At 40.5% G+C, this 68,368-nt stretch overlaps 1 protein-coding gene across 6 annotated transcripts; it reads left to right on the top strand.

Annotated features, from left to right (window-relative positions):
* Positions 1–9,277: 9,277 nt before the first annotated feature.
* ZDBF2 (zinc finger DBF-type containing 2) lies at positions 9,278–41,216 on the top strand. Of its 6 annotated transcripts, none has more exons than XM_081813776.1 (6): positions 9,278–9,562; positions 14,203–14,255; positions 15,010–15,087; positions 16,310–16,414; positions 22,931–23,058; positions 29,247–41,216. In XM_081813776.1, the coding sequence occupies exons 4-6, from the start codon at positions 16,355–16,357 to the stop codon at positions 36,439–36,441; spliced, it is 7,383 nt and encodes a 2,460-aa protein (XP_081669902.1). In that variant the 5' UTR covers positions 9,278–9,562; positions 14,203–14,255; positions 15,010–15,087; positions 16,310–16,354; the 3' UTR covers positions 36,442–41,216. The 6 variants fall into 6 exon arrangements, with proteins under 6 accessions (XP_081669902.1, XP_030888994.2, XP_030888993.2 ...); XM_031033134.2 differs by lacking the exon at positions 9,278–9,562 and adding an exon at positions 9,680–9,776; XM_031033133.2 differs by lacking the exon at positions 9,278–9,562 and adding an exon at positions 9,701–9,858.
* The last annotated feature ends 27,152 nt before the right edge of the window (positions 41,217–68,368 follow it).

Raw genomic sequence — 68,368 nt, 5'->3', positions numbered from 1 at the left:
CTCTGTGTGGGGATCCCCATGCCTGCAGGCCCCTTGTCCGACCTACATGGCCTGCCATTGTTTTGGGTAGAAAGAGAGAGAACACAGGCAGGAAAACGATTGCCCTGAAGGAAGAGGTTCGTATTCTGCTCGCGGTCCCCTAAAACAGGAGAGGCGACAGGGCGGGCAGGGCCAGCAGGGAAGCAGCCTGCAAGGTCAGCGGGCAGAGGAGGGGACAGGGCACTGCGGGACCGAGGCTGGATGGAGGATTTGTCGGGAAGGAGTGAGCAAAGCAAGGTCAAGGAGACGCACCAGCTGAGGATCTAACTGCTTCTTTGAGGCTGTCCTGTTGTGGGCAAGGAATTGATATAGTCGTCTCTTCTACCACTTTGTCCTTCTGTGGTGGGAATTGCAGTGTCCCCTCTTTCGTTTCTGATGGTATTAATGGGAGTCCTCCCTCGTTTTGTCTTGGTCAGTCTAATTAAAACTTGTCAATTTTGTTTATCTCTATTAAAGGGAACCCTTTATCACTGATCTTTTCATTTGTCTTTCCATTGTGTATTTCTTTGATTTCTGCTGACTTTACTATTTTCTACTTACCTGCTAATTTTCTGTGACGTTGGTCGTTCTCTCCATTGTTCCCTGTGGTTCGTGTTCGATTGTTATATGAGATCTTTCTGCATTCTTAGTGTAATTTTTCAGTAAAACATTACTCAGAGCACTGCTTCTGCTTTACCTTATAAACTTTGTTGTGTTTTTATTTTTGTTTGTTTCAAGGGACTTTTTGGTTTCCATTTTGATTTCTTCTTCCATTCATTAATTGTTCTGGTGTTGTGGTTTAATTCCACATGTTTGTGAATTTTCCAAAATTCTCCCGCTAATGAGTTTTACGTTCATACCACTGTGGTCAGAACAAAGAACGTGATACGATTCCAGACCTGACAGCCTAGTCTAATGGCTACTCTCGGGGGCGCTCTGTGTGGAGCGGTAGGAGATGCTTTACGGCAGGGGCTTCGTGAGCATCTGTGCAAATGACTCTCGACATGATAGCTCAGGGAGCACTCAGCTCTTTGAGATCTCCAGTTTTAGGCTGGGAAATCATGGCGATACCCGATAAAAAGAACACAGTTCAATAGCCATCAAGCAGCAAGTGTGTCAACAGCCGGCGGTGCCCTTTGGGCAGTGAGCGTGGCTGCTGAGTTTAGTTAGCGAGCCCAAGCAGTTCAGGAAGATAGCATCTCTTTCTGGTGTGAAACGACGCTGCTGTCTGCACCAATTGTTCTAATAATGTTCCCTGGACTTGTTTTGAGGAGAAACTGTAAGAGACAGGGACATGAAAGTGATTGCCATGAATGAAAATATTTTCATTATACTCACGGTCCCTTAGAAACAGTTGGCAGGCCTGCTAGGAAGGCCACTGGGGAAGGAGTTTGCCTGATTAGCAGAGAGAGGGGGTAGGGAGACGGCAGGCGGGAGCCTTAATGGAGATTTTCTCGGGAAGGAAGGCTAAGGAAGGCTAAGGAAGGTAAGCAAGGCGAACAAACTCTAATTGGAGAGTATGAATAGTTTCTGTGGACTCTGGGCCATAGGATGGTCTCCAGTTGTCTGGTACTTTGCCCAGTAGTGATTAGGGCAGGGAATTGAGTCCCGGGGTGTTGATGTCCGATGAATGGATCCAGGTTGGGGGTACGGACTCCCGGATTGGTTCGCTTGCATATCAAAGCTTTGCTAGTAAGCAAGTTGTTATCTCTTGGATTTAGTTAATCCTGGGTGGGTGGTTTCCCCTGGGGTCGAAAGCCTCCAAATTCCACAGTGTGGAGATTACATAAAAAAGAAAATATGGTTAATACTATTGGCCCTGTGGTGCTTGGGCATCTCAAGGTGCTTTGGTGGAATTATGGGAGATATGTTAGCCCTAATAGATCTGCAAGATGAGTATCTTCTATAGATCTGCTGTGCAACATTGTGTTCAGGGACAATAATACTATATTATACACTACCTGTTAAGAGGGTAAATCTCATGTTAAATGTTTTTACCACAATAAAATAAAATATAATATGTATAATAGTAGGGAACTGCATTATTGCAATATTTTAAGAGGCAAACAAGGAGGAAATTGATCACTAATATTCCTATTAGTAAAATTAACCTAATTTGGAAGCTGGTTCCTAGCCAGCCATGAAAATAAGTTAGGGATTTGCAGAATACAGGCCAAAGAATCTTGACCCATGTTTCATAGGTGTAATGCCTCAAAAATTTAGGCAAAATTAGATGAAGTCTTAGATATTCATTGATAGTTCTGTGTGATTTGATTTTGTCTGTTGATGGCAGTGACCCCGGTTGAAAAGCCTGCAACTCCCAACGATATGACCTATTCCACATAATAGGGAACGACAATAGGGTCACGTCAATCAATGCCTTTGCCAAAGTGAAGCTGAAGGGAATGGTGCTTGAGACTGATACATAGTCAGGGGAAGCCCCGGTGTGAGCAAGATTAAATGGGAATCCAATTTTTATAGGGCAACACCACGTACAGGTGACATTGATTTTTGTTAATAGGGCCATAAGAAAAGCCCAATCCTGAAGTACATGGCCTCAGGCAAAATTGGGATCCTAAGCATAATTTTTTGTAGGTTTTTATGAGCTGTATGAAGGCCAAAATCACACCTGTTAGGATAGAGCAAAAAATGCCAGTAACGTTTAGCAGTGAGGATCCAGAGGATCCCCTAATTAGAACAGTTTTTTGAAATCTCGGGAGCTTGGTGTAATGGGAGTGTTGAAGTCAGTTGGACTATATTTTGGCTGGTTAACCTTCACCAGTAAGGGAACTCAGAGCTATGTCTGTAGGATATGCAAATAGCGGGAGGATTGTGGAAGGTAAATGGACTGCAGGCCCCACAATTGCGGGCATTTAAACTCTGTGCTGCCATTTCTGAGAGTTGAATGTAAATATTGCTTGTATGAGAATGATTTTGTGGAACACAGGTTGCTTGGCCTCTGGCTTTAAACGTGTGGGTCGAAAGGTTGATAGGCAAAGAATGAGTGGTGGGTGGGGGCTGTGAAAATTCTTGTGATGAAGTAGCTCTAGCAAGTTGGGTTGGTGAGGTTAAGGCGTGTGATGAGGAATGCATGGTAGCAGTCAGGAGCTAACAAGAATCAGCGGAGATCTGTAGCACTACACATAGAAGGGGCCAATCTTGCAAATGGAAAGTTGAACATAGTGTAGTAGTATTAGAGGGTATATTTCAAGTGATAGCCTCAAAGATATATTTTTTATGATCCCATCTGCATGGTTTTTGTGTGTTTCACTTCCCTCCGTGAACGTCATCCTTGTTCTTCTCTGTCTAAACAGATCCTACCCATCGCTCCAGGCGGAGCTCAAGTTTTCGCTTAACCATTATATTAGAGGGTGAATTTTGAGAGATATCGTTAAGATATGGGTTTATGATCCCATTGTTTATCTTAATGATCCCATGTTTACTAGCATCGCTTTGCAAACACGGGGCTTGTTACTTTGAATTTGAAGGCAGGATAGGATACAGCAGGGTCCTAGGTGAAGCGAACCGCCAGCTCCCAGAAATAGACATTCGGTGGGTGACACTGTTGCAAACAATCCTGGAGAAGTTCAGGGTCAGGAGTCCGGGAGGATGGCATAAGTGTGGAGCGAGGCAACTGGGCTGAGTCCAAGGGATAATTTTGAATAAGAGCTTGAGCAGGAGGTGAGGTCACTTTGAGCTGCACACTCGTGTGCCGGCAGGGGCCATGCCTCCTGCAGTGAGGTCCTCTCCAGCAGCGAGCCAAAATTCTTTCCGAGAAGTCAGTAAGTCCTCTGTAGCCTGGCTTATCTATTTTGATGCCAGGAAGCCACGCAGGGCTGTCAGGTGGCGGATGGTCTCTCTGTTCTCAGGCCCGTGGTGGCTTGAAGTAAAATTGTTTAGGCGGACCCAGGTTCAGGTGGCAAGCAGCCCCTCAGATTTTGAAGAAAAAAAAATGACTCCAGTTTTGACTTCAGTTTGCTTCTCACTGTCTAGTCACCCAGAAGGGATCCTGAAGTCCATTTAGTTGCAAACAGTGTAGATGATGTTTCTAAGAATACAAACTTCCTCCTGTCCTCAGGCCAGGGTCCTGCTCCAGAGCCCATCATCCAAACTTTGTTTCTCCTCTGTCTAATGTCTCTCAGTTTGAATTTTTATCTAGCTGCTGTTTTAAGTGGAAAAAATTCAGAAGACTCATAAACCATAACATGATAAGTACAGGGTGACAAATGTCACTCTCCCCACCTTCACCCTCCCTGTTTCTCACCTCCTCGTTTTTGCCATAACTGATTATTTCCTGAGTTTCATTTCAGAGTTATTTTGTGGAAATATAATTATAAATTTGTATCCCAAGTTCTCCATTTCTTACACAAAAATGTATTATGCTTTTCTGTTTTCACCTAATATATTCCAGAACTCTTCCTAAATAGTGTTTGAGTGTCATCAATTAAGTTTTAAAAACAGGGTCTAGGGAATTCATATTAGCTCCTACATTTGTCCTTATAGCAACTATATTTAAATGGAATAATTCTATATTGTTGCAAGTCGACCAATGAAAACAATTGGGAGGGTTTTTTAAAGATTTTACTTGTGAGATAGAGAGAGAGAGAGCACACAAGCAGGGAGGGGCAGAGCAAGGGGGAGAAGCAGAGTCCCTTCTGAGCAGGGAACCCGATATGGGGCTCCATCCCAGGACCCCGAGATTGTGACCTGGATCAAAGGCAAATGCTTGACTGACTGAGCCACCCAGGTGTCCCAACAATTGGGAGTTTAAATAGAGGGAAAGGCTCAAAAATACAGTTCTCGTATTGATGACTTCATCTTATAAAAGCCAATAGTAATTATTTTTTATAATATTTTTAGTAAATAAAGAGTAAATTTTTTTATAATTATCAGTTGAACGGCTGACTCTTGGTTTCAGTTCAGGTCATGATCTTGTGGTTGTGAGGTGGAGCCCCCCGAGTCGGGCTCTGTGCTCCACAGGGAGTCTGCTTCATATTCTCTCTCTCTCTCAAATGAATAAATAAAACCTTAAAAAATAATAAAATAAATAAAAAAGAAAAAACTGTGTCAAACTCTGCCCTATTGATGTCTTTATATAAAGATGTATTAAGGTGTACCCACAGAATGTAAAAGTGGGAAGGAGTTGGTTTGATTAGATTGAAGCAAGAATAGAATGGGAAGAGTATAACAAAGAAGTTCGATCTCATTGCACATAATTTTAAGTTGATGTGGGGGAACCCATGATGATATTGGAGCTGTGGTCACCTGTCCTGCTGCCACTCCTTTGCTCCTGACAAACAGAAGCAACTATTAAAAAATGTTTTATTGTCTTTAGTTCTGGTGGATCATCTGTATGTTTAGTTAAAAATAGACACATATCGGGATGCCTGGGTGGTGCAGTCGGTTGGGCATCTGACGCTTTGGTTTCAGCTCAGGTCGTGAACTCAGGGTCGTGAGATGCAGCCCTGTGTCGGGCTCATGCTCAGCACAGAGTTCGGAGCATAAGCCCGACACAGGGCTCGATTTCACGAGAGTTTGCTTGGGATTCTCTCTTTCTGTCCCTCCTGCTTGTGTTCTCTCTCTCAAATAAATAAATAAATCTTTAAAAAAAAGTTTTATATTACTCTGTAGTACTTTGCCGATTTCAGCCATTATTAAATTCTTGTATGATGGATGAGGATTTAACTCATCTGCATGATCTCTCCCTGCACTCTTCTCCCCACACTGAGATCCACCGCCAGGCTCCGTGTATCCACCATATATCCCTGCAACTCTAAGCTACACACTTTCACTTGTATTCCTTTTTCAAGAACCTCTTTGTTTCTTCTTGTTCTAACTCCCATCCTGCCTTCTACCTTTCAAATGAAATTTTTGTCAAAGATGGGGACTATTTTACAGGGAAGAATCAAGAACAAGACAAAGTGAATAGAGATATTTTGTGATCATTCTTATTAATTTTTAAATTATGATTTGGAAGGGGCATATGAATGAATCCTTTTCTATAAAAGATGACATCATACTCTTTATATACTTTTTATAAAAAATGCCAGGCTAGGGGCGCCTGCCTGGCTTAGTCAAGAGAGCATGAGACTCTTGATCTCAGGGTCTTGAGCTTAAGCCCGAGGCTGGGGGTGGAGCCTACTTTTAAAAAAAAAAAAGCCCAGGCTAATGATAGGTAAAAGCTTCATAATGATATCACCTGACTATAAATAGGTAGATGTGCAGTAAGAGAAATTTTGGGAAAAATAAACCAAACTCTAAACTGAGAATCTAAATTCTTTTATGATTCAGGAATGAGATCTAGGTTTTCCCTTTTTCCTTAAGACGTTAGCCTAATGTTAGCTTAAACAGCTTACAAAACACAGGCAGTATCGGAATGATTTCTGACATGAAATAACAGTTTTTATTCATCCTTTTAAGAAAGAATGTGAAAGAGCACATATATAGGATCCTTCTTCTCCCTGGAGAAGGAATGGGGTACATACAAACCCAACCTTGATTTTTAGTGTCTTCATTTATTATTTATTTATTTATAAGATTTTATTTATTTGACAGAGAGAGCACAAGCAGGGGGAGCAGCAGAGGGAGAGGGAGAAGCAGGCTCCCCACCCAGCAGGGAATCGGATGCCGGCGGGATCCCAGGACCCTGAGATCATGACCGCTTAACCAACTGAGCCACCCAAGCGCCCCTTTAGTGTCCTTTAAATAAGTATTTGCTGATCGGGTTTAGATCTGTAATGGGTTAATAAAATTGTGGGGAACTGAAAAATTTTAAAGCTTAACCTTATAGATAATTAAGCTCTGCCAGAAAACTACCCATTGCCAGTAGCCAGAAATCTAGTCTGGAAGGACTGCTAATCTGATGTAGGATGATACTTCCTTGAATTTTATATGATAGTATCATGCTTAAAAAAAATGCTGTCAACTAAAGCACGTTGATTTTTTATAATTTAGTATTTTTATTTCCTATGTAGTGAAATAGCCCTTTCAGACTTAGATTTGGTATGTACCAATCTTGTGCATGCATATAAAGGGAAATATAAGTAAGATTGGTTAAGGGATTTCAAAAACTTCTTTGCATTCAGAGCCCAACTTTTTAAAATTTATTTTTATTTTTTAATAAAGATTTATTTATTTATTTGAGAGAGAGAGAGAGAGAACACAAGCAGGGGGAGAGGCAGAGGGAAAGGGAGAAGCAGACTCTCCACTGAGCTGGGAGCCCAATGCGGCTGGATCCTAGGACCCTGGGATCATGACCTGAGCCAAAAGCAGCCGCTTAACCAACTGAGCCACCCAGGTGCCCCTGGAACCCAACTTTTCTAAGTCACTTTTTGAATCAGTTGTTGATGCCTATGGTTTTCCATACAGTATTGTCTTCGGTGCCACCAGAAGTGTTGGTGATGCATCAAGTCTTAAAAGAGTGCTCTACTATTGAATCTAGGATTTTTTTTTTTTTCCCCAAGGAGCTGATCCTATTCCTCAGGTTTCGATGCTGGTATTTTCTGATCTAACCAGAAGAGGTCAATGGGTGGTTTCCCAGTAATATACAGGACTCATTTTCCTTCTTGGATGATTTTTTTTTGACCAAAACTTAGAGGGGTTGTAATTGACAAACCATACCATCAGAAATAATACCTAAGTCATTTCACTTTGTGTGTGTGTGTGTGTGTGTGTTAGGCTTATTTAAGTGTTCAGATGTAGGTTTCCAAAATGCATTAAGAACTCATGTACTTGGTGAGTAACTCAGGTCTCTCAGAAGTCTAAGCTCTTTTTGGCCAGTCCCATCTCTTTTTTATGTGCTGAAGGAAATCTCTTTTGGTCCTAGGAAAGTCTGTTCTTTTTTCCTAGGAAAAGCTCTCTTCAAGTTTAAGAGACTCCTATGCCTGTTAATTTCCTCCTCTTAGGGTTGTGGGTTTTATTAAACAATGCACTTAACTCAGTGGAAATAAGGACAATGTGAAAAGCTACATCCAAGTTTCTGCATGTGGAGATGATGACAACTAGGCTGATACAGCCACCTGGCCAGTACTATTAAGAGACCAGTTTGGAAAATGCACCCTGATTTCTGAGATGTGAAAAGTGTGAAAAATGTGTGTCTTCGCATTTGTGAAATACATTATGTCATGGCGGCTGGGTTAATGTATAATAGGTTTTCCTTCACCATTTCCAAGACTGGGATGTGGAAAAAGCTTGCCTTAGAAGAAATCAGTATTTTTTTTTGGTGTGTTAAAAAATCTAAATAGGGGTATAAACCAAATAGTTGCAATAGCCCAGGTTTAAAATCGCAGAGAGATGTCCTGGGCGAGGCAAGAGCGGAGTAATACACAAAGAATGGAAACTATGGCTGCAAAAGCAATGGAGAATTTTAAAAAACGGGACAAAGTCCCTAAGCTTATCAAAATAAAAAATGTAATGATAATTACAATAGCCAAAGAACAAGGTAGCTCATTCTAAGATTATTTTTACCTAAAACAGAAGCTCTCCCATCGGAGGCTCCCTCCATTTTAGGGACGATTATTTGCCTTATCACAGATTTTAATCGATTCAGGTTTGTGTCGCCCATTACAGTCAGCTGATTTTGCACAGCACCATGTTCGAAGTGGGTGGTACAGAATACCATTGAATGACTGAGGGGATTTTGGTTAATATTCGTAACCCTTTCATGTGCAGGGGAGGTCTTTCAATACCTAACCTCCTTAAGCCTCAGTTTTCTCCTTTGTCGAAAGGGAATAGTAGGATTTCTAGTCAGGTCCTCCAAAGGCTTGCCCCGAGCATGAAGTGCAAGAACATAGACATAAACCTGAAACACAGTGCCTAGCACAAAGTAAGCGCTCATTAAACAGCAGCTTTTGTTAGCGGCAGCTCACTGCGGCAAACACACGCGAACGGCGCAAACGCCGAGCCCTCTCAGCCGCATTTTCTTTTCTCCGGTTCCTATGTTGCTGGGAATTGGCAAGCAATGGCTCTCTGGGCCCTCAAATGCTAAAACCTCGGTGACTGTCTCGCGTCCCGAGTCCGCTGTGAGCCCAGTCCTTTTGGTTGGTTAGAACAGGTTTGATTTTTACAAGCTCCCGAGTGGGGCCCTGACCCCGGAGGAAGTGTTCGCTTTAAAAGATCTCGGGGAGGGGAGGGTGGGGGCGGGAGGAAGGGGGCTCCGGCGCCGGGGGCGGGGGTGGGCAGGGGGCGGTGCGCGGCTCCTGCGTCAGAAGGGGCCCTGTTTTTCGCACCTTCCCTGACGTCAAAGCTCAATCAGGACTGCAGCGCTACGCTCCCGGTGGATGTCTACGTGGGCTGAGTCGTGACTCGGGGCCCGGGGCTTGCGAGTGACGCTCGCACTTCGCTTCTCCTCTCGCACCGGCGGGAGAGGCCGGGGGCTCCACTGTCTGGCTCCGCGGGCTGCGGGCGGCAGGCAGCGGGCGGCCGCGGGGCCCTGGACGGCCCGGGGGTCCGGGCACCGCCATGGAACCGGAATAGGAAGGGAGCGCGCCCACCGGTCCTCGGCCGGCGCCCAGGCCCGGAAAGAATCCGGGAGGCCTCCGCGGAGGTGAGAACCGCGCCGCAGAGCCCCGCGGAGGGCGCGGGCGCGGGCGGGGGCGCGGGCGGGGCGGGCCGAGCCGAGGCGGCGCGCAGCCGGGGCGACGCCCGCGGGCTCCGTGCGCGCGGCCGGGGGTGGGGCCTGCTCGCCTCGCGCCCCGGGCGCCTTCTTCCTCCCGAGGGACGGCCGGACCGCTCGCCCGGCTCCTGCATCCGCCTCGCAGGTCCTCCTCGGCGTCTCGTCTCCCCACTCCCTTTCTGCACCTCCTGCGGGAGCGGGGCCGGCGTCTCCGGGCCCGGATCGAGGTGGCTGGAGCGTGGGGTGGAGGTGGGGCGCAGGCTGCCTTGTGCTTCTGTCGGGGGCCCTGGGTCGGAGGGGCCCGCGGACGAGGCCTTGGGCTGGGCGATGGGGAGGGGGCTGCCCGCGGAGGTCGGATTTGCGGCTTTGTACCCGCGAGGACTTGCGGGGGCACCTGTGGGGCCGAGATCCGGAGCCACCTGTCCACAAATCCCCTTCCCCCCATGTCCTGCGCTGTGTCCAGCTGTCCCCAGACCTAGGCCTTTATCAGTCTCTGGCGATTGGAATTTATTTTGGAAGCGTTAGATTTTTGTGTTAACGGTCGTTTTACTATTGTCGCGCAACAGTTGTGTAAATCTGGGCAGATTACGCCGTCGTTATTACGTGCTCCCGAGAAGGCCCTTTGCAGCTCCTAGCATTATCCGTCGCGATGATTTTGGCAGGGCGGGGAAGAAATGCATAACGAGATGCTGGCTCTCAAGGAACTAAAACGTTTTTTATCCCCAGAATGGAATTGTATTTAATTTGTCTTACAGTAGTGATATACGATCAGGGAAACAAGCAAACAAACAAACAAAAAACCCACTGAAAAAGCCCATAGCAATTTCATCCTCAAGGGAGTCAGTATTAACAATTTGGGGTACGTAAACGCATATTCGTGTTACATAAAGGGGGATACTAATGTAATCTGCCTTTTTTGCTTAATGCGCTGTGGCTATTTTCTGTATCAGTGCATAAACATCTTTCCACTGCCTTCTTAACTTGCACTGATTTGGACCCAAAGCCTGGAAGGCAAGAATTTTCTTCTCCCTGCGCCTTGGCCACTGGCCAACCTTAGTAGAACTCGTTAGAGATTTGACAAAGTATCACCGCAATGGCGAAGATATTGGATTAAAAAAAAGCTGAATTCAGGGTAACAGCCATCTTCTGTAAATATTGTTTGTTCTGCTTAATAATGTGAGGCAGTGTTTTTTTCAGATTGCAGTTTTCATCCATTAGTGAATTGTGAAATTAATTTTGTGGGTCATAGCTAGCACTTGAAATTAACGAAGTAAGATGGCATAGAAAATACCAGAATGCATTACATGTAGCGAGGATATTTTGTAAGCTTTGTTTTAACTGCGTTTCTGTGTGTGGGGGGGGTGGGGGGAGGGCTGCTGCGTGTGTGGGGTGCATGCGTGTGAGGGTGGCGTTGCATGTGTGACTGCGTGTGTATGCTGGGTTGTGATATAAAATGTATTGCTTCCTCTGTGCCATGCTAATTAAGTTTGAAAGTCCCTAATCCAAGGTACTGTCAGCACTCATCTCAGAATGGGAGCAATGATGCAATTAAGCTAAATGTTATCTTTACTCTTTTCTTTGGAATATGTGACAGTGTTTATTGCAGCAAATTAGATTCCTAATTATTTGTTTTCATGTAATATTAAAACAGTCAATTAGCATTCTTGAAAATACAGAGAGGAAGCGTTTTATGGAAGTTAAGAGGTTAAGAGCATAAACTGCTCAGATTGACCTAGGGTCAAATCCCCGCTACACAGTTTATTGGTGTGTGACCTGGAACAAGATACTGCTGCTCTCTAAACCTCAGTTTCCTGATTTGTAAGGTAGGAGTTCCTGGGACACCAATTTCATAAGGCTGTTTGCTGTTCAGATGGGATAATGCGTATGAAACTGTTGACATAGTACCTAGCCCAGTTTAAGTATTCACTGAAATTTAGCCATTACTATTTTATTAAGACTGAATAGAGGGTCCAGGATAATGCTTGCCACCAGATGCATAAGATGGATAATCCAAACAAGTGGGAAGTTGAAAATGAGTTAATGTTGTAAGGAAAGGGACCCTGAATTAAAAGGGTCTTTTTATTTCATTTGGCCGTTGTTTTGTGATTGCTCCCCAATTGTCTTCCTATAGCTAGACAGGTGATTTAGATGATCTTATTCAATAAACCAAAAGGCTTTCTGTTGTCTTTTTAAGTTTAATATTAAGTTGGTGTCTCTCTTGTTAGGTGGTTGAAAAATATTTCCCATAGGGATTCTGGATTTTTGTTAGCTCTTACTTCAAAATACCGCAGTCAGCTTGGGAAACACACACTACAATTCTGAACTCATTTCAATAGTGTGTTTATCTCTGCAGTGGGTACAGATCTCAGGTGTGCAAGAAATAGTCCAAAAAGAAAAAAATGTATGCAATTTTGAGACATTTGTGTTGAAGTCATCTCAGGGAGTTCAGAGGTCTTTGTTCACGGCCCCCGATCGGTTTATGCAGTTTTAAGTGTTTCATAAATCAATGAAATAGAATGTAAGCATTATCTTTTAGTATAGCCTTATTATTTTTATAAAAAATAAATTGAATCCTTTGCACTCAAAAAAAAAAAAAGAAAAAAACGCCATTGTAAGAGTACTTAATTGGGTGTGACAACTGTAAAAGGTTGGGGGAAATCTTAAATGTTAATCATAATACTGCTCTCAGTTTTAGAAATGTCTTTAAGTTCTTGTTCTATTTTAGAGGAACCAAAGTGAAAACTCGTTGATGGTAAATTATGATGTGGTTTATGAAAATATGAAAAAAATATGACTGGGAACTCTAGCTGTCCTATCCACAAAAAACCTCAGTGAAACAAAAAAGCTTAACTTGACCTTAAGTCAAACATATATACATTTGTATATTTTAGGTTAGACAAAATATTGATGATGTATGTATTTTTAAAATCATCTTACTAATTTTTAAATCGTTAACTCACCGACTGCTAGCTTTTATCTTGTCAGAAAAGAGGGCTTTTGTCTTACACGGGTAAAATACTATGCAATCATTAAAGATTCTGTTTTGGAATTATATATAATATATAGAGGTGCTCATCGCATACGGTTAAGTGAGAGAGGAGGCTATAGAATAGACTGTATAATACCATTCCATTTTTGTAAAAACATGTTTAGAACAAAGAATATATGATGAATATTAATGGCGGGTAGTGGGATTATGACTGACTTTCATGCTCTTTATTTTTATAATTGTACCATCAAAAAATTTTTCATAATAAAAATTAATAAAAGTAATTTCTTAAAAAAATTAACGTGTGTTTTCCTAATTTGCAAGCATAAATGAGCCTAAGTCTTTGCTCTAATACTGATCCTTTGAATTTGGATGATTTGGATATTAACTCATTCTCCAGTATTCTAGAAAATAATGCTGAATATTTTAACTTACCCTGTGAAAAGCTCCTTTGAAGAGGGAAGAATCATTGTCCCAGAATTTTCTTAAATTCTGTTCCAGAATTTTCTTAAAGCTCTCTGCATATACTGCTTTCCAAAAAAATACCCACACTGCCTAAATATGTATTCTAAATTCTCAAGTTTTCTTTTAAATACAATCATGTTGAAACTGAATCTGCTTTTCTTGCTTTATTGCCCCTTAAATTTTAAATGAAATCTTAGCTCCAGCTGAACTTGTCAGTTTACTGTCTCTAAATGTACCTTCTCTTTCTTGCTTGTGTGCTTTTGCTTCTTTGTTACTTGGAATATTTTTTCCTGATCTTTGTTTAAGCAAATCCTACCCATTTTCCAATGTCCGGTTAAAAAACCATATCCACTGTGACATTTTGGCACTTACTATTTGTACATTTCTCAGATACCACCTGGTGTTTTTGCATTCATTTCCTAATGCCATTTTAAACTTCTTGAGAGCAAGAAAGCTTATCTATTTCTATCCTTTAAAGCTTCTAGCATGGAACTCTGCACAGGGTAGGCACTAAATATTTATTTGATAATACAATGCTGTCACTGGCTCTTCTGAATCTAAGTATTGGAATTTTTTGTTAACCAGCGGTTCTGGGTAAGGGGCAACACTGCCAACAACAATGTGGAAGAATTAAAAAAATGGATAATTTGGCTTTATTGATACAGAGAGATGATAAAGAATTGACAGTGTTTTTTCATTGAAACTAACATAGGAGCTGAGGGTTAGTCCAGGACCCAACGTTAATTTCATGTAAATATTTCTTTCACACATTTCCCATGAACATTTCTCATGGGGGTTATAGCATCTTTGTTCTTAACCTTACCAGAGACCCAGTTTATTCTTTTGTAGCTGTTTGTTCCCGGAACCCAGAGATGTGAATTATATGATGGTGGGTTATATGGGTTACTCTGCTCCAGAGCATCTTAGGAGATCATGTGGGATTCAGTGAGTCATAGTATGTAAAGTCCTTTGTGTTCAAGAGTTAATCTTTTTTTCTCCCATTGAAACATAATTGAGTTATTTTTCAAACTTATCTATGACTGGGGGGGGGTACTTACTTGGCCAATGGTAGATACTTAGGGGGCTTATCTTTTTTTTAAATTGCTTTAATTTACAGATGTTTGCCAGGACTAATACAGCTGATGTAATACCTGCCCTTTCCTGCTCAAGGTAGGTGATTTGTTACTGTATGAAAATACCAGGTACCAGTAGAATTAAGAATTGGTATTAAAAGACCCATTGGGTCATGAAAAGTAATATAATCCCAGACCCCAAAGAAATGATCTCTTTATTAAGTAAGAATTTTATTAGTACATAAAAAATGATGACTTATGTAATTGCTTCAGCCTATCTCAGAATCACCTTAGAGCATTTTAAATATGCATGTGCCTGGCTCCCCGCCAGGCGATTTTGATTCAGTAGGTTTTTCAGGTGGGGTTCCTAGCATGTAAAGTTTTAAAAATGCCCATCGGGTGCTCCTGAATCATTGTAGCTCATTGTCATAATGGCACGTATGTGACACAAGATGATAGAAATGTCATAGAAATGTCGGATAATGCGGAATGGGAATGGGAAATAAAAATGGGAATTGAAGGCTGTAAGTGTTGAAGATCAAAAAATAATTTAAAGGAGTTCAATTTTGTGTGTGTGTGATATTAGACTCATACTTCAATTTTGCCTTTGATTCAATGATTGTCTTAAATATATTTTGAATTAAAGCACTAAAAAGTTTGTTATTTTATGATTTTCAAAGTTCAGGTTTAAGTGCTAGGGTTCTCTCAGCTCGAAAATTGCCATATCTATAAGACAACTAAAGCTTGTTTCATTTTGTTGCTTCAGGTTAATAAATGAAGTAAAATAATGGAAAAAAGACCAGAATTTAAGGAAGTCATTTTTTTTTTTTAATATATATTCTCTCTTTCAGAGGCTGGTTTAATTGATTTATTTTCCCCGTAAGTGTGGAAGTCAGAAAGTCAGAGTTTCTCATAATAAGACGTAACAGGTAAGTGAATGTTATGGTAGCATTTGATTTACTGTTTTCACTGATTTCAAGGCTGTGATTTCATTTTAAAGGTTGATTTTAATGAGTAAACTTTTTGTGTTGCGGGATCATCTTATCAGAAATACTCAACACATTATAGGATCATTCTGTTACATATTCTCCAACAGACACGAATGTTTAAAATAACTAGAATTAAAACTTGATGAAATTATTTCTTACAATTCTGTTTGTACTTTAACAAAACACAGCCAAAAAACTGAAATTGTATTGATTTATTACTTAAAATAATCGTTAATTGTAAACACTTTGTGTCAGTGAATAAATTGGCTGTGTATCAAAGTTACTTGGGGAATTAAAAAAATTCTGAATTCTAGGCTCTTTCTCAGCCCTGCTAAATCAGAATTTTGGGGAATGATTTTGATATTCAGCCTGGCTTGTGAACCACTGCAGTATGTAATGTTGAAGGATTATAGTTTTAAGGGGGTAGGAACTTGGAAACTTTTTTATTTGTAGAGAAATCTCATTTCACCGATTGGAAAAAATTCCTCATATTTAATTTGGTTTATGTGGTTGTCAGAAGAGAAGTGTCTTGTGTTTCAGACACGAATTAGTTGTTACTTTGATTTTTAGCAACTCTGTCAGATAATTTATTTTAAAATCTGCCTTTTTTTGGATTAAGCAGAAAGTGCATGTGGTATCTTTATTCTCATGACAGAATTAGACGTTAGGTGTAACACTGGAGTCTGTTTCTCCCTCTGCCGCTCCCCCTGCTTGTGCTTGCTCTCTCTCTGTCAAATAAATAAACAAATCTTTTTTTTTTTTTTTTGTGAGAGAGAGAATGAGAGACAGAGAGCATGAGAGGGGAAGGGTCAGAGGGAGAAGCAGACCCCCCGCTGAGCAGGGAGCCCGATGCGGGACTCGATCCAGGGACTCCAGGATCATGACCTGAGCCGAAGGCAGTCGCTTAACCAACTGAGCCACCCAGGCGCCCCTAAACAAATCTTAAAAAAAAAAAAGAGAGAGAAGATGCACAGTTCTCCTATCTACTCCAGGGTCACCGATGGATTCAGCAGCTCATGGCAGCCTTATCTAATTTCATAATTATTAGAAAGAAGAGGGGGTCGGACTGAGGAATGCATTTCTGTTCTCTGATCTTATCAAAGCTGTTTTCCTCATGGTAGTAAGGAATGATTGTGTTTTTACCATTTCTCTTTTTTTTCAGTTTGAGTATTCCAGGCCAGTAGCCACCTGACTTGGGTTATTCACCATGCAGAACAGACAAGGATACTGCAGCTACTGCTGCGTGCGCTATAACAACCTGGAACAGGTGAGAGCGTCCTGACAATGTGTTTATACCTCAGAAGCCCTCGTTTATTTAATAAATTAAATTCATTTTTTCATCCACTGAACAGATCATGTTGTGAACCTTCTCGTTGGTAGACACTGTTTAAGGTTCTCAGGATATGACTATGAGCCAGTCCAGGTCCCTTTTTTCATGAAGCTTACTCTGTAGTGTGGTAAGACAGAAAATAAACAGTCATATGCGTTTTAGTACAGGATATGTCAGATTGGGATAAATGTTATGAGGAAAATAAAAGAGAGAAGAGAGTGCAGTTTTAGATAGGGTGGCCAGGTGAGGTGAAGGAAGTGACATTTGAGTTGAGATTTGAATGAAGTGTGGGGTCCAGGCTTGCTTTATTTCTGGGGGAGGAATTTCTAGGTAGCAGGAAGAGAGAACAAAGACAGAGACCCCAAGGCAGAGGGGTGGTTAGCATGCTAACCAAAAGCCAGCAGCCAACGGGGCTGGGGCTTCGGTGCTGGTCAGGTGGAGGGCAGGTGTTAAGTCAGAGGTGAAGAATTCAGAGGATTTTATTCTATAAGACATTATAGAATAAGGGAAGGACTTTGAAGTTTATGCTTTCACACACAAATCTTTTAAGTTTTGCTGTAGTTAAATGTAGCTTTTTTTCCCTCCTATTGTTGCTTGTGTTTTTGGTGTCATAAAAGATTGCCTAATCCGAGGTCATGAAGATTTATGCCTCGTATTTTCCTCTAAGAATTTTTATAGTTTTTGTTCTTACATTTAGGTCTTTGGTTCATTTCCAGTTAGTTTTTTTTTTTTAATATATTGTGATTTTAATTACTTCCTAAAAGCCCTGTCTCCAAAGACAGTCACATTGGGAGTTAGAACTTCAACGTATGAATGGGGTGGGGGGGGCACAATTCAGTCTGTAGCAATTATATTGATTTGAGTTTTAGCTCTTAAACCAATTTTGCATCCCTGGGCTAAATCCCACTTGGTCATGGTGTTTAATCCTTCTGTATGTTGCTGGATTTGGTTTGCCAGCATTTTGTGGAGGATTTTTACATCTGTATTCATAAGGGATATTGTTTGTATCTTTCTTTTCTTGTGATGTCTTTGGTTTTGGTATTGAGCTTCATAGAATGAATTGAGTAGTGCTCCTTTTTGTTGGAAGAGTTTGTGAAGCATTGTATATAGACATTTTCAAATAAGTAATCATGGTAATAGTAGCTGTAGTCTTCTGACCGGGATTGTTAACTTGGAAAAGTCTCAAGGTTTCCTTCAGGGTCTAAGCTGAGAATTGTGTCATAGGTGAAGTAGTAATATAATGAAGCTCTAGTCCTGTTAGTGCTAAACTGTTTTATCATAAGTGATATCTAAGACCAGTTGTAATACATAAAAATTCAGCTATTTAGTGGTATTTGTTTGTCAACAGTCATTTAAATTCATACTAAGGAAAAGTTTTTATTGTTGTGATTTCTACATCTCTGCCTTTTTACAAAAAAAATACTTTCTAATGCTGGTTATAAACATGAGGCAGCAGGTAATAAATCTCAAAGCTCTCTTTAGTGTTTCTATCACGATTGATAAATTATAGCATCACTTGACTGGAAGATTATTTGCTGAACTTTTGATGTTAATAAAACATACTAAATCTTTAACTGCAAGCTCTATTCAGTAAGCATTCAGTCTAACTTTTTCTTAAGGTTTAAAATAATTTTTAGACATTTGGATACTCATGCGTTAAACAGACATTAAAAAAGACTGTTTTTTTTTTTAAAGATTTTATTTATTGATTTGACAGAGAGAGACACAGTGAGAGAGAGAACACAAGCAGGGGGAGTGAGAGAGGGAGAAGCAGGCTTCCCACAGAGCAGGGAGCTTGATGCGGGGCTCGATCCCAGGGTCCTGGGATCATGACCTGAGCTGAAGGCACACACTTAACGACTGAGCCACCCAGGCGCCCCTAAAAAAAGACCGTTGACAGAATAATTTGTGCTAAGTATAAAGCCTTAAGTAAATAAAGAAATGGATAAGTTTCATGGCTTTGGAGAACTTTTAAGGCAGTAGAGAAATGCAGGGCCTAGATCTAGGTGAATATTCAACAGAAACAATGGAAGCCAAAAGACAGAATACAACTACCAACTTATAATTCTATGCTTAAGAAATACATCCTTGAAAAAAAAAGGTGAAATAGAAATATTTTCAGAAAACAAAAATTAAGGGAATTTGTCGGCAGCAGACCCTTACTGAAGGAAATCCTAAAAAGAGTTCTTCAGATAGAAGGAAGATGATTCCAGTTGGAAGCCCAGAGAGATGGGAAGGCATGAAGATCAATGGAAAAGTGGTAGGCAATCTAAATGAATAGTATCTTGTAGGAGGGAGTCACAACAGTGGCAGAGAAACTGGAAAGAGAGTAAATCAAGTTAAGCCCTTGCTCAAGAAGAGAGTAGAAGTAACAAGTAATTTTAGATCTTGGTAGGTCAGGGCTGCTTGTTATAATCTGTTACCACTAATAGACTAGAAAAAGAGCCTAGCCTATAACTAACTGCCAAGTTAACAGAAAGGGGAAACTTGGAATAATAAAAAGCAATCCACAAGAAGGCAAAAAAGAGGAGAAATAGGGGCATCGGACAGGCAAGAATAATAAAACACAGATTTAAAAATAAAAACAAAGATTAAATCCAAATATACCAGTAGAATATTAAGTGAAAATAGACTTGGTGCTAGGAATTAAACTATATTTAATATTTTATTGGAGATTTAGCCAGGGAAATAAGGAAAGAAAAATTAAAATGACAAAGATTAGATAAAAAGAAACAAAACATTATTTGTACACACTGTGATTGTGGACATAGAAAATCCTAAAGATATCTAGGTAAACTGTTAGAATTGATAAGTGAGTTTATTTTTTGTTTTTTTATTTTTAAATTTTTTTTGGTGAGTTTAAAAAGTTTCTTGGGCCAACATAAAAAGAAATTGTATTTTTAGGGTGCCTGGGTGGCTCAGTTGGTTAAGTGACTGCCTTCGGCTCAGGTAGTGATCCTGGAATCCCAGGATCTAGTCCTGCATTGGGCTCCCTGCTCGGCAGGGAGTCTGCTTCTCCCTCTGACCCTCCCCCCTCTCATGCTCTCTCTCTCTCATTCTCTCTCTCAAATAAATAAATAAAATCTTTAAAAAAAAAAAAAAGAAATTGTATTTTTATATCCAACGACACACAGAAAATGAGATTTAAAAAAATGCTTACAACAGCATCAAAGAACATCAACTCTTCAGGAATAAATATAACAAAATATGTATAAGGTTTTTATATAGAAAAGTATAAACATCGAGAGAAATTTAAGAAAAATAATTGGTGTGATATACCATGTTCATGGATTGAGAAAATCAGTATTATAAACATGTCATTTCTCCCCAGACATATATGTTGATTCAATGAAATTCCAAACAAAATTCCAGAAAAATTAAGTTTAATGAAAATTAAGCCTATTCTAAAAATACGTATGTACATGCAAAAGGCTAAGAAGAACCAGGATAATCTTGAAGAAGAAGAACAAAGTCAGAAGTAATAGCTATCCAAATTTATTACTAAACTACAGTCTTTAAGACAATGGTGCAAAATTAGAAAGATTATGGAAATAAACCAGAAACTTCAGAAACAGACATGTGGATATTTGATTTGTGACAAATGTGGCACTAAAGAATGGTGAGGACAGGACTTTCTTCAGTAAATGGTACTGGGTCAATTGGCTATCCATATGGAGAAAAAGAAATGAAACTCTATTACTAAATCATCCTGGATACAAAAGTCAGTTCCAGGTAGATGGTAGATGTAAATATTGTAGGTAAAACAATCAAGCTTCTAGAAATCAGTAGAAAATCTCCGTGATTTGAGGTAGGGAGAGATTTCCTAAACTGGTAACAGAAAGCACCAACAAAAAAAATTGGTAAATTGGACTGCAGTTAAGTTAGGAAGCAATGAGAGATGATTAAGAAAGTAGAAAAGTGCCTTGTAACTATTCCTGGAAAAAACACACACACACACATACAAATAAACTTTATGAACACCCCACCCAAAAAAAAGAAAGTGAAAAGGTAAGCCACAGAGAATGATACTTGAAACATAATTGAAAGAAGAGCTCATGTTCAGAATAAATAATCTCTGTAGTTCGTTAAAAAAAAAAAAAACATGCACTTGAAAGACAGGAAGAGACTTGGACACACCGTAAAAGAAGATATCCAGGTGGCCAGGAAAATGAAAAGCTATCACAAAAATTGCAAATTAAAGCAACAGTGATATAACATGAACCCCCCTCTTCAGTAGCTAAAATTAAAGAGACTGACAATGGCAAGTGTTGACGAGGAGAGAGAGGAATGGGAACTATGATACATTGCTGGGGAGGGTACAAATTGATACAGCAACTTTGGAAGACTAGTCAACAGAGGGTACTAAAGCTGAGCATATGCAAACCTTATGACCCAGAAGTTCCACCCTTAGTAATACACTCAACAAAAATGTATGCACGTGGGCACCAGAAGTCACATAGAAGAAAGTTTTTTGCAGCATAATTTATAACAGCCATGAGCTGCGAATGACACAAATGTCCATCAAGAATGGAATGAATAAATAATATATGGTATATTCATACGATGGGATACTATACAGAAATTAAAGCGAACAGACTACAGCTAATATGGGTGAGTATTACAGATGTGGAGTGAAAGAAGATGAATGTAAAAGAGCATATACATTGTATGACTACCCTTAAATTTAGAAACTTTCAAACCTAATCTATATTAAAATTTAGATTATAGTTAATTTGGGGGAAGAGGAAAGGAATATTTGATTGGTCTGGGACACTAGAAGGGTTCTGAGTGCTCATTAGTTTTTCATGGATAGATGGTTATGGATGTGTTTATTTTGTGATAATTTATTGAGCTATACATATGATTTTGCACTTACCTTTATGTAAATGTCAATTAAGGAAATTTAAAGAAACTGACACCTTCTGGCCTATATAGTGTGGTGTTTTCTGTGGTTTGTGTCAGTGTAAATTCTCCATTCATGTTGCCTTTTTAAAATTTTTACTGAGGCAGAGAGAGAGGTTGGATTTTAATTGAACCTTTATTTGTTTCCTTGTACCTTTGTTCCCTTCATGAAACAGGTGGGCTAGGGTACTGGACAGTGGGGAGCTTTGAGGCCAGAGGATCTTGAGACTGTCATGATTCAGACTGTTACTGGGGCTAAGGCAGCATCAGAGTAGACCCCTGAAGTCAGCATGGAAGGAGAGAATTCCAGGAGTTGTAATAGCGGTCAGGAGCTGGCAGCCTGGTTTAAGTTCTTTTGGCATCTTTACTATGGTATTTAAAGTATGACTTTCCCCGGGTATTGTTAAATGAAAACATGTTACTAAATCGTCAGGAACTCGTGTTGGAAATACGGCATTAGCAGTAGCGTGATACAGGGAAGGAAGATAAGCTTAGAGGTAGATGCAGATCGAAACCCTGGCTTAATTGTTACTGGCTAGATACCCAGCTTGAGGCAGTTTACTCCAATTCTTTGTGCTTTCATTTCTTTATATCAAAATGGGGACAAGAGTTATACTCAGTGAAAATTCGATGAAATTACTGCGTGAATGGAATAGCACTGTGTTTGATATGTTATAGGTGCTCAGTAGATGTTAGACTTCTTTCCCATCCCTTTTGATAGGTCACTAAATAATACTTGTGAACACAAACTGTTTCTGTGGAGAGAATTACAAAACAGAAAAATTCTGTGTATTTACTCCAGAATTCTGTTTAAGTGAGGATTTGTAATCTCTGAAGAGAAATGATAGACTTTTTGTGTATTAATCTTCAACTTTTGCAAATACAGTGATCCAGCCCTCTTCTCTCTTTGAACAGATTTTTATTATAAAAATATTTGCTCGGTACAAATATAAGAATTTATAAGAATTTATAAGAAAAAAATTAAAATTACTTTTAAATGTACCTCACAGATGTAAATGCTTTTAAGATTTTGGTGTATTTTCTTCCATTGATTTGTCTGTACATTTCATTTTATTTTATTTTATTTTTGTTTGTATGTTTTAAAACCACAGTTTTAGGTAAAAGCATACATGTGATTTTTGCATCCCCCATTTTTCTCTTACTATCTAACATTATGTTATGTAAAATTTTTCATATTATTTTAGATAGTTTCGTTATTACATCTTAGGTCATATTATAGATTTTACTGTTAGACACTTTGGAGATTTCCAGTTTTTTGTTGTTATGCTGTGATAAGCATCATTTTTTTGCATAAAGCATCCACATTTAGGATGATTTCCTTAGGGAGAGATTTAGAGAAATGTAATTACTATATCCAAGGGAAAGATACTTCTATGGTTTTTAGATATACATTTTAGAATTGCTTTGCAGAAAGACTATATCAATTTATACTTCTGCCAGGAATATCTAAATGAATCCATTTGTGAAACTCTCACTACTAATGAGTATTACCTGTTTAAAACTGTTTAGTGTGTTTTTTCTTTTTGATAGCATATGTCCAGTGCTCAGCACAGATACTTGACCACACAGAATCGACAGCGGATGGGCACTACTAGCTTGATGGAACGTTTCTTGCAGGACGTGCTCCGGCACCACCCATATCATTCTCAAGAAAGCAGGTAAAGTAGCTGAGCGGAATTCTGTTAGTACAGAGTTATTATATGTTATAGTCGATGTTTGTGTGAACTTTCTAGTACTTCTTAAAATGAATCTTTTCATTAAGGAATATGAAGTGAAATTTTACCTAGTAACTTCTCTTTGCTGCTATTTTAAAATCTTTTCTAGCTTAAATAAGAAATTTCACTCTAAAAGATAGGGACCACACCATGCTTTTTTCTAAAGAGAAGTCTTAGGTCAATAAATAGTTATACATCATTAAGGTATTCTACTAAGCATGTCATAAGATTAAGCAGGGGTAATGGTGGGGGCAAAAAGAGCCTTTAAAAGATCAGGAACAGACCAGCTGGTGACTGTAGCAGAGTAAGTAAAAACTAAGTCAGTTCCACCTTAACTGAATTATTTGCTAACTGAATCGAAGAGATAGCAAATAGAACTGGCTTTTAAATGATCTGTCGGTGTCTTGATAGCTTTTTCTTGTATCAATGTTTTGGTTGTTTTAATAAAAATAAATATTTTGAAAATATTTAAGAGTTAATGTCCTATGTCAAAGAAAAACAGGATTAGTTTAAGAACCATGTGCAAGTTTGCAGCTACAGCTGTATGAGATAAAGCAAAACAGATTATTAGCATATCTGTGCAGAATAGTTGAGATAAGCACCAGCAGTAGAAAAAGGATAAACTTTTTGAATGCTTTGCTTTGCAAGTCACAACCCAGAATTTAGCAAATGGAGAAAAAGTTTAAATGGGGAAAAAGTTTAAAAAATAAATGTTCTTTCTTAGCTGTTGGAAAGACAGATTATGTTGGGGTCAGTATAAATTTCCAGTTTATAGCTTGTATAAGCAATGCTTCAACAGACATATTTGTACATGCAGCTATTTCTTGTGGTGTAGATTCCTAGAACTTGAACTTCTGGGCTAAAGTTTCTGAGCCTTAAAAAATATTTTTTATCTTTTAACCTTTCATTTTGGAATAATTTCCGGCTTACAGAGAAGTCACAAAACTGGTACAAGAAATTCTTGTATAACTTTCCTCTGACTTCTTCAAATGTTAAATCTAAAATAATGACAGTACAATGATCAAATCCGTGAAATTACATTGATGCCATACTATTTATAGACCTTATTCAGATTTTGTTAGTTGTCTTACTAATGTCCTTTTTCTGGGACCAGGATTCAGTCCAGGATCACACATGGCATTTAGTTGCCCCATCGCCTCAGACACCCTTAATCAGGATCAGTTCCTCAGTCTTTGCTTTCAAGCCTTAGACACTGCTGGCCAGTTATTTTGTAGGATGTCCCCAGATTGGAGTATGCCTGACATTTTCTCATGATTAAACTTAGGTTATGCATTTGGAACAAGAATAAATTATAATTGATGTTGTGCCCTTCTCAGTGTATTAAAGAGACCCATGTTGTCGTCATGTCTCATGGCTGGTGATGTTAACTTGGATCACTTAATTAAGGGGCTTTTCTACTATTAATGTTACTCTTTTCCCCATTATAATTAGTAAGACTTGTGGAGAAGTACTTTGAGACTATGTAAATAAATACGCTGTTTCTCATCTTATTTCTACGCACTTATTGTAAGCATTAATTGATGATTCTTCCCTGAAACAGTTATTACGTGTATTAATTAGCCTTCATAAAGAAGAGCTTTCTTGTTCCCTCACTTATTCGAGTATCTATTTATGTCATTATAAACTCATGGCTGTGTCTTCTGTGGGTTTTAATCCTTTACTCTTACTTATTTTGTTGCTCAAGCTGTGTGTGGAACTTTAAAATTCTTGAGACACTTCCTTAGAAGGCAATGCCAATTTATATACAATTTATATAACATATATATACACCAGTAGTCTATGAGAGTGCTCATTTTTCTGTCACTCTTACTAACACTGGGATTAGCAACTTCTTCCCTCCCCCCCATAACATAATAGGCCAAAAAAGCGTACCCTTCATTAGCCTTTATTTACTTGAGAGTAAAATAGAACATCTCTTTATATATGTTTATTAGCCATATGTTTATTTTATGAATTGTTTGTAGATGTTGCCTGTTTTTCTATTGAATTGTTTATATATTTTGGATTTGTATTCAGTATTTGTAGATAATAGTCCCTTGTATTTTAAATATGTTATAATTATTTTCCCAACATCTGTCATATGTCTTTCATCTGTGTGTATTGTCTTTTACCATATAGAAATTAAACATTTTGACATAATATATGTAAGGGAATTTTCCTTTATGGCTTCTTTCATGTCTTTTTTTTCATGTCCTTATTTCTGCTTTTAAATATTTTTAATCTTCCTGGAATTAATGTTATCATATGTGGTGTGAAGTAGGACTTCTTATTTTTTTGTAAAAGTATATTAATTATCTCCACTGATATAAAATGTCACATGTAAGGGCGCCTGGCTGGCTCAGTGGGTAGAGCATGCAACCCTAGGTCTCCTGGTTGGGGGTTTGAACCTCATGTTGGTTGTGGAGATTACTTTAAAAACAAAAAAATGTCACCTGTAACATAAACTAAATTCCTGTATTTGTGTATCTATATCTATTTTCCCATCAGTATATCTGATTTTGAATTCCATTTTCTTACCTTGAGTTTTTTTAATCCCATGCTAACACATTATTTATGTTTATAAACATTCTAAATTGTAGAGTTTATTTTTAAAAATTTCTTCCCTCCCCCCCTTATCTAGACATTGTAGGTTTTTCTGTTATTTTAGCCTTCTTGAAAATCAGCTCTTGCTTTATTTTTGTTTTCTGTTTATTGGTTTTTCTTTTTCCTAATTAATTTTCTCAAATTTCCTGGGTGGGGGGAATTTGATTATCTTTCTTCCTGAATTAAGTGCTCATTTAGTTAATTTGTGCCTACTAATTCTTTTTTTAGTGGAAGATTTAAAAGTGTGAGGTTTCCATTTTGATCACCTCATAGATTTGATATGTAGTTTTTAAGTTTTACTTATAGATTTCAAAAATTTAGCGCAAGAATTATATAAAAGAGAGGGTTTTTAATCTTTAATGGTGAGATTTTTAGAGGGCTTTTTTGTTGTGAAATTAGTTTAAAATGAGTAGAAATATTGGGACACCTGGGTGGCTTAGTTGTTAAGCCTCTGCCTTCGGCTCAGGTCATGATCCCAGCATCCTGGGATCAAGCCCCGCATCAGGATCCCTGCTCCGCGGGGAGCCTGCTTCTCCCTCTCCCACTGCCTCTGCTTGTGTCCCTGCTCTCGCTGTGTCTCTTTCTGTCAAATAAATAAAATCTTTAAAAAATAAAATAAAATAAAATGAGTAGAAATATAGATTGTGATTTCATTGTTAATTTTAACCACATGCAAATACAGATGCAAATCAAAGCATTTAGATGATCTGATTCCTAACTTTTTTGGGATTTTGCCTAATTGTTTGGTTTATGATTCTGCCTTACTTCCTTTTCCTTGTCAAACATTATAAGATTAATTTTATTTTGAGAATGTTGTGATAGTCTTTAAGACAAATAAATGGAGATGGTCTTCCAGGGTTCTGAAAAACTAGGGTAAAGTGGTGATTGTACTGCAGTGTTATTGATCAGAGTTCAGAAGTATGAAACCTTCTGGAATTTTTTTGCCCTATCATATTATTCTAGTATCTGGGTTAACTTTTTAATTTTACAAATACCAAAAAATGTTCTTTTAGTGTTAATTGTGATAAATTTTTATGGGGAAGAAATAATGATATTTATGACATGTTAAAAAAAGTTGCATGTGGCTGACGCATGTATACATTTCTCTTAGATGATTGAAGCATCTCAAATTGAAAAATATTTAATAAAGGTATTTTTTAGGTGTTAATCTATTTTTAAAAAACTTATTTATTTTAAAGCATTTTCTTTATTTTTAAAGATTTTATTTATTTATTTGACAGAGAGAGAGACAGCGAGAGAGGGAACACAAGCAGGGGGAGTGGGAGTGGGAGAAGCAGGCTTCCCGCCGAGCAGGGAGCCCGAGCAGGACCCTGGGATCATGACCTGAGCCGAAGGCAGACGCTTAACGACTGAGCCACCCAGGCACCCCAAAAAACTTATTTTTAATAGATTGCATTTTAGGACAGTTTCAGAGCAACAGAAAACTTTTTTTTTTTTAAGATTTTATTTATTTATTTATTTGACAGAGAGAGAGAGACAGCGAGAGAGGGAACACAAGCAGGGGGAGCAGGAGAGGGAGAAGCAGGCTTCCTGCCGAGCAGGGAGCCTGATGTGGGGCTCGATCCCAGGACCCTGGGATCATGACCTGAGCCGAAGGCAGACGCTTAACCGACTGAGCCACCCAGGTGCCCCTAGAGCAACAGAAAACTTGAAAAAGTAGTACAGAGAGTTCCTATATACCCTCTCCACCTAATTTCCCTATTACTAACAACTTACATTAGTATGGCACATTTGTTACAATTAATGAACCAATATTAATACATTAAGTTCTGTAGTTCATTCAGCTGTTCTTAGTTTTTACCTAATGTCTTTTTCTGTTTCAAGGTCCCATCTGGGATAACCATGTTCCATTAACTTGTCTCCTTAGACTCCTCTTGGCATTTAAAATTTTTTTCCCGGGGGGGGAGGGGCAAGGGAGAGGGGAGAGCAGGCTCCACGCCCAGCACAGAACCTGATGCAGGGCTTGCTGTCACGACTGTGAGATCATGACCTGAGCCGAAACCAAGAGTTGGATGCTTAACTGACTGAGCCACCCAGACACCCCTGATTTTAGCCATCCTGACAGTGAGGTGTGAGGTGACATCTCATTGTAGTTTTGATTTGTACTTCCCTGATGATGAGTGATGATGAGACACTTTTCATGTGTCTGTTGGCCATCTGTATGTTTTCTTTGGAAAAATGTCTATTCATGTCTCCTGCCCATTTTTAATTGGATTATTTGTTTTTGGGGTGTTGAGTTTTATAAGTTCTTTATATAATTGGATACTAACCCTTTATCAGATATGTCATTTGCAAATATCTTCTCCCATTTGGTAGGTTGCCTTTTAGTTTTGTTGATTGTTTTCTTCACTGTGCAGAAGCTTTTTATTTTGATGAAGTCCCAATAGTTTATTTTTTCAGAGACATGTCTAGGAAGAAGTTGCTGTGGTCGATGTCAAAGAGGTTACTGACTGTGTTCTCTAGGATTTTAATGGTTTCATGTGTCACCTTTAAGTCTTTAATCCATCTTGAATTTATTTTTGTGTGTGGCAGCATTATCTACAATAGCCAAATTATGGAAACAGCCCAAATGTCCATTGACTGATAAATGGATAAAGAAAATGTGGCACATACACACATAATGCACACTGGAATATTACTCAGCCATAAAAAGAATGAAATCTTGCCATTTGTAATGATGTGGATGGAGTTAGAGTATCATGCTAAGTGAAATAAGTCAGTCAGAAAGACAAATACTATTATGATTACACTCGTGTGGAATTTAAGAAACGAAACAAATGAGCAAAGGAAAAAAGAGAGAGAGGCTAACCAAGAAACAGACTCTTAACTATAGAGAACAAACTGATGGTTACCAGAGGGGAGATGGGTGGGGGGATTGGTGAAATAGGTGATGGGGATTAAAGAGTGCATTTGTGATGAGCACCGGGGGCGTCGTATGGAAGTGTTTAATCACTAAATTGTACACCTGAAACTAATGTTACACTGTATTTTAACTAACTGGAATTTAAATAAAAACTTAAAAAACCCAACAGTGTGTTAAATAATAGCTAACATTTGTGGATGATTATATTTTCCAGGCTTTTAAAAAAATGCTCTTTACATATAATAACTAATTTACTCCTCAAAACAATCTCATGAGGGAAAGTAATATTCCGTTCTTTTTTTGAGAGAACTGAAGCCTAGAAGGTTATGTAATTATGTAACACTTTTTGCTGTTTACCACTCTGATAAATGATATATGGCTTTTTTTTTTTTTTTAGTAGTGTTTTATGTTTAGGAGCCATTTGTGTTTATTAAGTAGCAATTGGTGGAGCTGCCTCCACCTTCTGTGCTGATTTCCCTGCCTGCAAATACATACAGGGTACAACCTCATGTGATTGCCTTGATTCTGTGTCCTCTGACAAGCGGGCCCAGGATAGAAAGAAAATAACATTATTGTGCCTTTATTGTAACATTTTAAATAGATATTAGAGTATTTTTATGGATTTTCCCCCCTTGCTTTTTAGATCAACCCAAAATGAGAGACTTCTTACGAATACTGCGTCACCTCCTGAAGTGGTTCCTGTTGATGATTCTGTTTCTGAAGGAGCGACTGAGGATGCTGCTGGAGTCAAAGGAGAGAGCTCCACCAAGGGTTTTGAACCTAGTAAAGAGTTGCATTCTAGACCCAGCAAATCTCAGGAATATATACAGGGTGTTTCAGTTAGACCATCAGTTATTCAAAAACTGGAGAAGGGACAACAGCAGCCCTTGGGGTTTGTTCAGAAAATTGGGAGTGGCATGAAAGAATTTAATCCAGTTGGTATTGGCCAAGCTACACATACTAGACCAAGCTTAATATGTCCATCAGTGATTTCTAGTGCTCCTGCTAGTTGTTTAGCTGGAAGTTCCTTTGATAGACCAGTTACAACTAAAACTACTAGGTTACCAGCTGCAGCCAGTTCAGGTTCAGTCAGAAAATGTGACCCAAACAAAGTTGACAGATACGTTGAACAGCCAGACCGGGGCTCTAGAAATCCTGTGCTGTCATCCAGTCTAGAAACTTCTTCAGTTTCCTATCAGAAACCTAAAGAACCAAATAGGAAATCTTTAGGTACAAATTCAGATAAATTGATTATACAGGAAGATGAAAAATCTCAGTGTAAAACTTTGTCAGCTGGCGCTAAAGTCCGTGAATTTATGGGCACTGAAGGCTCCTTAAAATCTGAATCTCTTTCCAAATTAGCTGTCAACCAAGGAATCAACCTGAATAAAAGTGGCATGCCTTCTAATAAAGGAATCTTTGAAGATGCTACTGCAAAGCACCGTGGGAAATTCTTTTCTGATATGGATCATACCCAAGAGGAAAAGCATTTGGTGTTTAATAAGTCAGCCTTTTTGGGACAGAAGAGCTCAGTGATTTCTGAAGTGAAGTTTGCTCGTGGCTCTCTTCAGTCAGCGTCTGATCAACCCGAAGAGGCTGCGCAAGACCTTTGGAAAGAGGAGCAGGTTGACCAAGAAGATAAAAACTATGAATCAAGAGCTTCTGAAATGAGTTTTGACTGCAGTTCCCCTTTTCATTCACCGACTGACGAATCTAAGGTGACTGCCAAAGAAATAAACCTTTCAAAGGAAGCATATGCCAATTTGCAGTGTAAGAATAATAAATCTTTCATTTCTGAAATAAGTTCTGATCGTGACGGCTCTCTTCCGTTGGCTACCAACCGAACTCAAGTAATTGTTAAAGGTGTAAGGGTTCAGAAGGCAAAGCCTATTAGCCTGGTTGATGAAAGCTATGAATCTAGTGATTCAGAGATTAATTTTGAATGTGATGCCTTACTTCAGTCAACCAATGACTACCCCCAACAACCTGCAAAAGAAGTAAACCTTCCTAAGGAGGAACACATTGACTTGGTTGATAAGAACTATGGATCTAGTAGCTCCGAAGTAAGTACTGATTCTCCATTTCCCCTTCAGTCAGTGGGCGACCGACTCCCAGTGGCTGCCACAGAAGCAAAACTTCAGAAGGTTCACATTGGCTTGGTTGATAAGAACTATGGTTCGAGTTGTTCTGAAACAAGTGTTGATAATGATGCTTCTCCTCAGTCAGTAGTTGAGCATCCCCACCTGGTTGTCAAAGAAAGAAACCTAAAGGATAGACAGGTCTACCTGAAAGATAAGAACCTTAAATCCACCAGTGCTAAAGCCCATCTTGATTATGCGGTCTCCCTTGAGACAGTGACTGATGAATCTCAGAGGACTGTTGAAGAAATACATCTTCTGGAGGAAAAGAATGAACCTGTGGATATGAACTATGATTCTCACGGTTCTGAAATGAGTTTTCACGCTGATGCGCGATTAGTGGCTGGCCAATCCAGAGTAATAGTTAAAAAAGTGAACCCCCGAGAAGTAGCTGTTGACCTGGAGGATAAGAGCGTTAAGTCTAGCAATTCTGATCAAAGTTCTGATTCTCGTGCTTCTCTTTATCAGTCAGCTAGTGATCAACGTGAAATAAGTCTGAAAGAGTTAAATGTTGACATGGAAGTTAAGAGCTATGGGTGCTCCAGTTCTGAGTTGACTTTTGAATCTGATCCCCCTGCCATGTCAGGTACTGAGCAGTCTGAGATGGACATGGAAGAAATAAGAAAAAGGCACATTAACTTGGAAGGTGAGCACTCCGGGTCAAATAGTTCTGCAATAACTTTTGATTCTGATATTCTTCTTCGCTCAGGAGTTGACCAGTCTCAAGTGGCTATTTATGTGGAGGAACCTAGTCCTCTGGAAAACAAGACTAATAAATCTTGTGTTGCTGAAATAACTTTTGATTCTGATATACCTGTTCATTCGGGGACTAATCAACCAGAACTGGCTGTTAAAGACATAATCATTCAGAAAGAAGAATATATACACTTAGGGAGGAAGAATGAAGAACCCAGTGGTTCTGAAATAAGTTTGGATTTTTATGTCCCTCCTCATTCAGTGACTGACCCTCCTGAAGTAGCTATGGAAAAGCTAAATCTTCAAAAAGAAGAGCAGATATACTTAGAAAATAAGGACAATGAACCTAGTGGTTCCGGATTAAGTTTGGATTATGGTATTTTTCATTCAATGACTGGACATTCTGCAGATCCCATTAAAGAAATGAATCTTCAGGAAGAGCACATACACTTGGGAAATAAAGGTAATGTGCCTAATGTTTCTGAAATCAGTTTGAAATCTGACATTTCTTATCATTTAATGACTGATCATCCTAACATAGCTGTTAATGAGATAAGCCATCAGAAAGAACATATACACTTACAAGATAAGGATAATGCATTAAGTGTTTATGAAACAAGTTTGGATTCTGGTGTCCATCTTCATCAGTCAGTGACTCACAAGCCTGAAACAGCTGTTAAAGAAATATGGCTTCAAAAAGAAAGACATGCTAAATTCAAAAGTAAAAGTGCTAAATTTAGTGGTTCTGAAACAGATTCTGACATCCCTCATTATTTAGTGACTGAACCTCAGATAGCTGTCAAAGAAATCAATGTTCAGAAAGAAGAACGTGTTCTAGAAAAAAAGAGTGATAAATATAGCAGTTCTGGAATAATGTTTGGTTCTGATGTCCTTCCTCACTTAATGACTGAAACACCTCACATTGCTGTTTTGAAGGAGGACCATGTTGCCCCAGAAGGTAAAACTACTGGCTCTAGAGGTTTTGCAGTAAATTTGGATATTGGTGCCCCTCTTCATTCAGTCATTGGCCAACCTCAGCTAACCCGCTTGAAGGAACAAAATGTTCATCTGGAAGATAAAAAGCGTGAATCTAGTCATTGTAAAATAAGATATGATTCTGGTGACCCTCTTCAGCTATTGACTGGACAATTTCAGGAAGTGGTTAAGAAAACAAACCTGAGGAAGGAAGGGAAAGTTGTAATGAAAAATAAAATGGTTCAAACTAAAGGTTCTAAATTAATACGTGCTTCTGGTGTTTCTCTTCAGTCTGTGGCTGATAAACCTGAAGGGGCTATTAAACGAGTAAACCTTGAGAATGAAGGTCATGTGAACGTGGAAGATAAGAACAGCCAATGTAGTGGTTCTGAAATGAGTTTGGATTCCGATTTCTTGGTTGAGTCAATAATTGATCAACCTCAAATAACTATTTTGGATCAGGACCATATTGAGCTAGAAGATAAGCACAGTCAATCTGGTGGTTCTGAAATGAGTTTTGATTCTGAGGATCCTCTTCAGTCAGTGGCTGAGCAGGTTAGAGAAACTGTTAAAGAAATAAGCCTTTGGAAGGATGAAGTTGATGTGGAAGATAAGAGGGATGAACCCAAGGGTTTTGAAATGGTGTATGATTCTAATGTCCTTTTTCAGTCAGTGGCTGCCCAAACTGAAGAAGTCGTTAAGGGGATGAACCTTTGGAAGGAGCATGTTGACTTGCAAGGGAAGATTGTGGAACCTAGTGACCCTAAAATAAATTTTGATTCTAATGAATCTCTTCAGTCTGTGGCTAATGAAATTCAAGATGCTATTGCAGAAATAAATCTTCTGAGGGAAGGACATGTTTGTCTGGACGATAAGGGCTATGAACCCAGTGATTCTGAAATAATTTATGTTTCAGATGTCCCTCTTCAATCAGTGGTTGAGCAACCACACCTTTTGGAAGGGGAACATGCCAATTTGGAAGATAAGAGCAGTATTGCTTGTCCTGAAATAACTTTTATTTCTGATGATCATCTTCAGTCAGTGGCTGACCACCTTCAAAAATCTGTTAAAGAAGTCGGTCTTTGGAAGGAAGACCATATTTACCTGGAAGATAAGAGCTATAAACTAGGTGACTTCGAAGTAAGTTATGATTCTGATGTTCCTGTTCACTTCGTGACTGATCAATCTCCTCTGGCTGTCAAAGAAATAAACTTGCAAAAGAGGGGTCATCATGACCTAGAAGATAAGAGCTGTGGACCCAGTGTTTCTGAAATAAAATGTGATTCTGGTATTCATTTTCAGTTAGAGGTTGACCAATCTCAAGTGGTGTGCAAAGAAATAGATATTCCAAAGGAAGGGCATCTTGGCATGGAAATAAAGAGCAGTGAACCGAGTGATTCTGAATTAATGTGTGATTCTGATGTCCCTCTTGAAATAGTGGTTAATGAACTTCAAGTGTCAGTTAAAGAAGCAAATCTTCGAAAGATGCTATTTGTGGACCTGGTGACCAGTGATAGTGATTGTGAAGTGATTGCTGAGTCTGATATGCCTTTTCAGCCAGTGATTGACTCACCTCACATGACCGTCAAAGAAATCAATTGTATAAATACGGAAGGTTATGATCTGGAAGGTGAGTGCTGTGACTCCTGTGGTTCTGAAATAGGATATGTTTGTGAAGCCTCTCCTCAATCACTGGCACACCAATCCAAAGAGACTTTCAAAGTAGTAAACCAGAAGAAAGACTATATTATTCTGCAGGAGTCAAGCTGTGAGTCTTATGGTTCTGAAATAAATTTTCAAATAGATCCCCCAGATCGGTCTGTGACTCTCTCGTCACAAGGGTCTGATAAAGAAATGGTGAAATACATTGACTCGGAAGAGAAGAGTTGTGGATCTGATAGTCCTAAAACAAATTTCAAATGGGAAGACGATTCTCAGCCAATGGCTGACCAGCTTCAGGAAGAAGACAAAGGAATCAACATTTGTCAGAGGAAAGGTCTTGAAACTATTGGCCGAAAAGATAAGCACTGTGAATCTCCTGTTTCTGCAGTGCGTTGTAATGCCTCTTCTGGGTCAGCCGTCCATCAAAGGGCTAGTAAAGGAAAACTTCTGAAGCTAAAACATGCAGATCCAGAAAGTATGAGCTGTGAACCATGTGGTTCTGGAATGAGTTTTCAGTGTGAGCTCTCTCTTCAGTCTGACACTGACCAGCCTCAAGAAGCTGTTAATAAAAAAGGACTGTATAAGAAGATGTCTCTGGACCTAGAAGAAACAAACCGCGATTCCCATTCAAGCTCTATTTTCGTGGTTGATCCTGTCAGGAACCTGGAAAAGGCAAAGGAGGTCATAGAAGACAATCCGGATGAACCTGTTCTTGAAGCCTTGCCTCATGTCCCTCCTTCATTTGTAGGGAAAACATGGTCTCAAATAATGAGAGAAGATGACATGAAAATTAATGCTCTTGTCAAGGAATTTAAGGAGGGTCGTTTCCACTGTTACTTTGATGATGACTGTGAGACCAGGAAAATAAAAAAAAAAAATTTGAATGAAGGAAAAAAGATTACCTGGACTGACCCGAGTCAGGACACTGCAGCAATTCAAGTTCTTTCAGATTGTGATGATAATGCAGGTGGCATTTCAGATACCGATGACTTTTCAGTGGCCTTAGATAAATCTAGCCAACATTCTACAGTAAAGAGGCCTTATTATGAACAATCATGGCGACTGGCTTCTCGATGTCAGGCTGTAAAAGTCAGCCATGGAACTCAAACCAATTTCACAAACCAGTCAGACACACAAGACAGTGGACAGGAGGACGACTCACCAACAGGGAAGCGTTCGCTTCTACAGGACAAAAAAACAAAAAAGAAAGTGAAAATTGGAACACTTGAATTTCCTGAAACATGTACTAAAGTTTTGAAGCCTTTGCAACCCAATGCCTTAGTCTACGTTATTTCTTCAAATATGAAATTTCAGGACAGTGAAACTGCCAACTTCTCTAAAAAATACCGCACCCCCAGAAGTCGAGATGTTAGCATAGAGTACAAATATAAACGGAGCTCCTTTAATTACTATGACCCATTGAATAAGAAAATTGTAATTAATCCTCCACTGAGCATAGATGTATCAGACCCTGACAGAACTAACTGGCTTCAAGCTCATCTCAGCGACCTGAGCTCCAGTTCAGGCGAGGAAGATGCTGAAGATTGTGACCCAACAGCCGTTTTGACCATAAGGGATGAATTACTGGCCTATCCGGGGGCCCCCGTTTCTCCTGAGCCAGTGCCAAGGCCAGGGACTTCGAGCGCTGGTGCAGCTCCAAAGGAAAGTAACTTCCAGGTAACGCTTGTCGACCGCGATGCCGCCGGGACCTCTTCAAAAGCAGTTACCCGTAAGTTCTTAGAAGGTAGAAAGAAAATTCAGAGGCGGAGGATGACAGCGAACGATAATAAGCCAGGTTTCCCCCAGAAGGTTTATAAACCAATTAGTCTCCACCCACAACCCAGAATCGCTTCAGAAAAACGGCCAATTTGGATTCAGACCAAACTAAATGATATAATTCGGAAGTATCTTTCAAAATACTCGGCCTTCTTGCGTCGCAAATATCAGTCCAGGAGCGCCTTTATTAGACTGCATCTGAAGAAGAAGAACCGCGACGTCGCTAAGTTAAAGAAAGCCAAGAGCCCCACCCACATGGTTTTGAGGTCGTCGGTTTCGCGGGTTCCCTCGGGTCCACCGGGTCCCTCCGCGCCGCCGGGTCCGCCGGGTCCGCCGGGTCCGCCGGTGGCGGCTGCTGAGGAGCAGTTAATCGCTGCCCCCGGCTCTACTCCCAAGCAACCTGGGCAGGGTTCTCGCCCCCCTGCAGGAAGAAAGAGGAATGGTGGTAAAAAACGCCCGAGGAAGAGAAGAAGGCGGCTTTCTCGACCTGTGAAGATATATGCTTTGAGAAGCTTATATTCTCAGGTACCGTACTCCGATAGGATGAGGACTCGGCTATCAAACAAACCGCGGGCTAATGAGACCACCTAGAAGTGTTGAGGCTAGCTGAGGATTCAGTACTTCACTTGAAATATATTTGTGCACATAGCTTTCCCAGCTTTGGTGAAAAGAATTTACCTTCAACTATTTTGCTACAGACATTATTTTTCAGAACTTTTATAATTGATTTAAAATTAGTGTTGAAGGTCCTTTTTTTTTTTTTTTGAGATTTAAACTCATCCTTCGTCCGTTTGCCGTAGAAGAGCTTCATCTTAATTTATATCCATCATTTAGCACAGTATATATACATTTTTTTCTCCCTCAAATCATGTCCCTCTTATTTATTTTTTATGATTGTATCTCATGTCAGCAGGTTATAATATTGCAAAAATGAATGTGGCAAACATTAAATGCTATCTTATTTTTCCTTTTTAAAAACTGAAACAAAGGAATATGTACTTCTGTGCGTTTCAGAGTGGCATTGTCAAAGTTGTATTCTGGATAATTAAAAAGAAGAAACTAGAATAAGTTATCTCCACTTTCGAGTGAGGTTGATTTAAATAATCACAAACAAAACATAATTGATCTTTCTTTTAAAAGCATCCAAGGAAACGAGATTCCACAATCTTTACTCCAGTTTTTAAAAACTGCCTAGTGATTTTATATACGTAAACACAAACTCCTTCATTTAAATTGGATTTGCAAGTCTCTAACTTTCCTCATTTGGACACATGCACATATACGGTCTCTGTAGGTTTTTCTTTAGCATTATTAGATCTTAAGGGGAAAATGATCTTGCCAGTGTAATTATGTTTTCTACCACCTTTATTCCCCTCCACCTGAAGTGCTGGTGGTTTAATATGAAAATCTGGGTTATCTTTATGGCCTTACCTCTTAAAAATATTTCAGCCACTATCACATCATTTTCTGTAATTATTGAACTGAGATTGAACTGAAATTATTGGGTTGGTAATTTGGGCAGACCATTAATTGTTGTCATTAACAAATTCTTTGTAATCTTAATATTTCAAAAGACCTAATAAAACAGAAAATCTACGTGGAGGCCAGTTTTGCAAGGGAAAAACTACATATTTGTATATTCGTTTGGCTTTCCTTAAACTTGCTAACTGATTTTAATAGTTCAAACAAAAGACATTAAGATAAGCAGTTGGCTCTGAGATACTCAGAATATGTTTAGATCCTTTATTCAGAGACACTGGTTGAGCTGGTACAGACGCATCCAATTACCCTGTTAAGACAAGGATCCTGGATCCTTTTCTATCGTTAATGTTAAAGGAAACATGAATTTCAACTATCTTGTATAAACCACATTTTATTGAAACTAGATCAGTGTACCATGATTTCAGAGATAAAAATGTGTTACTTTAGAATTAATGAAATACAGTGTAACAGTTGGTGTCTAAATGTAGTTTTATTTCAGGGGCCGTTTTTAACCTGTGGGTATGTTATGATGGTGTTCTGTTGTAATTTCTTTACTTCTAAATTTAAAACAGTAATTCTGTTGAAAAACAAATGGGCAAGTGTTTATATTCTTAGTTGCAAAGCAACTTCAACCTTGCCTCATATACAAACATATTTTAATTCCCTTTCTTAAAATAGTACTATGGGCCACTAATTTAAAATAACCCTCCAATTTTAATTTAGAAAGAAAACTGTCCTACTGATTGGGAAGTAAACAAGCAGCTAATATGTAAAGATATCCTATTTGTGGATATTGGTGTCTTTTTTTTCCTGTAAAGTAGACACGGTAATTTCCTTAAGTACTATTAGTAGGCATTCCGGATGCTTTAGGTTTAAGTTAAAAAGCAGGAGATCATCTGGAAATAATGTACTCAATGATTATGATGTGTCATATCTATTGTGATTGCATCACGCAGAGAGGACAGTTCTTATAAGTCAAATGATTAAAAGCAGTTAAAAAATTTTACTACTTTTTTCACATTGGAGACTCTTCTAAATACCATTTTTTTGAGAGAAAAAAGGTTTATATTTAAAATTTATATTACTAAAAATATCGAAGTATAATACAGTCCTGATTATTTTTTTTTTTAACATTTTGGAAATGTTTATTAGTTCCTGTAGTCATTACTTTAGACAAGCTTGAAAACTTGAAATTGGAAAAATTATAATTTAAATTAAATTAGAAATGAATTACTTTGAGAATTTGGTAGGATACAAGATGTGCCCCTTTGTCAAAATATATTTTGGCTTCATTTGCCGATTAGATGAAACAGTTGGATGTTTTTTGTGTATTCAAGAGTGCATTAAATTCTTTTAATAGTGAAAAATCAAGTTATAACCACAATGAATATTTTATTAATCTTGTCCTTGTTCAGTATCTTGCATAAATTTTTATTATAATTGTCCCAAGTTATACAGTGTGTGGACAATGTTGTGTGAAGTGTGTTTTGCATTTGTGCATTTAAATTATTTGTGTAATTAGGGCTCTGAGTGACACTTTTTGGTAAAGAGAAACTATATTTAAATATTCAAGCAAGTATATATTTCCATGTAAAGCTAATGTGAAGACTAATGTATTTTTTATAATGCAGTTTAAAGAGTAAATTTGTTTTCAAAGTTGCCAAGATAAAATTTATCAAATATTGAAATTTGTCTCTACTTTCTCCTCATGTTAGGAAGTTTTTCTGGGAAGACTTAAGGAATCAGAGAATAATGAAAACGAGTTCATTTTATAAATGGTCTTAGAGATAATAAATAAGAGAATATGAATGTTGATGCTGGTGAGGAAATAGTTTAACCAAAGATACACAGGTATGTTCATGGAGTACTTATTTCAAAGGATTAAAATTAAACAACTATTTATTTCTCTGGTGGAGTAGCAGGTTAGCAACTTTTCGCTTTGTATACCTGTATTGAAAGGGTCAGTGAACAGGACTGAGTTCAGGAGGCAGGAGCTACATCATTATTTGACACCTGCTGGGAAGAGAGAACTTCTGTGCCTCCAGTGTCATAGTGCGTGTTATAAAGGACAAGAAAGCATGGAAAAGTATACATATGTCACTGAGGTCGGGGCCTTGCGCCTCAATAGTATTGATTTCTGGGTTTTTTTGGTCCAGGATTATATTGCTGAGATGTAACAGCAGCCTACTCTCTGTGACTCAAAAATTACTAAAGTAAAAATATGTGATGGATGTCCATATTCGCTAAAGGACTTTTATGTATAGAAATAAAACGTGGAACATACTGAAAAATCATGTAATTAGGGAATTAACACATCAAAATGTCAACTTGAGAAGATGAGAGGCTGAGGAAGAGTCTCAACATTTCCTTAAACTTTATTTAGACCCAAAATATTAGGGAAATGATATAGTAAGTTTCCTTTGTTCTTCTTACACTTTATATGTATATTTAAAAAGTTCTCCCGACATAGTTTAAACTGTTTACCTTGATTAAGAAATAGGTCTAGGATGAACTATAATTTGTTGCTGAACCTTTAAATAAGTATGAACTTATACTTTATTTACATTTATAATTTATTATATGCATGTTGTTTTTTTACATGCATTTTATTTTCTAAGTTTTTAAGCTGGACGTGTGTGTGTGTGTGTGTGTGTGTGCGCGCGCGCACGCGCGCGTGTCCATCTTGAGCCCTTACTTACTAAGTGCCGGGCATTGTTCTGAGCTTTTAACCTGTATTATCTCATTTGATCTTCAAAGAGCCCTATGAGTTAGGTACTGTGATTGTCACTAAATAGCTCTATGCCTCAATTTTGGGATTACAAATGAGTTGTTATTTACTGTATTCAGATGGGGATTACAGTCAATCCCCAGTGCCAGGACACCACTAATCTACTGTCTGTATAGTTTAGCCTTTTCTGGACATTTCGTGTAAATGGCATCATACAATATGTGGTGTTTGTCTGGCTTCTTTCATTTACTATAGTGTGTTTGAGGGTCATTCATGTTGTGGCATGTTATCAGTATTTTGTTCTTTATTGCTGAATAGTATTTATAATTAGTTTTTAATGAAGCTGGTAACAGAATGCTGGTCTCCTGATAAACATAAAAAGCTGTTAGGCTTGAGGCTAGCTGTTCCTTTATGACTCTCATACCTGTTACCCTTGATTATTACCCCAATTCCAAGACCAACTGGATATCTGCCTTTTTAAGTGCCCTTATCCCATACTTGAATGCTTTATACTCCCTCTGTCTTTGATTCTTACTCCTTTTACTGCCCATCTTGGCATTCTTTTCACTGTGCTTTGTGAATTCTCATTTTCACTGTCAACACATTATCCTCTGTTTTCTCAGTGTTTTCACAGTGGATTGCTTGAAGGTAGCCGAACGGAGAATCACACCCAAGTTAGCCATTCTCCTCCTCTCCACGGGCTGGAGAGCCAGGCAGTGTTGGTGATGGTACTGGTCATGGTGAACATTCTTCTTTAGAGTTACACTTCTCCATAACTCCAGTACACACCATCAAAATCAAGAAACCAGCCTTGATATGGTATAACTCTACTCCACAGACCTCATTTGGATTTTACAGATTGTTCTAAAATTTCCTCCAGAGGTCCAGGATTTGACCCAGGATCACACACTGTCATGACTGTTCAGTTTCCTTCTGTATGGAGCAGTTCCTCAGCCTTCCTTTGTATTTAATAACTTGACATTTTGAAGTGTACAAACCAGTTTCTTTGTGGAATGTCCCTCAGTTTGAGTTTGTCTGGTGTTTCTTTATAGTTAATGCTTTGCGGGGGTTGGGGGCAGAAATTCTGTGGACTTTTCAATGTATCATAACTGCAGCCATGTGATGTCAGTTTGAATAAAAGTGGTGATTGAAAATATCCAGTCTTCGTCTTTATCTTAGAGGAAGAACTTTTAGTAATCGGAAATGGGGGCTCTCATAGTGGGTAAGTTATCAACAGTTAATTTTTTCACAACTGAATTTTGACACAATTGGGATGGAAAATTTTGTTATATTTATCATCCAACTCATACATAAGACAGTAGCTTATGTGTACACTTAACAAATAACTACTCTCCATAACCCCAGCACCTCTGGTCCTATGCTAAGTCCTCTGGTGGGTGCCACAGATCCAAGCATCAAGCACACAAGCCTCTAGTTACTCACTTTCATTAACTGATATGAATGAAAGAGAGTTTCAGTAGTGGTAAGTTAGAGAACCTGCAGCATAATTCTTACACTTTCAAAAGATCGCTAATAAACCTATATAGATAACATAGAATACTGCTATTTGGCATGGAAAAATTTCTCAACTTTCTGCACTGAGACCATTTGCAAGGCATTGCTCATCATTATCTGGAAAGATTGCTTATTTATTTATTAGAGAGTATGAGCAGGATGGGGAGGGGAAGAGGGAGAGGGAGAAGCAGGCCCCCGCTGAGCAGGGAGCCTGACGCAGGGCTGGATCCCAAGACCCTGGGATCATGACCTGAGTGGAAGGCTGAGGCTTAACCAACTGAGCCACCCAGGCGCCCCTAAATGACTTAACATTTAAAACATTTTTAAAATTTATTTTTATTATATTTTATATGACCATTCTATTGAAATAGCATTCATATGCCATAGAATTTACCCATTTAGAGTACAATTCAATGGTTTTTAGTGTATTCACAGAGTTGTGTAGCCACCGCCACAATCCATTTTAGAACATTTTTGTCAATCAAACCCCATGCACACCAGCAGTCAATAAATCACATTTGAAACCAAAAAGAAACCCCATGCTTGTTAACAGTTGCCCTCCACTCCCTCAACCTCTCCCTTTATCCCAGCCTCCTGGCAGTCACTAATCTACTTTCTGTCTCTATGGATTTGCCTATTCTGGCCATTTTATAAAAACAGGATCATATAATATGTGGCATTTTTGTGACTGGCTTCTTTCACCTTGCATAATGTTGTAGCATGGTTTGGTACTTCATTTCTTTTTATTGCCAAGTAACATCTCATTGTATGGATAGATCACATTTAATTTATCCCCTCATCAGTTTTTTCCATGCCAAATAGCAGTGTCCTGCCAGCCCTGATTCTTTTTTTTGTTTTTGTCTTTTTTTAAATTTTATTTTATTATGTTACGTTAGTCACCATACATTACATCATTAGTTTTTGATGTAGTGTTCCATGATTCATTGTTTGTGTATAACACCCAGTGCTCCATGCAGTACGTGCCCTCCTTAATACCCACCACCGGGCTACCCCATCCCCCCACCCTCGTCCCCTCTAAAACCCTCAGTTTGGGGCACGTGGGTGGCTCAGTCGTTAAGCGTCTGCCTTCGGCTCAGGTCATGATCCCAGGGTCCTGGGATCGAGCCCCGCATCGGGCTCCCTGCTCGGCGGGAAGCCTGCTTCTCCTTCTCCCACTCCCCCTGCTTGTGTACCCTCTCTTGCTGTGTCTTTCTCTGTCAAATAAATAAATTAAAAAAAATAAAATAAAACCCTCAGTTTGTTTCTCGGAGTCCATTGTCTCTCATGGTTCATCTCCCCCTCTGATTCCCCCCCTTCATTTTTCCCTTCCTTCTCCTAATGTTCTCCATACTATTCCTTATGTTCCACATAAAAGTGAAACCATATGATAATTGACTTTCTCTGCTTGACTTATTTCACTTAGCATAATCTCCTCCAGTCCCATCCATGTTGGTGTAAAAGTTGGGTATTCATCCTTTCTGATGGCTGCATAATATTCCATTGTATATATGGGCCACATCATCTTTATCCACGCGTCTGTTGAAGGGCATCTCGGCTCTTTCCACAGTTTGGCTATTGTGGACATTTGCCAGCTCTGATTCTTTTTTTTTTTTTTTTTTTAAAGATTTTATTTATTTATTTGAGACAGAGAGAATGAGATACAGAGAGCATGAGAGGGAGGAGGGTCAGAGGGAGAAGCAGACTCCCTGCCGAGCAGGGAGCCCGATGCGGGACTCGATCCCGGGATTCCAGGATCATGACCTGAGCCGAAGGCAGTCGCTTAACCAACTGAGCCACCCAGGCGCCCACCAGCTCTGATTCTTAATGGCAGCTCTGGTCTCACCTCCTCCAGGCGGCCTTTCCTGACTCACCTCTGTTACGGAACCGTGAACCTATCTTTCCTCGGTCTAACGCTCCACCACAACACTGTGAGGGGAGGAATGCGCCTTTCATTTCTGCATCCCTGCAGCTTGGCAACTGGCCTAGCTTGGTGTCGCCCCCCTTCAGCTGTCCCTTCTGGGTGAATTTGGCACATCTGTATACCATCTATATTATTGTTTATATTGAGAGATTTATAAAATAAAGGAGAAAGCAAGAATATTTAATAAATATTCATGTTGCTTTCATCTAGATTACTAACCTAGTGCTATATTTCTTTCAAGTCACTTTCTTTTTTACAAAAAAGGAATTGAAATTTTTTATAATTTTTATTTCCTTGGATCGTCAATTCTAGCCATATTCCTTCCTCTCTTCCCTTCCTCTTAGGGAGAAAGTTTTTAAGGAAAAGTGGCAAGAGGGGTGCCTGGGTGGCTCAGCCTCTCCCTCTGTCTGCCACTCCCCCTTCTTGTGCTCGCTCTCTCTTTCTAATAAATAAACAAAAATTGAAAAAAATTAGCAACAGTAACTAGTAATAAAATAGAACAATTCTAACAATACACTGTGATAAAAGTTATGTGAATGTGGTCTCTTTTAAAATATCTTACTGTAATGTTCTCACCCTTCTTGCATTGATGTGAGATGATAAAACACCTACGTGACGAGATGAAGTGTGGTGAATGGCGGAGGCTAACGAAGTTGAGTTAGGCTACGATTGACCTTCTGGTGATTCGCCAGCAGGCGGTCATCGGCTTCCAGACCAAGGTTGACCGCGGGGAACTGAACCTGTGGATGAGGGTGAACTGCTGTAATCATTTGGTGTATTCTTGCCACTTTTTAGAAAGATTTATTTATTTATTTATTTGATAGAGCAGAGGAGAGAGAGAGAGAGAACACAAGTGGGGGGGGAGGGGCAGAGGGAGAGGGAGAAGCAGGCTCCCTGCTAAGCAAGGAGCCCGATGCAGGACTCGATCCCAGGACCCCGGGGTCATGACCCCAGCTGAAGGCAGACGCTCGACCGACTGAGCCACCCACTGTCCTAATTTATAAATTAAACTTTATCGTCAGTGTGTATATATAGGAAAAAACAGTATATATAGAGTCCAGTTATCCCTGGTTTCAAGCATCCGTGAGCAGTCTTAGAATGTATGCCCTGCAGATAAGGGGCAACTACTGTATTTCAAATCAACCATCTCTGAAGGCTTTTCAACAAAAGCACAAAGCTCACACAGAGGAAGCCGCGGATGTGTCCCTGCAGGGCACTTACTCTAATTCAGACAAACATGCCTCTATTTGGAGATAATTTCTTTCAGAGAGAATGTATGAAGTTCCTGTTAAATGAAAGATGTTGATGAGGATTATTTTGAAGAAAAATGGCCACTTCATTTTAGGTGTTAATCAAGGATGACTAGCTTCTTCTCCGATAATGTTGATTATACTCTTTCCAAATGATGTGGCTTAAGTTATGTAAATTAAAACTCTCTGGAATAGGTATGTTCTACGTCCGTTTCAATCATGAAGCTGCTAATTTCGCTTGCCATCGGTGAGACTATGGGCAAAAATTCCTTTTAGTTATGTGCAGGTATATTGTGGCAACAGATCTTTTGTTTAACAGGCTAAGTCCTTAAAGTACTTTTGGTACAGATTCAGTGAGTTAAATTACTCTAAGGAAACATTGGGGAGGGTATGCGCTATGGTGAGTGCTGTGAATTGCGTAGGACTGTTGAATCACAGATCTGTACCTCTGAAACAAATAATACATTATATGTTAAAAAAAAAAAAAAGAAGAAGATAGCAGGAGGGGAAGAATGAAGGGGGGGAAGTCAGAGGGGGAGACAAACCATGAGAGACGATGGACTCTGAGAAACAAAGTGAGGGTTCTAGAGGGGAGGGGGCGGGAGGATGGGTTAGCCTGGTGATGGGTATTAAGGGGGGCACGTTCTGCATGGAGCACTGGGTGTTATACGCAAACAATGAATCGTGGACCACTACATCTAAAACTAACGATGTAATGTATGGGGATTAACATAACATAATAAAAAAATAAATTAAAAAATAATTACTCTAAGGAATAACCATGAAGCCTGATATTCTTCCTCAACCCCTGTCCAACAGAAAAGCTTGTGATTGCGTTTTCAATACGTGACCTTTCTCTCAGACATCCGGAGAAGTTTATATTATATAGTACTTAGGGCTTAGCATTCAGGTCAGGGTAATTCTCTTTTCCTTCTGAACCACAGTAAAACTGTGTGGAAATGGTTCAGGACATGTTTGCTTGAGAGGCAGGTGCTTGATGATAACTAGAGACACTGAGCACTCGTCCTGGGTAAGGGAAGAGGGCCCAGTGTTTAAGCAGAGCTCTCTCCGCCTGTGCATCACCCCAGCCTCTGAATGAACACGATGAGCCTGTGGTTGGCTCATGGAGAATAACCCAGTAGGCTCGGCATCGCCTCTGTCTCCTCACTTCTTTCTTGGCCACCATCTCTTAATACAAAGTTGTATTCAGTATTTACTTACGGTTTCTCCCATCTCCTCTCGTGGGGCCACTAACCTCGTCTTGAACTTCTTCATCTTATGCCTAATGTGTTCTGAAAGAGGCCGGGGTCTCTGGAATGATGGAATGAAGACCTCTATACAGGCTTCCCTTTCATAAAAACAAGGGAAATACTGGGGCACCTGGGTGGCTCAGTCAGTTAAGCGGCTGCCTTCAGCTCAGGTCGTGATCCCAGGGTCCTGGGATCGAGCCCCGCATCGGGCTCCCTGCTCGGCGGAGGGCCTGCTTCTCCCTCTGCCTGTCACTCTGCCTATCTGTGCTCTCTCTCTCTACGCGTCTGTCAAATAAACAAATAAAATCTTTAAAAAAAAAAAAAAAAAAACAAGGGAAATACTGAGAAAATATGTCAAAATCAACTTTTCCAGAACTCGGGAAATAAACCGAAGGCTTGCAATACTACGAGGAATGTTTATTCAGGAAAAACTGCTGAATCTCAGTAGGGAACAGTGGGCTTTGTGGCATTTGAACCTGTCCTGCTCGCATTACCTTTTCCCCAGCTCACTGTCGTCATGTAAACCCGCAGCCTTGTAGCTCCTGGAGGGGCCAGAGTGTGGTCTCAAAAAGTCCTATCTCCAGAACACTGACTCTATCTGACCTGCCCATCCTGCAGCTCCTCGGAAGAAAACCCATGAGGAGAGTGGTTTCCTTTTCTTTTTCTTTTTTCTTTGTCCTGATTCGAGTTTAATCTGCAGAAAAGCTCCTTCCTCAGGGCCCTTGTCGAAAACAACGAGCGGCCATTGTTTCCCACCACAGCTATGATACCAGTTGGGGCAAACAAGAGCCCAGCCCAAACTTAAAAGGTGTCCCGTAGGAGGACTTGAAAAGCTCTGATATATTCCTGGGGTTCTAAAAGGCTCTGCAAACGTGCAAGACTGTGGGCATGCCTGGAAAAGATGCGAGAGGGCCCCCAGTCTCTCACCTCTGGCTGGCTGGAGCTGGCTGGAGGCCCTGCGCAAGGAGCTGCCGGATAAGGCAGAATTATAAACAGCCTGAGAGTCGAGGTCATGCCCCAACATACCTACACACAGAGCTTCTCACAAAAGGTTGCAATTCTTATTGGTTCAAGGCATTTCAGGAAATCTCTGGCCAATCATTAGCTGGCCACTAAGCTAACTGAAAAGAGAATTCAGTGGCTGTGCACTCTAGAGAATAAAGAATTTATAAAATTAGTCTCTACAGAAAGACCACTAGTGTAACAAACAACAGCCCCAACAACAATAAAACAGCAACAACAACAGGCACTGGGGTGGGGGAAGTCTGATTTCCAGAGTTGTCACATTTTCTAAAATGTCTACTTTTAAAAAAAGAATTATTTAAGTAATCTCTCCACCCAAATGGGGCTTGAACTCACAACCCTGAGAGCAAGAGTCACATAACCCCCTCCCTGAGCCAGCCAGGCACCCCTAAAAGTGTCCACTTTTCAATAAAAAATTTTTATATAGTTGCAAAAAAACAGGAAAGCATGGCCCATGCCCGGGGGTGGGGGCGGGAAACACTCTTAGAAAACTATTCCTGAGGGGTCTGAATTTTGGACTTATATTTATAAGATAAATATAAAGATGAATACTTATAAAGATTAATATTATACATACATAAATGTAAATAACTAAAGGAAACCATATCTAAAGAATTAAAGTGTGAGAACAATGTTTCAGCAAAGAGAGAGTATCAATAAAGAGAAGTTGGGGAAAAAAAACAAGTTCTGGGGTTGAAAAGTCTTTTCAGTAAAATTTTTGTATAAAAAACATAAACATCATGTCCTCCTTACGATGTCGGCTCCTTCAAGATGTAGTGTTTATCGTGTACATTACACTTTTTTTTAAAGAAATTATTTATTTATTTATTTGACAGCGAGAGAGGGAACACAAGCAGGGGGAGCGAGAGAGGGAGAAGCATGCTTCCCGCAGAGCAGGGAGCCTGATTCAGGGCTCGATCCCAGGACCCTGAGATCATGACCTGAGCCGAAGGCAGACGCTTAACGACTGAGCCACCCAGGTGCCTCATGTACATTACATTTTTGTGTCTCTCAATAGGTCTGGTGTAATACCTGGTTTTCCTGCTTAGCACTTAGCATACGTAATTTGTGAATATGTATTTACTGTGTGCCTGTCTTCCCACCAGCTTGGAGACTTCATGAGAATCAGGCCTTGTCTACTTTAGTCTTAGTATCTATCCAGTATCTGACTTAATATCTGTCTGATAGTTACGTTTTTAAAAAGTATATGTTGAATAAATAAATTACAAGCCGGGGCCCCTGGGTGGCTCAGGCGGTCAAGCGTCTACCTTCGCCTCAGGTCCTGAACCCAGGGACCTGGGATCGAGCCCCCGGTGTTGGGCTCCATGCTCAGTGGGGAGCCTGGTTCTCCATCTCCCTCTGTTCCTCCTCCTTGCTCGTGCTCTCTCTCTCTCAAATAAATAAATAAAATCTTTAAAAAAAAAAGTTTAAAAAATACATGATAAGCAAACTAATGAATGAAAGGAGCTATCATTTGATGAGCACCTGCTACATACTATGCACTGTGCTCGCTTTTTATATCTATTATCCAAATTAGTCTTTACAATCACTCCAGCATGGGTATCATTACCTCTACAATCCAGATTAATTTCTTATCTTGGAGGTGGTAGAGACCATTAGTAAAATCAGTTTGGTTAGCATACTATATGCAGGCTAACAATCAGATGATCTTGAAGCCAGGAAGTTCTGGACCTCCCTGGTTCTCCCTACTGAGTATTGTTGCTTGGGTCTTTGGTTTCCTCCTACCCTTTGCAAATAAGCATCCACAGAATTCCAGATGTTTATTTGAGTCTTTACATACGATTCACAGTGATAGAATTTAGGTGGGGCCTGCAGGGGAAGGATTCCACATGGCGCTCTGGGGACCTTACACACACCCACATAGGTTATGTCTACAAAAGTCCGAGCTACCGCTAATCCGAGTCTTGGCAGAACGCCTTATTACTCTCCCACAACATGAGGGGACAGGAGGTCTGTGATGAGGTGGCCCAAGGCCGGCACCCGTGAGCTCCTCATTGCCTTGGGGTACTGCGAGGTATGGCGTTTTCTGCCATGGCCCTTTGGAATATAGCTACAGGCGATACAACCACCTAGCTGTGGTCTAGAATTAGCTCTGCAGCAATGGGACACCCCACGGTGTGTTGCTGCAAGCTTCTGTCTCCTATTATTTGGGGGTCAACCTCTTTGTTGTATGGGACAAGGATGACGGGGAGCTGGAGTTTTGGCTACTCTTTTGCTGTCTAAGTTATAAATCGCCTACCTCTAAAAAGGGCTGGTGTGTTTTTACCATTTGAATCTGTCAGCTGGTCTTGGCCTTGGCCTTCCTTGCTGCTGTGTGCTTTATAGGGCCCTGATCCCAGAGTGGGAGTCCTTCCAACCCAGATGCGTGGGGTGCCTCTCCCCCGCCTGACTGTGCCTTCCCTCCTCTGTGGAACTCAGCCCATAGGCTTTGAAGTCCAGATTCTGGTGGTTTCTCCTAGATTCCTTTTAATTTTCAGGACTTTGTGGGGTAGGTTCTGAGTCATTGTCTTTTTTTTTTTTTAATTTTGAAAGTTAAGTAGAAAGAGATGTTAAGAATTGGAGAGGGGAAAATTTACCGAGACATATACACTTGGAGTGGCAGCCTGTTTTTTTTTCTTATGACTGGCCTTGAAAAAAATATACATATGTATATATTATATATATGTATATATATAATTAATAGCTTTAATTATTTATAAAACATATATTAAAATTCAAACACCTAGCATTGGGATTCTGGAAGGGTTAATCTCTTTTCAATTCTCACAGAGCTTTTGACTTCTTATTATGCAGAAGAGGGTTTTTTCCCTTCCTTCCTTGAATTTCATTAAAAAATCCTCTTAAAAAAAATCCTAATAACTTGATATTGCAGAATGCTGTGTGTGTGTGTGTGTGTGTGTGCATATGCGTGTTTTTTTAATTAATTTAGGAGAGGTAGGGGAGAGGAAAAGGCCTCTTAAATGAGAGAAAACTGAGACACAGAGACGGAAGACCAATTATAATCGATCAATAAATGTTGAAGGAACATTATGGTCCTCAGCAGCTTTTCTGATGTGCCTCTCCTGCAATGCGTGCATCTGGCGCAGAGGCTTCTGAGGACACCGGTGTTTGGGGACTAGTTTTCCTTCAGGCTAGTTACTGGAGAGTACAATGTCCTCTAACTTCTTTCTCAGAGCGCCATGAGGGGGATGGTTGTGGCCATTAAAAATATTTAGTTCTGGAACATCAGCTAACAACCTGAAAGTCATTTGAAAGATTTACTTATGGATACCCAAGTCAGAGATGTTGACTGACTTTTCTTTACCAAAAACAGAAATGAAAACACATGTGTAAGAAATTTAAGGTAGCAGATTAGACAAAGTTATCTGTTTATTGTAGAAAATTTTGAAGCTATGAATAAGCAAACTGGGAAAATTAAAATGATTCATAATCCCATAGTCCAGAAATAACACAGTTGGTATTTTGGTGTATGTTCTCCCAGATACACATTTTATGGGATGATCCTATAGATAGTGTATGGAGTATTGTTTTGTAACTAGCTTCCCCCCGCCTCCGACTACATAGGTTGTGAACATTTTTCCTTGCCATATTTTCTATGACATCCTTCTTAAGGCTGGGCAGTATTTCATTGCATGGATAGCCAAATGTTTATGTAAATGGTTCTAGATTGTCATATATTAGGTTGTTTTCAGTTTATTTTTGCAAGTATAAAGAAACCTAGAACTAATATTCCTATGAATAAAGCTTTTTGAATATCCATGATAATTTACTTGGGATAAATTCTTAAAAGTGGAAGCTGGAACAAAGCCTATGTGCATTTTTAATAAGTACTTTTTCTAATATAGACCAAATTGGATTTATAGTTTTTTTTTTTACCAAAAAAAATGTAGTGGAGATTTTACATAAATGGCTCTCTCCTATCTTGCTCCATAATAAAAAGCTCTGTCATATGTGAAAGGCAATTTCGTTGAGGAAAAAAACCAATATACAATAGATATGCATTTTTCTGGTGATCTGTCTTTTTTTATTGTCTGTCTGCTCCATTCGAACGTAAGATCCAGGGGCACCTGGGTGGCTCAGTTGGTTAAGTGTCAGACTTTGGCTTAGGTCATGATCTCAGGATCCTGGGATTGAGCCCTGAGTCGGGCTCCTCGCTCAGCAGGGAGTCTGCTTCTTCCTCTCCTCTGCCCCTCCCCCCTGCTCATGCTCCCTCGCACTCTGTCTCTCAAATAAATAAATAAAATCTTTAAAAAAAAGAATGTAAGTTCCATGAAGAGAAGGACTTTTCCCCCCTGGTTTATTATATTTCTAGTGCTTGTACCTAACACAGAGTAGGTATTAAATAAATAATTGTTGAATGAATACATTAATGACTCAGGGCTTTTTATAGGAGCTGTAGCTAACAACACAAATTTGAGGTCATTAGTAAGTGCTTGAACTGCATGGTGTTAAGTAGGGGCCCATTGGTGAGGCAGGAAATGTAAGTTAATTTTATTGTATTGACTGGTAAGAAAAATGTGATTATCATATGTGTCAGCTCATGCCCTCCAGGAAGAAACACTGGGATAGAGTTACAAATGCAAGAGACTCACTGTGAAACATCACTGTCAGGTAAAAATCCCAGTGAAACTGAAACGGGAGGAGCAGGGGAGCAAGATTACACACAGAAAGTCTTCAGATACAATATATGTCTGACACCTCGGAAAGGAGAGAGGGAAAGAAAGAAGGTTGGGTGGGCAGAGCCCCGGACTGTGGTGCAGGGGGATAAAATCTTGGCCCCTGTCCCCTGCCTCCAAAGGGAGGGCCAATGTAAAGATGACCCAGAGAGGAGTTCCATGCCGTGCAGCAATGGCTCAATCATTGGCCCAGGAGGCTCACAGGCTCAGCTCATTCAGACCCCGAAGGGGCTGCAGAGAGGGGCTGTCCACTAACTGCAGTCCTGACTTCGGACCCGCAAGCTCTTCCTAAGGGAGATCCAAGAGATGCAGCTCCATGGTTACCATGGTCCTCTCCTGAGCCATGCTGGTGCACTTCTCCACACATATCGGGAGAGCTGCTTCTCTGGGGTGTATTACAGAGTATTGCCTTTAAGCTTGCACCTTGGTGGGCCATTTCACTGCTGTTGCCGGCTGGTTGCTTTTTGGATAGGATTTGTATATGATACAACCATTGATCTCACGGTTGTGGGCCCGCTACTGTACTTCCTTTGCTGTGAAGTCGTTTGGATGTTTAATAGTGTGTGATTTCATGGCTGCAGGTGCGTCACACTAAGCCTTCAGATCGTGGTGGTTTTTTTTTTTAATTTTATTTATTTATTTGAAAGAGAGCTAGGGTACAAGCGAGAGGGAGGAACAGACTCCCTGCTGAGCAGGGAGCCCGATGTGGGGCTCAATCCCAGGACCCCGGGATCATGACCTGAGCCGAAGGTAGACACTCAACCGACTGAGCCACCCAGGTACCCCCAGATCATGGTTTTGGCAGGAAAGGTATAATTGGGAAAACAACATTTTACTTTTTTCTTTTTTTAAGATTTTATTTATTTATTTGAAAAAGAGTGAGAGAACACAAGCAGGCGGAGCAGTAGAGGCAGAGGGAGAAGCAGGCTCCCCGCTGAGCAGAGAGCCCGATGTGGGGCTCGATCCCAGGACCCTGGGACCATGACTTGAGCCGAAGGCAGATACTTAACCGACTGAGCCACCCAGGAGCCCCTGGATGCTTCCTGATAGGTGTCAACATGCAATATAAAGATCTTTACATTTTGTGCCCCTTCTCATATATCCAACCACTTGCCTCTACTCCAGAACTCCTTGCTCCAATCTCCCAGAATTTTTCTTCTAGGCCCCTGACCAGCCTACCAGGCCGTGCATTACTGTCCATGATTCTCTCTCTATATTCCTACCTTGGATCCTTCCTCCTTCCGCACAAGGTGAATGATCTGGTGTACCGTTGAAGCTCCAGCCATCGTAAAGATTTTTCTCTCACCACTGTCTTTCAAAGTCACCCCTGAATGGGACTGTAATGCAGCCTCCATTTATTTTCAGCTTTCACTCACATCCAGAGCCAATCCATTTTCTTTTTTTTTTTTTTTAAAGATTTTATTTATTTATTTGAGAGAGAGAGAGAATGAGAGACAGAGAGCATGAGAGGGAGGAGGGTCAGAGGGAGAAGCAGACTCCCTGCTGAGCAGGGAGCCCGATGCGGGACTCGATCCAGGGACTCCAGGATCATGACCTGAGCCGAAGGCAGTCGCTTAACCAACTGAGCCACCCAGGCGCCCCGTAAGAGCCAATCCATTTTCAAACAAAGGGCAGGCTCCCTCCTCTTGCTTCAGCTGCTCATGTGAGGCCCTCCATGTGACTAGGAGGCATAAACCAAAGGAGGAGCATTGGTGCAACTAGGGAAGGACATGGGAGCCTGGACTACCTCCTCATGCAGCTCACACGTGCTCTGGTCCTGCTTCAGCTTCATCCCTGGTGTACCCTTCCTATCTTAAAGGGGCTTCGCCTGGGCAGTTTTGTGCCACGACCTGGCCTCTACTATTTCGGGGACTCATTCTCACCATTGCTGTGAAGGAGCCGCTCTCTGTGACTGCCTGTCCCCCAGTCACCACTAATCTGCAGAGGAGGACCGGCACGGGATTTTTAGTGATGTCACTGTCCCTGTTACCACAGCATTTCTGATGGCCTTCGTGAGTGATGGCTTTCGGTCCTCCTGCGGAATATGATCCTCTGAGTGGTCTTTTGGCCCCACATAATATATGCATCCCAGCATGTCCAATTCCCCGAGCCTTTTAATTATTTTCTCCACCGCCTGCCATGGCAACTCATGCATTTCAAATTCACTTAGCACGGGCCATTGCTTTCTTCGGAATTTTAAAGCCACCCTACCAGTGAGTTTGTCCCATCCCTTAGGGTCCTTGCCAGAGTGTTAACTCTTGTGTTCTGAGAGAGTGTCACTAAGTCAGTGAGCGCTTGCTTATACAGGAGTTGGTCAAGCACACTCGAAATCCAATCCTACGGTGTCCACTAGCACATCCTAGCTAATCCTTGCAGCTCATTAAGGGTGTAATCTCTTCTTCCCTTGTTACTTCCAGCATATGCTCGGTTGTATTATGCTGGGATTTTGCCCTAGTTATTGATCTGGCAGCCTGGTGAGGAAGAGGGGTGACCAGTTCTCTTGCAGGGGAGAGGTCTCTGCAGTGTCTTTCTGCCTAGGGGCAATGCCAACTCCGAATAGGGTCTCACGGAGGAGACACCAACTCTCAATAGGGAGGGGTAGGTAGCTTCTGCAGTCTCCGCCGTTTCAGGGGAGTCCACAGAGCTCAAGTCTTTTAGGAGATACATCCCTATTCATTTCAGCAGTCCATATTTTCTAGCCAGAGCCCCAAACTTAGCATAACAGACTTGCCTTGGCTGAGTATTCAATAGTCTTTGAAGTTTGACTATCCTGAATTTGTTCCACAGCTGTGTCTATTCTCTTACTGCAGGAGATGAGTCTCTTTGTAAGCTGTCAGAAGGGTCCTTTGGCTCTCGTGCTTAGTTTTTAAATGTTAACTGCCTTCAGTTTTTCATTATCTCTTCATATCCCTTCATAATAACCAGACAATTCCATTGTCCTTTTATGCATCATTCGCTCCCAAGCTCCTGTATCACGGCACTGGCTGGAGAAGTCTCCACCAGAATCCTTTCCTGAGTTACCACTGGTCAAAGTTTAGTGACTAGGCTGCCATCTTGTGCCATCAATGCCACTGGGGCACGGGGTCATCACTAGGCAGTGAGTATCCTAGTCGCAAAAGTCCATCTCGTTATGGGCTGTCTTGGACCACCCCTAGTATTAACTGAGTTTGGATCCTCTGGGAAGATGGTATCAAGCCCAAGTTGTCAGTGCAACAGATTCATGGGAGTAACGCTGTGAAATATAAAAAGGAAAGAAAATAGGAATAGGCAGGAAAGGAGAAAAAGAAGGAAGATGGATTAAGTAGGAAGAGCTAAATCTCAACCAACTCCATGAAGAGTTCCGGCGTAAAGACAGCTGGTAGAGAGGTTCTGTGTTGTGCACATTACCAGCCCCTCGTACACCTGCCACACTCAGTTATCGGCTTGGGGCTGCTAGGGAGAGTATGGCCCATCCCGGAGGTGCTGTGGCTGGAGGCTGTCAGCTAATGGCCCTCCTCATGCTGACTGGCAAGTTCTTTCTCAAAGGCAGATCCAGGTGGTGCTCATCTTTGGCTGCCATCCCACATCAGTTATTTACATATAAACCAGATATGGTAGGTTAATAATGATTCTCAAAGATATGTCTACTTCCTAATCCCTGGAACTTGAGAAATGCCTGATTTGTAAAAAAGAGTCTTTGCAGATATGATTGAGTTAAGGATCTTGAGATAAGATTATCAGGGTGCATCCCAAATGCCACCATACGTGTCCTTATTAAAAGAGGCAGAGGGAGACCACACACACACGCACGCACACATGCATGCCGAAAGCATTGTGAAGACAGAGGCAGAGATAGGAGTAATGTGGCCAAGGAATGCCAGCAGCCCCCAAATCTGGAAAAAAGGAGGGACGGATTCTTTCCCAGAAGTTCCAGAGGGAGTGCAGCCCTCCTGACACCTTGATTTCAGACTTTTGGTCTCCAGAACTGTGAGAAAATAAATTTCTGTTGTTTTAAGTCACAAGTCACAAGTTTGTGTTTGGTTGTTAATAGCCATAGGAAATTAATACACCAGGTTTGTAATTTCTATTCTAATGTTTCTTTAAAATTGAGATATAATTCACATGACATAAAATTCTCCCTTTTAAAAATGTATAATTGATTTTCTAGAATAGTCACAAAGTTGTGCAAGCTTTACCACTAATTCCAGAATGTTTCATCACCCCCAAAAGGAACCCATACCTGTTAGCAGCAACTCCCCATTTCCCCTTCCCCTGGTCCCTGACAATCATTAATCTACTTTATATCTCTGTGGATATACCTGTTCTGAAACTTGCATATCAACGGAATCATACAAATGTGACCTTTTGGTCTGGCTTCTCTCACTTAACATAATGCTTTCAAGGTTCATCCATGTTATAGCATGAATCAGTACCTCATTCCTTTTTATGGCCAAATAATATTCTATTCTTTTTTTAAGATTTTATTTATTTATTTGAGAGAGAAAGCACATGAGAGGGGGGAGGGTCAGAGGGAGAAGCAGACTCCCTGCCAAGCAGGAAGCCCGATGCGGGACTTGATCCCGGGACTCCGGGATCATGACCTGAGCCGAAGGCAGTCGCCTAACCAACTGAGCCACCCAGGTGCCCCACTATTCTTTTTTTAAAAAAAGATTTTATTTATGTATTTGAGAGAGAGAGAACACATGAGCGGGGTTGGGGGCAGAGGGAGAAGGAGAAGCAGACTCCCTGCTGAGCAGGGAGCCCAACTCGGGGCTCTATCCCAGGACCCTAAGGTCATGACCTGTGCCAAAGGCAGACACTTAACAAACTGAGGCACGCAGGTGCCCCAACATTCCATTCTCTGGATGTACCACATTTTGTTTACCTATTCATCAGTGATGGACGTGTGGGCACTATTTCTTGAAATAAAATATCTATAGTAGAATTTTTTCTATTAGAACTTATGTTATCCAGGGGCACCTGGGTGACTCAGTCGGCTAAGCATTTGTCTTCCGCTCAGGTCATGATCTGGAGCCTGCTTTTCTCTCCCCTGCCCGCCCGCGCCCTCCCCCCCCGACTCCTTCTCACTCTCTCTCTCAACTAACTAAATAAATAAAGCCTTTAAAAATTAAAAAAAACCAAAACTTCTGTTACCCAGGTGTCAGTTTAAATCATCCTTCTTAATATTTTGAGTAAATTCCTATTCCAGATCTGAGAATCCTCAGTATTTCTACAGATCCTTAAGTAGAGGGAGTGAGAAAGGCTTACATTTTCGGTCACCTCCGGCTCCTGTGTCCTGTATTGACTGGATTCTTGTTCTTTGTTCTGGATACTGAGGGGGATGCTTCATGTCTGTATTGATGTGATGCCGGTTTTGAAACTGGCTTTTCCTCAATATCAGTTCTGACTTCAGTTGCCAGTGACAACAAGCCGACTCCAGCTTAAGCAAAATAAGGACTGTAGTATCTTGGGCAGTGATTTTCAAACTTTCTAGACTCAGGACCTCTTTATATTCTTAAAAATTATTGAGGATCCCAAGGAGCTTTTTTTTTTTTACATGGGTTATATCTATTGAGATTTACTGCATTAGAAATTAAAACTAAGAGAATTTAAAAATATTTGCATATAAATTCAATTAAAAATAGCAAACACGATTTGACTACTTGCTAACATAAACAACACGTTTTAAATGAAATATAACTATATTTCCCCCCACAAAAAAAATAGTGACAAGAGTGGCATTGTTTTATGATTTTTAAAATCTTCTTAGTGTTTGATTTAATAGAAGACACTTGGATTTTCATGTCTCCGTCTGCATTCAATCTGTGGCTTTGGTTGAATTATGAAGAAAATTGGTTCTCACAGAGGTATAAATTGGAACAAAGAGGACTATTTTATTTATTTTATTTTATTTATTTTTTATTTATTTTTTTTAAAAGATTTTATTTATTTATTTGAGAGAGAGAGAGAATGAGAGAGAGCACATGAGAGGGGGGAGGGTCAGAGGGAGAAGCAGACTCCCCGCCAAGCAGGGAGCCCGATGCGGGACTCGATCCAGGGACTCCAGGATCATGACCTGAGCCGAAGGCAGTCGCTTAACCAACTGAGCCACCCAGGCGCCCCAAAGAGGACTATTTTAATAGCATTGTCCTGTAATTGTGAATATTCGTCTTTGAAATTATACCAAAACATGACAAGTGGTAGTTTCTTAAAGGATAGTTGCAGTGTGGAATCTAAAACCATACCAACAATCTTTTTATGGTTTGCTACATTAAAATCCATTGATCTGTCTTGCACTTTGAATGGATCTTTTACCCATGTGTGATTTTGTAACACCATGCATTGGTGTGGAAAATACCATTTCACTGAGTTATGCAGATCTCCCAAATGTTGACACATTTCATTATACCATATCGAAAAATCACATTTGTTTATATTACTACCAGTTTCATCAGAAAAGTCTTTAAATATTGGTAAGCTGTTAAGCTCACGGTGTTGGATACAGATTTCTAAAATTCTAATTTTCACTTGAAAGCTTGCATTTCATCATTGGCAACAATATTGTCAGTTGTTTTCCTTGAAATTAAAGGCTCACTTTATTTTCAGTAAAATGTCTGCCAAATATCCAAGTCTGAATAAGCATACTTTGCCCGTCAGTTGTTCTTTCAAATAAAATGGTATCACATGAAAAAGCAGCCAGTCCAGTTTGTAAATCAACTGCTAATAAATGCTCTTCCTGGAGGCAACTATTTTACTTTAATATACAGTAGTTCTTTTCTTTTTTTTGAGAGAGTATGGATTTTATTATTAAAATATTTTTTATAATGAAAAAATCTTATTGAAGTATAGTTGACATACAGTGTTAATTTCAGTCACTATGTTGTATAGTGACTCAACAATTCTATACATTGCGTAATGCTCATGTTGGCAACTACCATCTGTCATCATGCAAAGTTATTACGGTATTACTGACTATATTCCCTATGCTGTACTTTTCATCCCCATGACTTATTTATTTTATATCTGGAATTTCGTACCTCTTAATTCCCTTCACCTGCTTCTTTGCCCATTTACAACACCCCCCTCCAGCAACCACCAGTTTGTTCTCAGTACACTATAGTTCTTTATGTGTACTTCTCATTTCATCTTACAGAATATTTAGAAGGCATGTTCTCAACCATCCAGATTTATTTATTTTTAAAAATATCTCAGTGGCATGCTTTTTTTTTTTTTTTAAAGATTGTATTTATTGATTTGACAGAGAGAGAGAGAGGGAGAGCACGAGCGGGGGGAGGGGCAGAGGGAGAAGCAGGCTCCCGGGCTAAGTAGGGAGCCTACGCAGGGGCTGAGCTGAAGGCAGACGCTTAACCGACGGAGCCACCCAGGCGCCCCTCAACCATCCAGATTTAATAAAAATAAAAAATAAATAAAACAATAATTTTTACTGATTCATCGAGAGCATTCTTAAGTGAAACTGTTTTTGCATTTATTTCTTTTCAGTAAGTGCATTTTGGTAAAGAATGTAATGGCTGCTAGCACAGGTTGGTGTCACTACCATGACATATACTTTGGTGCCAATGGTCTCCTTCACTACTGTTTTGTGCTAGCAATAGACGTGTTGGCAAGGTGGGTCAAAATCCTCAGATAATGTCTTATTAATATTGTGAAATTGATTTTCTATCTCATCAGCCCCTGAAAGGGTCTCCTGGATCTCCGGTGGTCCACGGGTCATGTTACTGCTGCCTTAGGATAGCTTTCTTCCCTGAGCCACTCATAGGGGCTGGAAGTGCTCATCGTCTTAGCCGGGGAGACTGACAATAGAGGTGAGAGGACTGTAAACGTCACAATTTTGCACTGAAGTTTGGCCAGATACAAAGGAGTTTTGACCTGTTTAATCCACCAACTATCTATTTTTAATCATCTGGCTCATTTGCTTATTTATTTCTATCACGTGGTTCGTATGGTTTATATTATAAGCTATAGCAGTGAAATCGTGGATAAAATTGTTATAAATATTTCATAGTTGGTATGAAATAGATTGATGAGATAAAGATAATCTTTCAGCGTGGCAAGTGAAGCTGTTCAGCTTCTATGGGTTCTAGATGGTCTAAGGATATAAAGTCTCTTATAAAAGGGGTGCCTGGGTGGCTCAGTCGGTTAAGCATCTGACTCTTGATTTCAGCTCAAGTCATGATCTCAGCGTCGTGAGATTGAGCCCTGCATTGCACTCAGCCCTGAGTGTGCAGCCTGCTTAAGATTCTCTTTCTCCCTCCACCCTTCCCCTGCTCAAGGGTGCCTCTCTCTCTCAAAAATAAATAAATAAATAAATAAATAAATAAATAAATAAATAAATAAATAAAACGGCTTTGATTTAAAAAACAAAAGTCTCTTATAAGAATAAAGAACAAGGGCAATATCAATTTTGGTATCTCATGTTTGCCAAATCCATTTTGATGTCCCAAATTTAATAATATCATTATACCAGAATCTAAAAGCATGGCATTTCAATATGAATTCTGTTTTTGTGAATTCCTGTTCAGAATGGATAACATTTACTGGTAAGTAACTTCGCAGAAGTTCCTGTATTTTTTTAAGCATATGTTTTAATTCAGGCCAGTTTCAGTTTAAGCATCAACAAGATCAAAAAAGCTGTTATGTGGGTGGGGAGTTTCACATAAAGATATTTATTATGGTCATGAGGAGATATAAAAAGAGAATTTCAGTATGTCTTTAAATGATCTGAAAAGATATGCTTTATTCTAGTAGTAGCCAGTGAGAAAAAATAGAAATTCACAGATAATACTACCTTAAGGGAATCAAGATGTGATATACAGTTGCCTTGAGCGAGAAATTGGAAGGTTTGACCAAAAATTGCTAGACTTTCTTCTAGATAAAAGACTCTGATCCTAAGAATTTAAAATCTCCTTGTCAGGGTACTTGTCTGAAATAGTGACCCTCAAAATGGTGATATAGCTCATTCATTCCGGCAACACTTTTATTTTTTTAATTGAGGACCTGTTGTATTTTAGTGTACTTAATCGGATGGAAAATTATGAATATATGTCAAAGCTGAGTGTTGGCATTAACCAAATACCTAACAATAGTTCAGCAATATAATGATATGATACGGGAAAATGGAAACGTGGTACAAGGTTGAATGCATGCATATGGCCCTCCACTCCCTATTTGTTTATTTTCATTCCGACTATACCGCACTTTATCCTTTTGTCAGTTTTTCACCTTTTTTTTTTTAAAGATTTTTTTTAAATTTATTTATTTGAGACAGAGAGAATGAGAGAGAGAGAGCACATGAGAGGGGGGAGGGTCAGAGGCAGAAGCAGGCTCCCTGCCGAGCAGGGAGCCCGATGCGGGACTCGATCCAGGGACTCCAGGAGCATGACCTGAGCCGAAGGCAGTCGCTTAACCAACTGAGCCACCCAGGCGCCCAGTTTTTCACCTTTTGAGTGGGTCTCAGGTGTAACACATCTCCCTCATTCCCGCTTCATTTATTTAGTCAGCAAATATTTATTGGTCATTTCTTGTGTGCTAGGCTCTCTGCCAAGCACTAAGGATAAACCATGAGCAAGGCAAACAGGATCATTTGGCACTTGCAATCTAGTTGAGGAGACAAAAATGAGACAAATAATTGCATAACTAATGACAGTTATGGTAAGTGTTACAGAGATTAAAATAGAAGGGCCGTGAAAAAGAAAAGGTACAGCAGTAGATACGCCCTGGTTTTGTGGATGGAGACTTATATTCTGCCTCGAGTACAGGTCAGGCAGCCAGTCACGGGGATGATGACTAATTGTGCAATCCCAAGAGGCAGACGACATATGTTAGGGTGACCACCTGTCTAGGTTTGCCTGGAACTGAGGGGTTTCCTGGGATGTGGGACTGTTAGCGCTGGGACTGGGGAAGTCCCGATAGCTTGATCACCCTAAACTACCCCCCATCTCAGGACATTTTCTGTCCAGATAAAGGCCAGAGCCTCCTTTGGGTCTGATGAACCTTAAAGAAGTGCTTGGTAGTGATACAGATTTTCTCCTCCTTGGCATCTCAAGGGGATGGAATATAAAGGGATGGGTTGTAAAATGTATGAACTTGGTCACAGCAGGTGAGTCCTGAGGGCAGGTCTCTACCATCGAAGAAGCTTGTTCTGTGTGGCTCGGGGGATTTTCAGTGGCCACGAGCTCAGTAAGACTTCAATTACAGGGGGAGGTGTGGTTAAGTGGCTTTCCTATGGTTACAGAGCTAGTTGAGAGAATAGGTGATGCAGGTCTGGTTCCCATGGAAACAGACTCTGAGCTGAAATTTCTGTTGCTGATGGGTGATTCATTAGAGCTTGCTCTTGGGAGTGAGGAAGCCAGGGCAGAGAAATGTGGAACAGTGATGCATCTGACTCACAGGCGAGCCTTAGCCAGGAAAGTGTAAAGCTGGGATGGACTTTCAGAGATATGTGGATTGTATGTAGGAGGAAGCATAACCTTTTAGCTGAGGGCACTCTCCTGCATTCAGTGGAGGCAGAGAGTACTTAGTCCCGAAGCGGGGATCTGGGCTCCACAGGGACAAGCATACCAGGCCTTTGGGTTTCAGTTCAGTGTTTCCATGACACCATGTGTCACCACTTATCAAGAATTGCCCATAGACATCTTTAGGCTCTTGATTTAGTGTGTCATTAAATAAACTTCCTGGCTCCAGAAAGATGCTGATCAATAATGTAAAATCAGAAGGTTGTTAATAATGAATGAATCTGCAGATGCAAATGGGATATAATTATTGCCTAGTGCTTTCGCTGAAGAGACACTGATTATTTCAGGTGGAAGCTGATTTTGTTTGGTGGTGGTTGTTGTTGTTTTTTAAGTAGGCTCCATGCCCAGCGTGGAGCCCCACAAGGGTCTTGAACTCACGACCCTGAGATCAAGACCTGAGCTGAGATCAAGAGTTGGACGCTCTCTCAACTGACTGAGCCACCCAGGAGCCCCGAAGCTGGTTTTTACTTTTTATTTTTTTTAAAGATTTTATTTATTTGAAAGAGGGAGAGAGAGAGACAGAGCATGAGTGGGGGGAGGAGGCAGAGGGAGAGGGAGAAGCAGGCTCCCTGCTGAGCAAGGAGCCTGATGCGGAACTCGATCCCAGGACTGTGGGATCACGACTTGAGCTGAAGGCAGACGCTTAGCCAACTGAGCCACCCAGGCGCCCCTAGTTTTTAAAATATAAACTGTGACATGCCCATGAGCAAAGAATCAGATATTTTTATAATGCCAGCATTTGTTAAGATCCCACAAACATGGGGGATGACAATTCCTTGCTGGCTTAGCAAATATTCTGTGGCCTTCTAAGAAATTTCAACACAAAGCTAACAGAAGGAGTTGAGAAACTGTGTCTAAAAACATAATTTTTATTTTTTATTTTTTTATTTTATTTTATTTTTTTTTAAAGATTTTATTTATTTATTTGACAGAGAGAGACACAGCGAGACAGGGAACACAAGCAGGGGGAGTGGGAGAGGGAGAAGCAGGCTTCCCGCGGAGCAGGGAGCCCGATGCGGGGCTCGATCCCAGGACCCTGGGATCATGACCTGAGCCGAAGGCAGACGCTTAACGACTGAGCCACCCAGGCGCCCCTAAAAACATAATTTTTATAGATTCACATCAATTCTTTTTTTTGAGTGATGTCTGTGAAGTCAAGTTTTGAGATTTTGATTGATTCAATGTTGGGCTTTTCTTAAATATCGATTTAGCATTATGTTAAAAAAATACTGTTTCATTATATAAAATTAGAACATTTAGAGTTGAGTCTGTTACAAAGGAAAGATAGATAATTGCTTCTTTGCCTCTAAATTGGATATGGTGAAATTGCAGAAGAGCGGCCTTCAAACATAGCCGCACATTACAATTGCCCGGGGAGCACAAAATAAAACTTCAGGCCTCACCCTGGATGTTATGAATTAGAATCTTGATGTGAGCCCTATAGCTTGTAATTTGGCCAAGCTCCGAAAGTAATTCCTTTTCAGCTCTCCAGGCACCAGTCCAGTGTTCTGATTTACTTTTGGGAGGTGCTGGTGCAGAATACAGCTTCAGTGGTAGGCCTGGTTTTGTTGGTAAAATAAAACTTTTTTTTGGTGGTAAAATATACATAACATAAAATTTACCACTGGAACCAGTGTTAAGTGTTACAGCTCAGGAGCATCAAGTACCTTCACATTGTGCAGACGCCATCATCCCGCTCCAGAACTTTTTCATCTTCCCCAACTGAAACTTTGTACCCATTAAACAATAACTCCCCATTCTCTGCCACCCCCACCCCAGGCAACCACCATTCTATTTTCTGTCTCTGTGAATTTGGCTATTCTAGGTACCTCACATAACTGGAAGCATATCATATTTGTCTTTGTGTGACGGGCTTATTTCACTCAGCATAATGTCTTCAAGCTTCATCCATGCTTTAGCCTGTGTCAGAATTTCTTTCCTTTTTAAGACTAAATAATATTCCATTGTATGTGTTTACCACATTTTATTTTATTTTAAGATTTTTAAAAATTTATTTGAGAGAGAGAGAGCATGGAGGAGGGGAGGAGCAGGGTGAGAGGGACGGACAAGCAGACTCCCCACTGAGCGTGGAGCCTGACGTGGGGCTCCATCCCAGGACCCTGAGATCATGACCTGAGCCAAAATCAAGAGTCAGCCGCTTAACCGACTGAGCCACCCAAGTGCTCCTACCACAGTGTAGGCGGACGCTTCCACTTTTTGGCTCTTGTGAATAATGCTGCTTGAACATGTCTGTTTGAGGCCCTGCTTTCAGTTCTTTTGGATCTATCCCCAGAGGTGGCAATGTTGGATCATATGGTAATTCCATGTTTAATTTATTTTTATTATTTTTTTTATTTTTCAAGGCTCTTTTATTATAATCCATCATAGTTTTCCATGCATTTTTTTATTATGTTATGTTAATCACCATACATTACATCATTAGTTTTTGGTGTAGTGTTCCATGATTCATTGTTTGCATATAACACCCAGTGCTCCATGCAGTACGTGCCCTCTTTAATACCCATCACCAGGCTAACCCATCCCCCCATGCCCTCCCCTCCAGAACCCTCAGTTTGTTTCTCAGAGTCCACAGTCTCTCATGGTTCATCTCCCCCTCCGATTCCCCCCCTCATTTCTCCCTTCCTACTATCTTCTTGTCTATGTTTAATTTTTTGAGGAACCACGGTAACATTTTCCACAGCAGTGGCATAATTTTACATTCACACTAGATGGGCAAGGGTTCTAATTTTTCCACATTCTCACTAACATGTGTTATTTTCTGTTGTTGTTTTTTAATAATAGTCATCCTAATGGATGCGAAGTGGTATCTCACTGTGGTTTTAGCTTATGTTTCCCTAATGATGTGTGATGTAGACCATCTTTTTGTGTGCTTATTAGCCATTTGTATATCTTCTTTGGAGAAACACCTATTCCAGTCCTTTGCCCATTTTTTCCCAGCTTTATTGAAGTATGATTGACATATGAAAAACATATATATTTAAGATGTACAACGTGATGTTTTGAAATGCATATACATTGTGAAACGATCACCACAATCAAGCTAATGAACATATTCATCATTTCAAAGAGCGAACACTTTTTTCTTTTTGTGGTAAAAATACTCGAGATCTACTCTCATAGCAAATTTCAAGTATACATTACTATTAACTTTAATCATCATGCTATACATTAGATTCCCAGAACATATTTCTCTTTTGATTGAAACTTTGTACCCTTTGACCAACATCTCCCAATTACCCCCATCTTCTGGTCCCCTCCCATTACATTCTCTGTTACTATGAGTTTGACTTTTTTGGATTCCACATATAAGTAAGATCATGCAGCATTAGTCTTTCTGTGTCTGGCTATTTTACTTAGTATGTCCTTCAGGTTCATCCATGTTGTAGCAAATGGCAGGAGTCTTTCTTTTGCTTGGTTGAGTCTGTTTTTGAAGGAACTATTGAATTCTTCATTTCAGTCATTGTATTCTGCAGTTCTAAAATTTCTGGGTTTTGTTTGTTCTGTTTCTTTGTCAAACCTCTTTGTTCATGCGTTGTTTTCTTAATTTCATTAGTTGTCTGTTCTTGTACACTACATTCACGAAACATTTTTAAGATTATTCTGAATTCTTTGTCAGTTCATAGATCTCCATTTCTTCATGGTCACCTATGGGAGCTTTTTAAATTCCTTTGGTGGTGTTACGTTCACCTGAATTTTTTGTGATCCTATATTCCTGACTTTGGTAGCTGTGCCTTCAAGTAAGCAGTCCCCTCTCCCAGACTTTACAGGTTATCTTTGGCAGAGACAGTTCTGCACCAGTAGGTCAGCTGGGAGCATCCTTGGGCAGGTGGGGTCTATTTTTGGGTGAGGCCACTGCCCGAGCTCTGAGGTGGAGGGTATGCTGCCGGCTGGGAATAGTTGGATAGGACTGCTGGCTTGGTTCCCTGCCCAAGTGCTGCTGCAGGAGGGGCTCTGCGGTTTCCTGGATTCTTGATCAGGCTCTGTTGGGAGGGACTGGGGACTGTGTTTGGTGGGACTATGGATTAGCTCCATTGCCTGTGTAGGGCAGCAGAATGGGCCCCAAGGCTGGCACAATTTGGTTGGGGATATGAATGTGGCAGAACCATGCCCCGAGTGCCCTGGGCCAGGCCAGGCCACTGGCTTTGCTCTGCAAACGGTCAGAGCTAGTGCGGGCTCTCTGCTCATGTGCCGTGGAAAGCAGAGCTGCGAGACAGGCTACACAGCTTCCCCAGGGCTCTGGGGGGGCTTCCTGGTCATATGCGGCTGAAGATGTACTCAGCAGTGGGCAAGGCTTTGAGTTAGTGTCTTGGCCTGGGCAGGGCCACAGAACACGTCCCAGAGCTGGCAGGGCTCATTGTTTAGGACCAACTTGGGGCCGCACTATGCACCAAGACCCCTGGCCAGATAGGGCTAACAGCTGGGCTCTGCAGAAGCGCAAACCTGTTGGCTGGGCTCTCTGCTGAAGTGTTGCTGGGCTATACAGCTTCCCAAGTGCTCTGGTCAGGCGTCCTGATGGGGCAGGGCTAGGGGGAAGGTACCATCAACAGTAGGGAGGTCTATGAATGAGCTCTTCTGCCTGGGCGGGGCAGCAGAACAGGATGTAAGGCCAGCAAGTCTTGTTGTTTGGGGGTATCGAATCAGGCAGAACTATACACTGAGTACCCTGGCCTCCTGTCTTTCCTCTGCAAATGGGCAATGCCCCTGGTTGGGTTTTCTGTCTTTCCTCTGCAAATGGGCAATGTGTTTCCTCTGCAAATGGGCAATGCCCTGGTTGGGATTTCTACTTGGGCACCACCATGAGTAGGAACTCAATCTGCTAAGATCTGAGAGCTAGTTGTAAGCCCTGTCCTACTTCTCCATCACAATCTGATCTCCAGTAGTCAAGACCCACTGATTTCCCCTCCAAAAGATCTTTGGGAGGCAAGACTCAAGTGGGCACCCAGGAAGAAACCCACAAGGCTGGGGAGCTAGATACTCACCTTGGACTCTCTTTTTCCTATTGAGGAAATGGCAGGCCCCAGGGCCCTCTTGGTGTGGTGCTGTGGCAACCTGAGATAGGGACAGTGTGGTCAGTGTGTAGCCACTCTTCTGACACTTTCGATGGAGTTCTTCATGGTTTCTGCAGTCCAAGCGTGCTTCAAGCTCACCCCGGTTTCTGGGATTTTCACAATGCTGTCTTGTCAATGGATAGTTGTTAGTCGGTCTTCTTAATAGGTGACTGAAGTCAGGAGTGACCTATGTCACCATCTTGATGACTGCATTTTTCATTTAATTCATAGAATTCCTTAGCCCCCAAATTTCTCTTGGGTACTTTTTCATGATTTCTATCTCTGTTGAACTTCACATTTTGTTTATGAATTGTCTTCCTGTTTTTATTGAGTTCTTTATCTGTGTTCTCTTGTAGCTCGCTGAACTTCCTTAAAACAATTATTTTGAAATAGGGAGGGGGGAAAGATAGAGGAGTAGGGGACCCTATTTCAACTGGTCCCCGGAATTGAGCTGGATATCTACCAGACCACTCTGAGCACCCACGAAACCAGCCTGAGATGTAAGAAGATCTGGATCTCTACAAACAGAATATTGCAGGCAGTTGGTTTTGAGGTATGAAGCGGAGAGCCGTGATTCTGCGGGCAGATATCGGAGGATAAACGGCAGCGGGAGGCTGCCTGGACATGGGATCCTACACCGCCGGTGAGTGACAGCCTCCCGCGCTGCGGACGGGGCACAGACTCGCAGACCGGTAGCGTCGGGAAAGGACTTTAGGGCAGCCCCCGGGGTGAAATATTTGACAGGTGATTTGTAGATTTCCATTTTTTTGGAGTCAGTGACTGGAAAATTATTGTATTTCTTTGGTGGTGTCATGTGTCCTTGATATTTTATGTTCCTTGAAATCTTGTGTTGCTATCTTCATAGTTGAAGAAGTATTACTGACTGGCTTTGGGAGAGAGAAATACCCTCACCAGTCAGCTTGGCTAGGGAGTCTGAGGCTCTCTCAGACCCTTACTATGGATGTATCCACTCCATATTTCTTGTTCCCTCTTTGGGGAGAATTCTTAAGATTGTATACCTTCTGTCACTCCCACAAATCCAGGCTGGGTGCTGAGAGCTTCTCATTTCTTT

Source organism: Leptonychotes weddellii, chromosome 3 (assembly GCF_054177405.1).
Source record: "Leptonychotes weddellii isolate Sample4059 chromosome 3, ASM5417740v2, whole genome shotgun sequence".
Taxonomy (NCBI): Eukaryota; Metazoa; Chordata; class Mammalia; order Carnivora; family Phocidae; genus Leptonychotes; species Leptonychotes weddellii.
Note: the sequence above shows the minus strand (reverse complement) of the source record. Positions and strands in the feature narration are given on the sequence as shown.

Coding starts and splice junctions, on each gene's coding strand:
- ZDBF2 (XM_081813776.1), top strand. CDS start 16,355: ATGCAGAACAGACAAGGATACTGCAGCTACTGCTGCGTGCGCTATAAC. Junction 16,415..22,930: donor GCTATAACAACCTGGAACAG/GTGAGAGCGTCC, acceptor TCTTTTTGATAG/CATATGTCCAGTGCTCAGCA. Junction 23,059..29,246: donor TATCATTCTCAAGAAAGCAG/GTAAAGTAGCTG, acceptor CTTGCTTTTTAG/ATCAACCCAAAATGAGAGAC.